Raw genomic sequence first — 60948 nt, forward strand, 5'->3', positions numbered from 1 at the left:
ATTTCTGCTTGCTGATTATTATTTCATTTTTATTTAATATACTGCCAATCTCCCAAATCTCTTAGAAGTTTACAAAACAAAAACAAATTTAAAATCAAGAAAATGAATCAAGTGAAGTAACAGCCCAAAGTGGACATTGAAATCGCCAGTATCCTAAGCCAAATATCAGCTCAGTCAGGGATTCTGATGTGTGACTCTTGGCAAAATGTTGTCCTCCATTGCTATAGGAAAATAAATCAACCTAATATAAATACACCCATTACAAATAACAGTGGCTTACAGATGGTCCTGTTCTCAAATCCTCCCCCCCCCCCCAACTCCAGGATATAATACTTAAATCAGTCTTCCGAATCTGTTACCTTACCACCCAGATGTGCTGATTTTCCCATCAGTCATCCCAGCCCTATGGCAAAAACAGCTATGAGAACTGAAGGCTGTGGTTTGACTTGCACCAATCCATACAATATACTCCAGACAGGGGCATCTGCAGGGAGGGGCCAAAAGCCAAGAGGGTGGGCGTGTGATCAGTGACTGAAGGATTGAAGCCCTGACCTTTTGTTGCTCGCACATACACATGAATATGGCTTGGCTTTTGGCACTTCCTCCACAAAAAGCCTGGCTCTGGCCATATCTTTTTTCTGCCAAGTCTCCATGACTGTGACTTCATCTTGCCTCAGGCCATGAGTGAAACAAGCTTTAGTTGTCCTTAGGTATACTACTACTAAGGTGATATTTTTCCTCTTAAAATACTGTATCCAATGACAGCTACATGGCATGCAAAATGTATTATATTTTGCCGTTACATGGTAGACAAAGCTAAGTGACAGTATCTGAGGGTGCTGTTGGCTTGCTTATTTATTTATTTATACCTACCTACCTACCTACCTACCTACCTACCTAATCAGGCCAGTGCTATTTGGGAGTGAGTCACAATGGAAGTAATAGGTGCAGTGGAACAGGGATAGCCAATAGGGGCAGCAGATGTCATGACGATATAGTTTCCTGCTGCCACAAGTATGGATGGATAGCACTTTCACTCAGCAGTGGGAAATGGCCCTAAGTCCAACATCTGGAAGGAAACAAGGTGGGAAGCCTTGTCTGACAAATGTGCTTCTGCTGCTGTGATGTCTTGGCTTGAGCAATCCTTGAGTTATATGTGAAAATGTTGCTAGCAGTCACATATTATCATATACTACATAACTGATGGTTGCCTGTTGACCTGTGCTTGCATTAAGCTATTGCATAATAAAAGGCTTCTGTAGCTGCAATCCTATGTGCACATGCATAGCAGGAAGTATCACTAAAGATTTGGCCTTACTACCAAGGAAACATGGATAGAACTGTTCTATAAAATTGATTCAGAGTTTGGTAATATCTTGTAAAAATAAATAAAGCTTTCATGCTGGTCTTACTGAAACTGAGATCATGGTGTCATCTTTTTCTTTGGTTACAGATTTATGGTTAATGTGTAATGATGGAGTTTTATAAATCAAATATATAGAATTCTGTGAATAGTCAGGCCAATGGACTATAGAATCCCTAAATATTTTCAGCCCATAAAACAAGGATAACAAGCAGATGCAGAAGAAAAACTGAACAAGAAGCTTTGCACAGCTGTCCTTGCTCCCATTGGGGCCCATTAAATACTGTACAAACAACCTGTCTCTCCTTTAGGAGTCTTCATCATGCCTAGTATGCTTTTTTAAAAAATATATATATATATTTTCACAATGTAATAAATTGTTTTCAAGCTATGGCACTAGGGTCTTGTGACACTAATTTTTCCTGTTGTGGAGAATGGGGAAGGGGAGGGAAGCAAGAATCACACAGACTATACAGTACTTATTGCATAGTCTGTAGATTACAAATGATATAATCTACAAGTCATGCTTTACTTTGAAAATGGAGTCTAATTGAATAATTCCTCACTCCGTCTTTCATGTCTTTAACTCTGGAAAGACAGGCATTCATGTATGTTTAGAAAACAACAGGTTTTAAACATTTTAGTAATCAGATTTTGCTTTTCTTATTATGTTCTTAATTATTGATGACAGCATTTATTATAGACGTATGAAGCATTGGGTACTGGGAAGTAAGCAATCCACTTAACTAGTTTTCTGCAACCTAGCCTCACCCTTCTTTTCTTAAACTATTTTACATGCTAATCTGAGGCATTACACAAAGATTGGGATTATGGATCCTAGTAAGGCATAACATGGCTGGCTGATTTATTGCTTAGTGCAATGTGTAAACACACCCACTGTAGTTTAACATGCTATGTGAATTGGGCCACTGTGGCTTTTCAACAAACATGTTTTAACAAATCCTGATTTAACATAATGTATGAACCCAGCCTGGATTTGCACATCACACTAATCCATAACATGGTACTGTATCGTTTTAGCATAGGATGATGTGTAAACCTGGCCATTGTGGTTTAAGGCTACCAGATCTGGGCTTCAGAAGTAAGGATAATCCCTACATGGCAGCAAAGGGATTTTGAAAGCTGAAGCTCACTGCAGCCATGTAGTCATCATCCAGATTTTTGCAGCCTGGACGTGCTACCTTTTTTGTGGCTTATTCAGCAAAATTCAGGTAAAACAATAGAGACAATGTAATGTGCAAACCCAACCAGAATCTGATTGGATGAACTAAAACTGTACTGCTAATATTTCTACATTTGTAGACATGTTTTCCAAAAGTGGAAATGGAATGTTTCTTCTTCTGTTTCAAAAAGATGCTGAAAAGTACAATAGTTTGTCTGCAAGTTACATTCTGGTATGATTCATTCTAAAGGCCTTTCTACAGCCCACAGTTATACTTTTTCCACATATTTAAATGCTTTTCAAGATTGCCATGCTGCATTGATTGGTGGCCATCTGTCTTGCCAACCAAAGAAAATAAAAATTGTTCTGTGGGAAGCGTTCCTGTGGAAATAACAATATGTATCATTAAACTATATACCTTTCATCATTATACAGAAGTGGTTGGAGAACACGTTGAAATGTTTCATGAATGTTTCCCTCAGCGCTGCTTTATCAAAAGTGTCTAAAGCTGAAGGTGAAGGGATTCAACTGCTCTCATCCTCACATTTTTTGTTGGCAAATAAAATAAAATAAAATAGACCTGTCCATTTGTTATTCTATACAAACACATAAATAAATGTGCTTGCTTTTGAATGCAACTACTATGGGGCGATTGTCTCTGTTTATGGCACACCAAGTTTTGCAAGAACAAGCTATATTTAGTAACATTAAATATATCTACCTTTCAAGGACAATTTGAATGCAAATTCATATGCTGATGTGAAAAACACAATCTGTTCTCTGTGTGTGTGTGCACACACACGCCTTCGAGTCAGTGTTGACTCCTGGTGACTGCCTGGACTAGTCCTTGCAGTTTTCTTGGTAAGATTTTCAGAAGCGGTTTGCCCTTGCCTTCTTCCTAGAGTAGAAAGGGAAGAACTGACCCGAGGTCACCTGGGTGGCCTCATGCCTAAGGCAGACTAGAACTCATGGTCTCTGTCTTTTGTTAAGCCTTTGTAACTTGTGGTTTTAAAGGTAAGCCACTCATGCTTCCTCTCTAATTAATAAATATTCATTTCCATATTTGAGTACCTCCTTCAAGGACACTTTTCTTTACATCCCTGGCAGAAGATGTTAACTCAATATTTCTTTTCAAGCTTATTCTTTTGCCGAGTGCAACCACATACAGGCCTACCCATTACTAATAAGAAAAAAGGATTATAACAGCAGGGCTGTCAGACTGAATGCCACATGGTTGTTCTCACCTTTTCCTATCTGTTGCATTTTCCTTAATGCAACGCTAAAACCATCAAGCACAGAATATTGCAGAAACCAATCCATTTTTCAATATGTAAACAAGGAGGGGAAGTAGTTTTCTGGTATATCTCATGCAAAATATGTTTACTTGGTTATTATGTCATTTCTATTGCTTGAAATCTCAGGTGTGCAGCTCCCCCAGTTGTATAATTCCCAGTCCCATTGCTAAGAGTTAACTAAAACTATCAAGAGGAGTATGTAATAGAAAGTAGACCAAAGGGAATGTGAAAGACTCATTAAGCAATGATTAGAACGTTGGATGCTTTATGCTCCCTTGGCTATGAATCACTGAGTTCTAAGATAAAGAGATGGTTCACCCCATAGGGACTTCTCAGGGCAGCTGCCATGGACATTTCTACCAAAGCAGCTGATTAGGCTTCTCATTAAATAAATGGTGGGCCTGGCAACCGCATGTCAAACTGAACTTGCATTTACAGCCCTGTGTTAAATGCTTATTTAAAATTGAATTTTGTTTGTGGTGATCCTGGCAATTACAGGATGAAAGGCAGGTTTCTTTGCCAGTTTAAATGTGCTGGAAGGTGGGAAAACCACAGCCAAAGATGTTATCTTATTTTCAATTAGTACCTGTCTATTGAATTCGAACAACTACCAGTTCTGCAGTGTTGTAACAATTTCATTTGTATCTTTTGAAGGCCCCTCTTGTGTTACTTGTTTTCAAAGGCCCAACAACCAAGGCAATAATTGCTCATCTATGGAAATATGTGGAAAATCTTTTGCTTCAAAAGTAGTTTGATAATATTTGGTTGACAAAACCTCCAGACACACTACCATGGATTGGAAAAAAGAGGTCTTCCATCCACTCATCTTTATGGAGGGCTTCGAAAATTAAGTTACCACTTGCCAGTAAAAAAGGTTACATTGCCAAATGGATATGATTTGTATGATATTTTAAAGTGGCCTGAAAATTATAACTAAATAAATCTTTGTAGTAGAAATGCTCCCTCTTCTGGTGATGTTCTTGTGTGAATATTAGCTAGAGGTTGGTGTTTTTTGTTTTGTTTTTTCCTGGTTTGGTAATAGTTTGTAACCCTAATAACTTTGAAATAAGGTGCTTTCCTTTTATTGAATTGTCCTTTCACTTATAAGCACTTTGGTGTTTTTGCTTAAATGATTATTTTATCTTACAGTTTAACATCTAAATCTTTCCATTTGCAATCAGTGCAACAACACCACACTTGAAGTCATCACTTCGTTTGTTTGGTTTTGCATAGCATGTTGTGCAAACCAACCCTAATCAATAAGCTGTGGTTAAACAAACTTTAGCATAACATAACAAGCAAGCCAGGTCAATATCCTTAATGTTAAAGTCCTCTTGGAGTACTTTTGCTACACTGGAATCTTGCGATCTAATGAATGACTGCAGCAGCTTTGGCTGCTAATCACTTTTTTTCCTTCACCTTCCTGACAAATCATGAGCTTCAGCAAACAAAGACCCTAAGTCCACTCCAGGGACTAGGAGTGTTTTTAATCCAGATGGTGAACTTTCGGACTTTTAGCATCCTTAGTTGAATTTGTGTCCTTATAAGAGGGTGCCTTTGCCCATGTCATTTATGTGACTCTTCTCTTTGTAGAGATGTTGCTTTTGAATGTTGAAAAGATGTCCAGCCCTTTCAATGGAAAGGTAGTGTTGTGACACCACAATGCAAACTCTTCCCCCTTTTTTATATGTATGGTGATGCTGCAGGTATGAAGAAAAGGGGTGGATCTTGCATTGTAACTGTGCAGTGCTGCTTTCATTCTTTTGATGAAAGCCACCGATCCTGTGGACAACTTCGCTTCCCTGATTAGGGACATTGCTGTTCAATACTGGGGAAGCTGGGTGGAGGGGGGTTCATTTGAGCCTGCTAAATTTGGAAGGATTGAGCCCCTTGTTTGAAAAAAAAATAATTCAATAAAATTTTAAAAGTTTTTAACTGGGGATGACTTGACTGGTTTTCTTCCTCAGAATTTGTGATTTTGGGTCTTTTTTGGTTGCCAAAGATGAAGCAGATGGGAAAAGATTTAACATTTCTAGTCAGTGGGGCTTTCTTCCTTTGTTGGAAGAAAGTTGAAGGCTAGTTCTAGTTCTAGTTGGAGGCTGCAAACAAAAGATTACTCTCTTGACCACAAACCCCACATAATCTGCAGAGCAAGCTACAAACAGTATACAGGCAACCTCAGCCAGCAAAGCTGAGGATCCAGGAAGGAATGGAGATTCCACATTAAGGCAGTCCAGACAAGAACCATGACAACAAATACTCGTTCAATCTTTATTGTAAGGTTACATTAACAGAATCTTGCAAGTCTGAAAGTACCCTTTCTGTCCCTCACTTTCCTCCCAAAAGCTGGGTGGGGTGGTGGTCCCTTCTGAGACACTTTCTCCACCCCTCCTCCTTTGGACTCAAATTTCATTTATCAGATCGTTGTCTAGGCAGCGGCTCTTCCTTCTGTCTCCCAAGGTCATTCCCAGATATCATTACATCCCAGGAGGGCATGAAACAACAGCCCCCTCCCCCTCAATTGGAGCACGTTTGTTGATAAACTAGCCGCATACTCCTACATTTGGTGCTCTCTGTTGAGAGTGGAGAAGGCAGTTGCCATCTGAATATGGAAAGGCATGGGGCAAGAGGCACAGTGCATTCTGGAGTTTCAGTACTGGATTGAAGTCAAGCCACTGATTACCTTAGCCCAGCACAGAAGTTCTCTCACTTTGAAAAGACATTTTTTCAACACTGTTTATATCTCTAACTCCTAGGTACTCGTTGTAGACAACAGGTAGCACCCAGTATACTGTATCTTCACACTGTATACTATTATTTGTTCTATAAGCTCACATTCATTCACATATACAGAGTGTGCCAAAGGTCAGATTCTATAGGCCAATCACAAAATGTTTTATTGTGTGTGTTTTTTTTTTCTTCAGAGAAAATGTGACTGTATTTAGGAATGTTCAAAGGTCATGCATCAAATGAGTAAGGAAGCGTTTAGAAGAAAATAGCAACCAATTTGAACATTTAATGTAATTTATATAATTGATCATCTCTTGGGCCTGACTATAGGACCTGACTTTTGGTATATGCTGTATATAATCAGAGATACCGATATTGTTTTTGGGACCAAGAAGGCTGATTTTGAAAAAGCTAACCTCGGTCAGATCTGCTTAGTACTTGGATGGGAGACACCAGGGAATCCTGGGGTTATAAAGTAGCCTGGGAAGTTAAAAAGGAAAAAAGAACTCCAGAATTTAATAATAAATATATTCTGTACTTCTGCCAGGAAAATTACATAAACCTCTTCTCCGGAGTATCCTTTTCCTGGAAAGTTCAAATAAGGTAATCTGAATGAATGGGCTGCCTCAAGTATCTTAGGTCTGGGCTACTCAAATCCTGATAGCCCCAGGAAATCCCAATCTCCCTGTGTAACCTCCCTAATCCAGCAAAATCTGCAGGTAAGGGCACAATTATCCTCCATGGATAGCTTCTCCAACACTAATATGGGAGAAGGAGGCTTTAAAATTAACTTTTTCAATCATCCCTGCAGGAAAGGGTTTGTTGTGTCTGTGGATAAATGGGTAAGCCTAAATTGATGTGAAGAGATGAGAGTATGAAAAAATGTGTGTGCTGGTAGAGAAGTTGGGTGAAAATAGATGCTGCCCAGCTAAAGCAAGCAGGCAGCAGCAATATAGGAAGATGTTGGAGGCAGATGATCATTTTAGCGGCAATGGTAAAGGCATCATTGCATACTGCACAGGAGAAGGCACTCCCTTATTTTACCAAGAAAACCACATGGATAGAAAATATAACATGATTAATCATAGAGTACTGGACAATGGGCCCCTCAGGTTCCATTCAGACTGCTACTGAGGAAGAGCTGAGGATCTTTTGGAATACTAATGGTGTTTATGACATGGCTACATTAAAGCCTCAGGATGTCTAGTTGCTGATGCTGCCATACAAGACAATAAAATCCAAAACTGCAAAGACAGAATTACAGTAGGAACATGGAATGTAGAAGTATGAACACAAGAAAGCTCAACACAGTGAAAGATGAAATGGAAAGACTACAAATTGACATCTTGGGCATCAGCAAATTGAGATGTCAGAAGTCAGTATGTGCTTGGTTGATTATAGAAAGGTCTTTGATTGTGTTGATTGTGTCAAGCTGTGGAATGTGCTTAGAAAAATAGGAATCACACGACGTCTCATTGTTCTCATGTGACATTTATTTGCATGTCAGGAAGCTACAGTACAGACAGAACATGGTGAAACAGACTAGATCCAGGCTGGAAAAGGAATGAGGCAATGGTGTATACTCTCCCCTTATTTATTCAATCTATATGTGGAATACATACTGAGGGAAGCTGGACTGGAAGAAGATGAGCATGGTTTTAAAAGTGGAGGAGGAAACACCCACAATCTGCATTATGCTGACGACGCTAGTCTGATGGCTGAAAATGCAAATGAGTAATAAAACTCAAGGAGCAGAGTGAAAAAAATGGGACTAGGGTTAAATATAAGGAAGATCAAACTAATCACAACAGGTACAGCAACCAGCCTTAGAACTGACAGTGAAGATACTAAAGGGATGGACAGTTTTTGCCTTTTAGGATCAACCAACAACAGTAAAGGAACCAGCAGTCAAAAAATACACCACAGACTAGCACTCCATAGAGTACCAATGAATGCCTTGGGAAAGTTATTCAGATGCCAGGATGTCTGTACTTACAAAGATCAGAATTATGCAGGCAACAGTTTTCCCTATGATACTCTATAAACGTGAAAGCTGGACTTTGAAGAAGCAGAATAGAGTACTGACATTTTTTAACTTTGGAGTTGGAGAAGACTTCTGAGAGTACCGCGAATAGATAAGAAAACAAATGAATAATCAGACAAATCAATCCAGAGTTCTCACTCAAGGCACAAACAACCAGGCTCAATTTATCATACTTAAACATACTGTGTAAAAGCCTAGCTCTCTTGAGAAGGCTCTAATCCTGGGAAAGGTGGAAGGAAAGAGAGGAAGAGGAAGAACCAGCAGCAAGATGGATTTTCTGTGGACAGTGAAGTAAAAGTGCAAAACAACCCGTCACACAATCATACTAGACTTTTAAAATGGCTGCTACATCTGGGCTGCAAAAATCTGTTTTCCCTCTTTCCATTTAGTGGTTATCTGAGGTTTGCAGCCCAGGCATGGTAACCATAAACGAATAGTGGATAAAGTTAAGTGGAGGCAAAGCATGAAATTCTTTGACAGAGCTTCTCCAGAATCTGGCTGTCACTGAAAGCCCATGATAACTCTCCTGTTCCGATTAAAATATTGGATAGACCTCCCAATTTCTCAGCTATAATAAAGTTCAGGATCAGGCTGGGCCACCAGATTTCTACTGTGATTATTTTAGCATGACTCCAACTAGTTTTCTGCAATTATTTTCTTCGTATTTGGGATCTAAGGTGCAAATATGCAAATAAAATGAGGTAATGGACATGACTGGTGTAGAGGATGGGAAAATGATACCACAGTAAGAACACCATGTTTTCAAGATGATAATCTGGTTTCTAAAACATTTTCCTCAAACTAATACTATTGGACTCATCTCATGGGGGATTCCACATTGTGATGGAGGACTCTCCCAATGCTAAGAAATTCTACAGTACTCTACTCTCTCTCACACTACACACACACACATGCACACACACACGTGCCCTCATGTCAGTGTTGATTCCTGGCAACTGCCTGGACATGGTCTCTGCAGTTTTCTTGGCAAGACTTTCGAAGTGGTTTGCCTAGAGCTGAGAGTGACTGGCCCAAAGTCACCCAGCTGGCCCGTGCCTAAGGCAGGACTAGAACTCACAGTCCCTGGTTTCTAGCATTGTACCTTAATCACTACACCAAACTGGCAATACATAGCCTATGCAATCTCTTCCCATAGCCCATTCCCTTTAGCAGCTGCTTTAAAGTGTAGCAGTCAGGCACCATATTTGAGCTCCTGCACATTCTAAAACACGACTTCCAAACTGAATTGGGAATCCTGCACAGCTCTAACACATGGTACAACTCATAATAGAATGTTTATTTTAGTTCCATGTCATGTTGTAAAGCAACTATATGAAAAAGTTCTTCAGGTCCTCACTGCCTTGACTGAACACACTCAGAAGCCAAAATTACTATAAAAGCAGTGGATGTGCTTCACAATGAAGTCATTAATCCATTAGACATTATGAAAACATAGAAAGTGTTGAAGTTCTGAATTAGGAACCAGCACAGTAAAACAACAGGCACAATATTTCAGCAAAGTTCACTGAATACAATAAATACCCACATCAGCCCAAGATCCCCAACTACTTCTTCATTTCCATAGTATTTATCATTAGCATCTCATTATCCTCAGAATTTTATTTTCATATAACATTCAAGGAATGAAAATGTTAATCCATAATATTTTTAAAAAGAATAAATACAATGTTTGAATAGCTGCACAGATTATCTAGAATCACTTTCCACAACGTGGAGCCCACCAGATGTGTTGGACTACAATTCCCACTACTCTCTCGCAACACAGATATTTTGACTGAATTATGGGGATCATTCACCAATACAACTGAAGCAAATTAGGTTTGGAAAAGCCGATCTAGGATTTAGTATTTAAAGAATCAACATACATCTTGAGACAAGCAATGGCAAAGAACTTCTATACTGTTGTAAAAGAAAAAAAAAGTTGGTGACCATGAAGACACTAAAGAGACCAACTGTCCCAATGTCATCTAGCCCTTATATTCAAATCAGATGGAGAGGCCCTGCTTATGATTTATGGGTCTGACACTGAGTTGGAGTAGGACTTTCCAAACACACCAGTTACAGAACTCTCTCCCGACTGCTTACTTTCGAATGGCAACGTTTTATTACTTACTGTATTGGTACAAGTACATTATTATTACATGAATGCTAAAAAAAAAACTACCAAGGAAGACACAGGTTTCCAACTCATTTATTACAAAGGTCAAAAGCTGCATCACTTTACAGATTGTTCTCATGAATGGCACAAATACACTAATATGCAAAGTAACATCAGCACAACATCCCCTTAATCCAGTTGTAGATTTTAAAAGAAGCCACCTTTATTCATCTGAACTTCATAAGAGATAAAGGATGTGCTTCTCATTTGCCACAGATTTGTAAACAGGTTTATATAGGGTATAGCACCAGAGTCCAGAATCCTGCACAAGCTTATATGCAAACAGCTTTCCTTTTGCTTGGAAAGCATCCTGGTAAAATCATATTTGACCTGAAAGGTTACATATTGGTGCAAGCGAACTGCTATAGCTCAAATGTTACTCATAGCAAACTTCATTTTTCCTTAAAAAATACCGCTGGACAGGTAATCTGAAAACTCAGTGGGCTTTAATATGCAACATTACGTATATTTAATTGTAGCTGATCCAATTATTATGAGAAACATAGCACAAAGAATTTAAAACCATTGACGCATTGCATCGTCCCAAGAATCCCATCACTGCTTTTGGTTTGATAGGTGAAACCTCATTCAGATTATGTAATATTCAGCAATCTTGCTTCTTCGCTGTGAAAACTAAGCAAAATCATTTGAGCAGAACTGTTATTACATTATCAGATGCCCAGGCATCTGGAATTAGCACTGTGCACTGTAATCTGTACAAGGAGAATCTATGATTTTCCAGGCATTGGACGGTTAGAACCACCAGCAGCCCCAACCAGCATGACCAAGGAGGAAGGGTGCCAGGGGTCATAGTCCAATAACATCTGGAGGGCTTTCTCAGCCCTGAAAAGTATTAGTAGAAGGAAGAAGGTATACTGAATTTCAGGGCACAGTGGCAGCAGTGAAGCTGCATTTCACGACACCTGCTAGCATGAATGAGCACCAGGACTGAACACAAAAATAGAGGAGCTATTATTACCATGTAGCAGATAAAATTCTAAAACAATTATTTGGGGCATGTCACAAACAGTACATCGCAGGATGACTATGGAAAGGGAGCTTCTAGAGCCTAGTGGATATTGCAAGATCACCTTTGTCCCATTCACCCCAGTGCAAGTGAGGGGCAGTTCACATTTAGGGAGGGAGTAGGCAACGTCATCTCCCAGCAACATTCATTTCTTATGACCACCATTGCAAACCTATTCCCTTGGAAGCAAGTCTCATCAGCTTCAAAGGAAACTTATTTGCAAACAAATGTGTTGCAGGGGGGAGGGGGAGGAATCCAGTTTGTTCAACCAAAACATCTACACTGAGGGCCTCAGTAAGGCTTTGCACTGGTTTGAAGATCAGTTATTTTACCAAGAGATTGTCCAGACACAGCTGCCTCACTTCAGAAGAAGGTCTCTTTATTGATCCACATCAGGCTGCGTGTTTCATTGGGTTTGCATTCATATTCGATGCAGCCAAAGCTGTTTCCCCATTGGCAGTGGTCTCGCTTATGATAGTTGTAGAATTTGACTTGCCAGACGGTTTCAAAAGTGCCAATGTCAGTGACCTGAAGAGAAAGTAAACCCATCTGATTGCTTCACTACAGCAATGCTTCCTGTTCATATACTGACCTGACCAGCCAACCCGTATGAAAAGCCACAAAACCTATAGCATATTGTGCAGCAAGGAATAAAGCTTTTTTGGAGCAAAGCCATCTCTCTCAAATTAGAGATGTATCAGTGCAATCTGTTCACATCTGTTAAGAGACAAAATGTTCAGTGTGGTTTGCTACCTAGTGAGTTTATTTTGGATTGTAGCACAGCCTCCACTGAACATTATAGTTTGGATCTAGATTTACTGTCCATAGCTGCAAGAGATCTTTTCTTCAGCAGATGTTTGATTCAGAGCAACATTTCCACTGAATGGACAAGGAAGGAGGTACTCTTTGCCGATTCCTTTCTTTCCGTATCATACATGTTTTTCTCCTCTTCCCAAAAATCTGGAGTGAGGGATGATTCTATTTACCCCATAGAACAGATATACAAACTTAAAGCCTTAAAGTTTTCTTTACAAACAGAATAAAATTATTGCATGTGAGTATAAGTATATGCACTATTAAAGATGGACAGGGGAAGAAATTGAAATCTGCCAGAAATTATCTTTCTTCAGAACTATATCTAAGAAGGGGATCTCAGCTCTATTAATATAGATCTGAAGTAAGTCCCCCTGTGTCAATGAAACGTTATGGCCATAAACTGGGAAGGATGATGAAAGGGGGAAGTAAGCAGGAAGACAGAAGAGAGAAAGAAAGAGAGGAGGACTGGACAGGAGGAGGCTGGGGGAAGTGAGTGTAGGGAAAGTAGAAAGAGAGAAACAGCACAAGGAGTGGTGCATAATGAAAAAGAAGCAGTGAAGGGAAGTGGGAAAGATCAGACAACAGTTGGGAAACCTAGCCTGTAAGAAAAAGATGAGAGAGAGAAATGCAGCAAAGGGAAATATGGAAGAAATGTGCAAAGCTGGAGAAAAGGTGGGAAATCCAGTGGTGCATGGACCAAAAAGGGAGAACAGCCTGTGGTGAATAGCAGGCTGGATCTATCCCACTGCTGGGACGGAAGGCTGCATTGCTTTCACTCCTGCCGTAAAGCATAATTGTCCAATCTGCACTGGTAGCCCGAGTCTTTGAAAAGAATCTGATTAAAAGAAATACTGCAAAAAGCATTTGGTTATGTTACTGAGGACAGCTAATCTTTGTCAGAGTTTCAGATCAGTGTTCACGGACTGACCTTTGCTCATCTGTATATATTTCAAATTTTCCAGTGGAGTGATATATTATAAAATTCCTTTCCATAATGACTTTTGAGTCTACTCAGAATCAGAAGCTTCTATGTCTCATCTGTTAGATACTAATGTTTCCTTAATATTAGTTTATGAAGTGCAAAGGGACACTACATCTGGCCCTAAAATCTAATATGTGGCCCCAAAACGTGCTATCATATTGTTGTTAAATTGTAACTATTAATGCAGTCAAAGGGAAAAGTTCTTAAATATGCACAGAATAACCATATCAACTGTACTTCATGTACATTCCTTTAAGTCTGAATTTTAATTGGACCAGATCAAATGCAGCTTCTATCCTGGGTCCTCCATCTTCATCCTGGGCCCTCATGCTTTTGAGAATACAGCCCTAGGATACCATCAAAGATTGGGCATGCCTTCCATTTACACAGCTATTGCTTTCAAGTGTGCCATAAAGAGTAGAAAGATCCAAACCACGGGTGGATTTTAGCAGATGGCACGATAAGGCTCCTCCTCCTGACCACTCAAGCTTAGTGAGAAGAATGACCTTGTAGCACCAAAGCTATTTTAACACCCTCTCCCATCTCCATCCACGGGGAGATCTTATGTAAGAGCTAAACATCAGACTCCCATGTGAAACACACTGATTCTAGCAATGGTTGTCTGAACTTTTGAAAGGTTCCTTGAGAATAGACAGCTCTGAAGCGTTTTTGAAACTTTAAACGGGATGTTTTGAATTTGAAATGGTTTAAAACTGAGAAGTTTTAAAGACAGACAGACATACACACATTTTCCTGGTGCAAGATGGCTGGCAATCAGCCATACATTATAAGGCCAGTGGATACTTGAGGCACTGGACTGGAAATATGGCCTAATATCACCACTTGCACCCAGACTGGAAAAAACAAAGCCTAATTCTGAATCAGGGCTTATTTTAATGATGCAATATTGCTATATTATGTAAAGAGTTAATATGCAGTGTTTAATAGAAAGAAACAATGTGAAATTATAAAGACATTCACACTGTCAAAGACTGTAGTCATAGCCACTGCATGATTACAAAGACAGATTTGAGGGACTTCATCACTGCTTCATTGAGGGACTTAAATTTACTATTTAAAGTAGATAAACTGGGGTAGGCAACCTTTTGATGACCAAGAGACACATTTAATATTTTTTAGGGGCCTGAGGGTTCCAAAATGGGGAGGAGGGTCACATATGTGGCTCAATCTGGGGGTTGGGGGTGGTTCTTTGCTTTTTGAACTACTTATTGTAAGACTACAGCTTTCATGTATTTGTGAACTCAAAATGGTGAGCAACTACACCTTCAGTTTCCAGCAATCATTGTCAGAGATTTCAAAAGCAGTAGCAAAAAGGAGGTCCAGGGGGTACATGTGACTCTGGAGCCCAGGCTGCCCACTCTTGTCATAAATGCTATAACACACACAACTTTGAAGCTGATATAATGACAGAGAATGCAAGAAATTGTGGTACTAATTTGGGATGTTGGACATAGTTGAGCATCTTATGGGCACTCTGACAAATAAAATAGGCAGAGAACATTAATTTACCAGGAAGGTAAGCTGAGACACGATATTCCATGTCACCATTTTTTGCCATCCACTCTGCTGTCTACCACCCTAGCTTCCCTTTTTTCCCCTTTCAGAGCTGGCCAGCATTCTCCCAAACACAGCCCTGCAGCCCCTCTCATGTCTATGTTCTAAGAATGCCCATCAAGCCTATGTGGGGCCCAGAGACATTCTTGACAATAGAGGATACTAGAGGCTCATGCTTTGCTATGTAAGTCCATTTCCCCTGCATCTTTTAATGAAAAGGATTTGAAACAAATGTCAGATGAAGTAGAAGACATGCTGGGAGATATTTGCAGGGACATTACTGCTTACAGACACCATGATAGGGATGCTAAAGGTTTAGAAAATTGTAGAAACTTCCTTAAGAGGACAGTTTCATCAGGAGGTTCTGAATCTTGCAAGTCATCAGATTAAATGATCCTTGGCAGAAAAATGTATAAAATAGGGAAGTAACTTACTGCTCTTAAAGTACCAAAATTTTACAGAGCTGGAATATTATATACCAAGAATGAACAATTTTTTCCAAAATGAGTGCTATCGCACATTCCAAAATGTAGATTGAGCCAGGAAAAAGGAAGATGGGGCTATTGACAAGGAATATGTTTGAAATTATGGGGGGCTACATCTAAAGCTTTTGGGACTGCCTGCAGCCACGATCCCTCAGGTTGGGCATCTTTGTTTCATACTGAAACATGGGATGCTGCACTTCCCTCTGCTCAGTTCAGCTAGGCTGTAAGAATCTGTCAAGTCAGAGATGACTACATCCAGCTCTGATCATAAGTCTTCCAAAGTAATGACCTGAGTTTGTCTCATTCACTGTTTCAATCCTTGATTCCAACGAAGGAGGTGCTCTGAGGTTATGGGCTTGGTAGAGTAAAGGTGAGTTCTACTTTCAGCTGCAAGCTTCACAAATGCTTAAAAGGTTAAAGTTCACTGTCAGAAGAAATAAAAAAAGGGCATCATCTGTTCTCAGATAAAGATAGCTAGTTCTTTCAAGTAGCAAGTAAGAATCAGAACAGTCTTGGGGTCAGGAAGCAAACTCCATTGTGGTTAGGGTTTCCTTTCTGTAACAAAGAGCTGACCACAAAATTAGTTTGCTTCTTTCTGAAGCAGGGAAAAGACAGATATAAAAACCTGAAAAGGTGTACACAGCCCAAGCCCAGCTCATTATCATAACAATGATGAATCTTATGTATCATGCAGTTTACTCTGTTTACCCTTCTTTCTGCTAACTTCATTCCATTTATTTTTCAGCTGGATGGTATTTTATCCTCCTCCTCTACTCAGAGATATACACTACCTGTAGGTTGACTTGTATAGGTTGTCTCTCCCCACTTTTGGTGTGAGGAACTCCTTCTGTGTCATAGATGCCACTGTAAGTAACAAGCTGAGGTTCTCTTGCTGTCTCTTCAAGAAGCACAGTTACTCCTCCTATACCCATTGTCCTGAAACAGAATTTAGGAGTCTTAATATCTGTTAGCACTTAATGATCCCATTGATACTATTAATGCAAGATGAAGAAATTAAAAAATCTACTGGGATGATGGTTTTCTATCCATTGCCTTCTCCCATGCAGTATGAATTGATGCCTTTGCTACTGTCACTAAAGCAATCATCTGTCTCCAGCATCTTCCACCACTGGAAGACCTGAAAAACCAGGTTAGGGCTAGATCATCATGGAGAAAATTTATCTATGTGGTCACAAGGAATCAAAAATTACTTGATGGCACATAATCAATTACTCTGTCATTCAAAATGTAATAGGAGGAAACATGGGGAAAAATGTTATGTAGCTGCCATGGAAACAGGGGGCAAGAAGGAAAAATAATGCTTTAAACATTGTTTGTTTCTTTTGACTAATATCCATGATGTTGATTCCATCATCATTTAAATAACACTAATCTAAATTAAGTCAAATGAAATGAAGATAGCATGCCCAAAGAAAACTGGGAGGACTTGGAAATCTTGGATTTGATAGCTCAGAAAAGAGAAATGCAAGATATAGCCAAACTCTTATGTAGCTTAATTATGAGGGGACTGTGAATCACCCAGCTCCAACAGTTTAAATGAAGGTTCAATAAAGAGCAAGCACATGCCCAACAGTCCACCAAATTCCTAAATTATAAAGACACCCAATTTGATCCAATGCATCAGCAATTCCATATGAAGATTTCATTTGAAGAAGGAAGTTGCCTGAATTGCCACTGAATCATTATATCAAACCTGTGCATTGCCCTATTATTACAAAGGAAAATGCCTCATATGCTCAGAGCCCAGGTCCTGTACAGACTGGCATCAGGTCTCCAGATTTCAGGAGAGAGAATTTTCCCAGCCGTACCTGGGAATATTCTGCATGTAAAGGCACGTGTATACTTCTAAGCTACAGCCTTTACTGCTACGCTTCTCTTCGCCTAGAATAGGCAAGCAGCCTTGTGACCTCCAAACAGCAACCTTTCCCAGCATAATCAGTGCAAAGGAAAATGGGACTTTTGGCCTAATACATCTGGACCCCCCCCCCCCCATGCTTCAAAACAGGAGCGTTGGTGTTCTGGGTAACTGGGCACCACCCACCATATTCCAAAATGAGATATAATCTATCCTTTTAGTATAAACCATAAACATGTTGATCCCAAAAGGCTGAGAAGATACTACAGGACTACTACCTCTTCCTTTAAATAATAGAAGTTAGCCGCAGTTGAAACCTGGTTATATGCCCTACGTTAAGTCACACCCAGCAGAGAAGAAGCTATGCGAGCGAGTGAACCGTTATATAACAGGGACCGGAAAGCTTTCGCCGACTGGCCAGCTCCTCTACCTTCATTCCGAATTGCCACCATTCTGCTCGGCGTTTCTTACACCCGTCTCTATTTTCTCGTCCCTGCCCTTAGATAAGCCCTAAAGATCGCTGCAGGCCAGGCCCCGGTCCCGCTTGCTTTCGCCTCGCCTATCCTTCGGCTTCACACAGCGAGAGGCGACTAGGGCGTTTCTCTCCTAGGCTTACCGCTCCCCGAGAAGCGGAGAGTCTGGATGGGTGTGTTGGTCTCCCGCACTACGGCTACGGCTGCTTGCAGGACTGACTGGTGAAGGGGGGAAGAACGGAGCGAGGTCGTCGCAGGCGTTCTGTAAAACTGGCAGAGAGAAGCCACAATCCCACGGAAGGAAGGAAGGAAAATGGAAGCGCCTGCCTGTCCGTTCGCCAGGAATAAATCTCTGCGCTCTACAAATAAGGGCGGGCGGATTACGAGGAAGAGAAGCTACTTGCAGGGACGGTGAGGGATGCGCACTTACGTGGCATGGATAGTCCCCGGCTTGAGGGCCACCTCGACCTTGTATTTGGCCCCCGTCAGCAATTTGATGGTGCGATTCTGGCCGAACCTCTGGCCGTCCACCTTGAAGTAGACGGGGCCGTCGTTCGGCTGGATCTTGAGGGAGACCTTGATCCGGACCACGGGGGGCACCTCGGCCATGGTGCTCGCGGCGAGGATGGAGGGATCAAAAAAGAGGAGGGATCGGGCTCAGCCCCCCGCGAGATGACGATCGCGGCCCGTTAAGCACCCGCTCCAATCCGGAATCGAGCAAACCGGGCCCATCTGTGCCTGCTCGGTTTTCTAGCCGCGAAAGCGAATCTGGTTCGGCCTGCTTCCTGCGCTCGCCCAATCCACGAGGTGACTGAGGGAGGGGCCCAAACCCAAACAGCTGGAGCGCGGGATAAGAGCGGCGGAAGATCGGCTGGAAAGAAGCCGCGCCCGTGGGAGGGGAGCGCGGATTCTCAGCAGCTCGGTGGAAGAAAAAGCTTCAACTGTCACGTCGCCATCGCTGCGACCAGCAACTTGCGCCCGTGGAGCAAGGGCTCCTTTGCTCTTGCACTACAGCGGAGCCCCCCCCCCCCCGCAAATGAAGGAAAAAAGAGGCCGCTGTTATTTCTCGGGGACGCGAGTACCACCTCCTCCCTCATCGCTAGCGGATAGGGAAGCAGCGTTGGGCTTGCTGCACCTCGACCTTCTGGCCCTCCAGAAGATAAGCTAGGATAAGCTGGTATGTCTTCCATCATCTCCAAAGTTCTTCAGTCAGGTGCACCGCAGAAGCATTGGTAGGGTTTGTGCCTGTGGTTCCCAGCTGGCCTTCTCCAGTGGAACTTCTATGTGGGTGCTGGTGCTGGACATCAGGGGATGATGGAATGGGAGATACATTTGAACTGCTTCTGGGCTGGAGAAAGCCTTTGCTTTCACTGACAGAATGAAAGAGGGCAACTGAGCAGGTACAGAGTGCTGCTCCTATGTTCTTCTGGGTAGCACTTGAGGGCTTGTCCTCTCTGTCCAGCAGCCCAAAGAATGCAAGCAAGAGAGTGAAGACAGATAGGAGCATTTTGTCAGAAAGGATTAAGAAAACCTGACCAATTAATTTCTTTCCAGGTCTATTTTCCTAAAGTGATAATTACAAAATTATAGCTAACCTGTTGGAATTCTTTTATACAATATTAGTTTCCTTAACTGGTGGTTTTTATAACCAACTCAGCATGGTGGTGGCCAATTATTCATTCTTGATCATGCCCATTCCTTTAAGCATGCAAATAATGGTAGCATACTTTTATAAAACAGGGGGAAAGCTTTTCAACTTGAGGGCTACATTCTCTAATGGTTTAGTTCCTTGGTTCACATGTTATCAGTGAACGGGAATGAACCGTCTCTCATATCCTTGGTACACACCCTAAACCACCCATAGCTTTCTCAACTGAAATACAATCTCTGTAATCAGAAATCTACACACACTGAAAGTAATTCTCTTTTAGAGCAATAAGACTTCGGAAAAGATATCTTTCATTGACATCAGTGGAAGTTTTGGGGGGAAACCTAGCTGCATTATTGGAAGCCCAACTCCTGCATAAAGTGTTAAAGTTGACTCAGACTCATCACCTGGAAAGCATATTGTTTTCTCAGCAAAAGTGTAGACATGGCTTTTAATTGCCTTCTCCTGGGATGTCTTGGCTGTCTCTCATCCATGAAAGTGCTAGCCAGATCCGGTCCAAGATTGGCTAGTTGTTTCTAAATATGGCCTGCAGACCACAAGAGTCTCATCTGCAATGTATCTAAAAGGTGCTTCAATATTTATGGTTTCAAGAAATAAGACACTGAACTCAAAATCAATGTGATATGAATTTCATTGCAGTATAAGAAAAGTGTATGGATATGTGGTGGAGAAGAAAGAGAAGCAAGCTCTTTTAAAAAATTACATTCGCATTGAATTGTGTAATCCACATTCACAAAAATTGTCCATTATAAATCTACATTTGTCACTTAATATATTCTGGTAATCTAATCAGCTCATAGAGATCAAGAAAGCACTAGGCTTCCTTTTGAGCCCCCTATTAGTGATAGCAATAATAGACAACATATTTAAAAAGTGAGATATAATTTGAATATGTTTAAGAAAAAAAGAAAAAGCAACCATCTAAATTTGAGGCCTTTTTGATCTTGAGACCCAGATCAAGTGGCCTTCCTAGCATTGTTTTCAACTGGCTCCGATTGTAACTAATTACTGACTACATTAATTATAAAAACAATGCTGGTGAATAGATACACATAATTTTATATAGGTTGCTGGGGGAGGGTTGGTTTTTTTTTTTTTGGTCTGCGCTCAGTCATTGCTGACCCTGCAGTGACTGCTTGGACGAGTCCTTGCAGTTTTCAAGGCAACTGTTTTTCAGAAGTGGTTTGCCAGAGCCTCCTTCCTAGGGCAGAGCCCAGCTGGCGGGCGCAGGAGGCGGGTTTCCGTTGCTTCGCGCCCTTTTCGGGCACACGCAGTTTTTCGCACTTACCGGCAACTGCTCCCAACTCCTTTTTTTTTTGCAAGGCGCCACCAGCATTTTTCCTCCCACCGGACTGAGAGTACCCATTTATCTACTCACGTGAGTTTTCGACCTGTTGGGTTGACAGGAACTGGGGAGGAAACAGGAGCTCACCCTGTTTAACGCGAAGGCTGGACTCGAACCGCTAAAGCGTTGACCATTTCTGGCCGGCAACTTTCTGCTTAAAATATGGTTTCACTTGATGGATTTGCTAATATTCTCTTTTAACAAAGTTCATTATATATCCAAAGGTCAAACTATAGCATCTGTTACTGATTGTTTGTTTATATTTTAACTGGTAAAAAAAGTTGAAAGAGTATGTAAGTATTTATATCTGGAATCTTGATTTCATGGGCAAATGGGGGAATAAACCTGCTCAGAAGTAAATCATTTGTGCACAGTAATTCTGCAAACAAAGACAACTTGCATAATGGTTAGGACATCTTGCAATGTTGCAATAACATAGTAAATAGGCACATCATTAGATCAGTCATGGTTAACAAGTAAAGTTAATAATTAGCAAAATAGTGAAAGATGCAGGACCAGGGAAGAAAACTATAGATTATATTGGCATGATGAACTACAGGGGACTAGTGATCTTTATAAAAGTTAGGTAACTATATTATCTTTGCTAGTATTCATTTGTAATATTTAACAGAAAACTAAGTATGATATAGATGGGCTGTATTATTGTCGGAAAATCTAATAATTGGTCTCATTTTGACAAATATTCTTTCAGCACCACAAGTGTGGATAGTTACCAGGAAGAGGTCTTCCCCCACTCCTCTTAAAATTGTTATCAGGTTACTCAAATTAATGTATTGGTACAAACATTCAGAAGATGCTAATTCACCCAAAGACCTGTTACCTCTAGTTAATCCCATTTTTCCTAATTAAACTGGTGGTCAGTTCAGAAAAAGGATGTTTAAAAAGTGCTATTTTAAGCCTTTGTACAATGAAGATCCTAAAATATGTGTACAGATCTCAAGAGTTTGCATTATAGTTAATTATAAGTGAAAGAAAATCTTCAATGCTGCATGTCTGGATAACATGAGAAATTGTATGTAAGGCTGACTACATACAATGACTAAACAATGACTAAATTTGTACAATCTGGTAAAAGATAATTGGAAAATAAATGTATGAGAAAATTGCAATGATGCCATTAAGCCATCTGTTTTATTTTGTTCAATTTAGGTTTACCTTTGTAATACTTAAATGATATAATATGTATACACATACACACTGAAGTACCTTTATAGACACATTTGTAATTCTGCAATTAATTAATCACTGATGCATTAATATCTGCATTATCTTCCAGATTAAATATTACCAATCAAAATTAAAAATGGAAAATAATATTTTTCCATGTACAGAAATAAAACATAAAATATGTGATTATTGTTTGAAGGCCAGTCCTCTTGGCTTCTGGACAAGGAATGTTTTGACATTTGAGAAAAAAATCGTGTTTGGCATTCTACATATTGAACATAAACTTTGATGGGGACAGATCAGTCAGTAAACAAGCATGAGATTATTCCTTTCATCTTTTTTCACTTTGCTTGTTTGGTGTTGGATATATGTAGTTTTGCAGATGTCATTGAACACACAAGATTGATTAAACTTTATTAAGTTTATTAGGCTTCAGTATGTGTCATTCCACTAATATTTGATGGCAAAACAAATGCTTGATACTAATGCTTGAGAAACAAAAGTTTATCAATAATCTAGGTTGATTGGGTTGCACAGCTGGAAAGCCACAAGCACACTCCTTAATAATGAATTGCTGGTCTTCTTTAAAGTGTTGTGTGGTACAGTCACTAAAACTTTGGTGCAATCCATGGCATTATATACAACATACTTGTACAAAACTAATCTCACTAATCTCTCAAAACCTGAAATGGACGCTTAACATCAGAACCATCTTCAAAAAGGCACAAGAAAGGATGTTCTTCCTGCATCAACTAAGGAAGTTTAAATTACCTCAGGAGCTTTTGGTACAGTTTTATAGAGGAACCATTGAATCTGTTATATGTTCCTCTATAACCGTCTGGTTCGACTCTGCAACCAAACAGGACAGACTCAGACTCCAATGGATAGTTAAGTCTGCAGAAAGAATAATTGCAATCCACCTGCCTTCTATAGAAGATCTGTATACTGTGAGGGTCAAAAGGAGGGCAGAGAAGATATCTGCAGATCCTTCTCATTCTGGACATAAATGGTTTCAACTTCTCCCCTCAGGACGGCGCTGTGGAGCACTGTTATGTTAAAACATCTAGACACCAGAACAGTTTTTTTCCTCGTGCCACTGCTCTGCTGAACACCTAATTAATGCAGTATGATATACTGGTTGACACTGCATGAAGATATGACTGTTAAGACATGACTGAAATGCTCTGTAAATATGAATATATGTTAGATAATAGCTTCTCCTTTTTAAAAAATGAATATATGCTGGTTAATAGCCGCAGTATTATCTTTCCTCTAATTCTCCTCTTCTGACTGCATAGTTTTAGTATAATGTTGTTATCATTATTTTATTTTATTTTTATTTTTATTTTTATTCTTGATGCTATGCAAATACACTGAGAGCTCTTTGCACTGAAGTCAAATTCCTTGTACATTTACATACTTGACCAATAAAGGTGTGTGGTGTGGTGTGGTGTGGTGTGGTGTGGTGTGGTGTGGTGTGGTGTGGTGTATTGTATTGTATTGTATTGTATTGTATTGTATTGTATTGTATTGTATTGTATTCTATTCTATTCTATTCTATTCTATTCTATTCTATTCTATTCTATTCACTAGTTATTTCTCTTCTAAGCTAAGGTAAACAGCTTGCAACTCTGGTTATATCTGGTTCCTTCTTTGCAATCCCTGGAATTCCCAAGATTGCATGGCTAAAAACATATAGTAAAGCATTAAAAAAATGATCATATTTAGCACATCTATAAAAATAAAGATCCGGCATTCCCTAGAAGCTAGAAGAAAGGGCCTCCAAATGTTTGGATCACTATTATTTATTTATATTTTATTAGATTTAATATAGCTACCTACTCTAGTTATAGTATACATTATACTATAGGCAGCTATGTACTGTAGCATTATAGTAGCAGTAGCACTGCCTTCCCCATGAAAAGGTTACCTGCATTAGCTCTAAATTAGAATCAAGGATAAGAGGGATCAGAACTTCTAGGTACTGGAACACAAACTAGTGAGACATGTTTAATATGCATATACTTGCTTGACTTGAATGCTGAATTTCAATTTCTTTGGAAAGGAATTGTCTGATGGAAGATGAGGATGAGTATGGTTTTTCATTTATGAGGTAAGAGAGGCAATCTTACAGGATATACAACTTGAACTCAGGATATTGCCTTGAACTGGAGGAAGAAGTAAACATAGCATTTGGATTCATTAACACATCATGTTGGGAGCTGATCTTGGCTGCATATAGTGGACCCATTAGTTTCTCCTGCCTGTTAGCCTGCTATGGGTACATGTGCATGTGGAATGAATCAGGTTTGCAATCTGTTCAGAAAGTATTAAGCGAGAGGAAGATGTGGGCAAGATGTTCTCTGCTTCAGGATAGTAACTTGAAAATGCTGAAAAGGGCTAGAGATTTCATACAAGTTCCTGTATTCATTTGGAATATAAACAGAATGCCTTTAAAGCTCCTCTCACCAGTGGTCAATTCTGAACATATCAGGTCCTGCTCAGTTGTGTGATACCAAGAGTATTTATTTTAATTGGCTACTCTTTCAAGTGATAGGTCAAATCTACAAAGAGTTCAGTTAAATGCTAGCCTTTTCAATTTGTTCCATTTGAATGAATAGGTAGGGGAGCCATTTTTCTTATGAAAGTTCATAGCATAGCCTCATGCACATTTATCCAGAACATGGCCCATTATGATGCATAAGATTGCAACAATAATTATTAGTTACTACTTTTTTCTTCTCAAGTGAGCTGTTGGCTCTCTACAATCAGAAGCCTCTCCCACTATTAAGACGTCATCTATCTAAAAACATTATTTTGTTGTGATATTAAATCACTGCTAAATAACTTCAAGTGGTTTCCTCACAATGCTTTATTGAAATAAATCCATAATTCAACATTTGATTTGTTCTCACCGATGGCTCTCTACAAGCATGTGTTTGTGTACATAACATGCACAGGCCTCCTGCAGCCAATTTATTTTGTTGACATTTGCTATATTTTTAAAGGCCCAATTTTGATTTTGTGTGATGAATACTAGGTTTTCTACTCATTGAGTCTCACCTGCTTACATCTATATATTTCATCTAAATGCTCTCTTAAGAATGAGAGATAAGAACATCCTCCAACTCTTTATCTTGCTTTTTTTGTTCAACACCTGGCCTTATGAAGAATTCTCTAGATCTTGGAAGCATGCTCAAGATATGTGACTTTTTGGTTAATCCAGTAAAAATATTATGACAACATGGCTTTTACATTAATGTAACAGCATCTCTTGCTACCAGGGTCTCTGTATAATGTTTTTCTAATACAAGCACAGAAAAATGTTAATGCATAGATTATTTCTCAGATTTCTAGACTGTCCAAATCCAAAATGACTCCAAGTGGCTTCATAAAGTTTTTTTTTTTTTTAAACACACTATATAAAAACAATCATCTAAGAGAACAACATACCATCCTTCCTCTTCACTCCCTAACTTAAAGGGGTCCATTCAAACATCCTAACCCAAGGCCAGGGAGAAAATCCAGTTTTTAGAAGATTGCTTCAGGGTGAGAAAGGTGGGGGCCAAATAAATCTCTAGTGGGATGCTGTTCCCAAGAGCAAGTGGCGTGACAGAGAAGGCTGCCTCTTGAGTCCTGCTAGAAAACATTGTTTGATTGATGAGACCTGAAACAAGATGATTCTGCTAGAATACACAGGACCTACTGCAAGGGACAAAAAACTATGCACAGATACAATAGCATGTTTAAAATAATAATAAAGCCACTATGTCATGTACTTTCCCCATACCTTGTTATAATAGGAAAAACCCAGATAGCTTTGGAGAGATAACTACATGTGATATAAAGTAAGCAAAGTGAGATCAGTAGCTATATAAATTGGTTAAAGAAAATTGGTTAAAGAAAGAAATAAATGCCTCCTAAATTCCCCCACCCTCCCTTGCTTTAAATAATAACAAAGGCTTAACTGAACATAAAACAAGGCAATGAGCCAGGAACAAAAACTTACCATCCCACTAAATCAACAACCTGTTCCTAGCATTAGTACTGGTGAAGTAGGTGGTGCCATCAAAAAGGAATGATAACTGTCAACCCTTCAAGGTAGGCCTGGTCAGGAAACAGACATGGCAAGAAATACTAGATGTCTACTCCCAAGCTCCTTAACTCTGCACTTACATGTCAGCCATACATTGGTTGAAGGTTATTTCTTTATTCCTCTTCCATTGATTGAATAATCTTAGCCTCTCTGTGAAAGCAAAAGAGGATAGTTAAAACTGAAGAACAAAAAGAAGTTGCATTATTTTACACATTATTTTACACAGGGATGAATGAAAATGGAGGCAGCAAAAAAAGGAAAAAAACATTAACCTCACTCCCTTTTGCATGCATCACTATGGCCTTGATGAGTTTCCATGCTCCCTCTGAGTCACATTTTCAAGCTGCAACTCAAGCATTATGTGAAGTTTGGGGTTCCAGATATGAGGTACTGGCCTATCTGCTAGCACATGGGTTCCAGTTGATATTTGACAAACACTGGGCCTTTGATTGTAGGACTAAATCATGCCCCTCTAAGTGTATGAAAAAAATGTGGTGCTATCACTTGCCTTGAACTAAGATGTCCAGTTCACTATTTTGTTTTTGTGCCTTCAAGTCAGTGCTGACTCCTGGCAACTGCCTGGCCAAGTCCCTGCAATTTTCTTGGCAAGATTTTCAGAAGTGGTTTGCCATTGCCTCCTTCTGAGGGCTGAGAGAGAGTGACCGGCCCAAGGTCACCCAGTTGGTTTCTGTCCCTAAGGTGAGACTAGAACTCACAGTCTCCCAGTTTCTAGCCTGGTGACCCTAACCGCTGCACTAAACTGGCTCTCAATTCAATATTTGCAATCTGTAAAATCTTACATTGTCTATAGATTGCTGCCCTATTCTGAATTTTCTATATAAATGTGCATGCCTGTTCAGATCGCAAGGCTTCTAGAAATAAGTTTTGAACTGATATATAGATATTCAAACTGAGGGATTCCCTAAGGGCTTCACATTTTGCAAGGTGCCCTAAAGTTTCAACCCCATGTGCTTGTAAGCACAGCCACTCACCAACCTGCCTAAGTCAAGCAGATCCAGTCCAAACTTGTGTTCTTTACTCCAAATCTGCCTCCTGCAAGTTGTTCCTGAAGAGATATGGCCCTTAGTAGCAATAACAACAAAACATTCCCAGCCTCATTAGACTAAACGTTTCTTATGGTTGGTTCCTTGTCCTACACTGAAATGATTTTCCAACTCTCTTCTGCCATTTAAAGGAGTATTGACAATCATCTATTGTCCATTCAGTAATGACAAACCTCAGTAGGTCAGTGCAGGGAGAAACAGACACCTCCTATATTTTGTAAAATATAGGAGGCCTCTATTTTCCCTTCTAGTGCATTTGCTCATGGTTCCAACTATAGCCACAGTCTATGGACCTTTCAGTCCATGGACACAACTTCCAGCAAAATTAACTTCTTGGTTATTGAAGAAAAGTAGGGATCTCTAGAGACATATATCAAACTCATTAGGAGGTAGCATTGATTGCAATTTATACTGTAATTATACCTATTTAACAAGCATTAAAATCTCATTAGAAAGTACCAGGGGAAAATGAAATGTTTTCAAAACAGAAAAAGAAACCACACTGGGGGGGGGGGGGGAGGACAGGGAGAGGGGGGGGAGTGAAAGAAAGCTCTACTTATTTCTGCAAATAGATTTATGCCTTACAAACAAATTTCTAGCTAGATTGATGATACAGCTTAAAGTGCCTAATTTTATTTTATTTTATTTTATTTATTCAATTTAGATACAAGCTGACTCCAACCAACTCTAAGTGGTATACAATGAAACCAACAAAATAAAAACAGAACACAAAAATTATAAAGGAATAAAAGAATAAACAATACAAAGTGATGGCGAATCCAGCTAACCATACCCATTCTAACCCAAGGCCTGGGAGAACAGCCAGGTCTTTAAGGCCTTCCAGAATGCCAGCAAGGTGGGAACTACATGGATATCAGAGGGAACCTCATTCCAGATGGCAGGCACCATGACAGAGAAGACAGGCTTCTGAGCTCTAAATAGATGACATTGTTTAATTGAAGGGATCTGGAGCACACCAACTCTGTTGGATCAAACTGGCTGGCTGATACCGTGGGAGATACTCAGCCCCTCAATAACTAGACTCTATGCCATGTAGGGCTTTACAGGTCATAACTAGCACTTTGAATCACACCAGAAAGCATACTGGTAATCAGTACAGCTTGTGAAGCAGAGGTGTCAGCATGAACATACTGAGGCAGATCCATCACTGCTGCATTCTAGACCAGTTCAGTGCCCACGTAGAGCTCATTGCAATAGTTGAGCCATGAGGTGACTATCCATGAGTGACTGTCTGAAGGGCCCCCTGATTTAGAAGAGGGCATCAAGCAGGAGCTGTGAGTCCATGAATGCCCCAGATGGTGCACCACTCTTGAATGGGGAAGTGCAACCCTATCCAAGATTAAGGATGGGATATCCCCAGAACTAAGTGGTCCCAACAGCCACAGCCTCTTGGTTTTGGTAGGACTGAGTAAGAGATAGTTCCTCTTCATCCAAACCTGCATGGGCTCCAGGCACTGGGATAAAACATCAACAGCTTCACTTGGCCAGCATATTGATGATACTGAATTCCAAACTGGTAGATGACTTTACTCAGCAGTTTCATGTAGATGCTGAATAAAACGGGAGACAGAGTCAAGCCCCATGGCACCCCACAAAGGAAGGGCCTAGGGAACGATCTCTCCCCCTGAACCAAAACTGACTGAAAGCAGCTCCAGAGGAAAGAAGAGAATAGTACCCCCTACCCCCAACCCTGGAACTGTCCAGAAGATACTGTGGTCAATGGTATTGAAAGCCATTGAGAGAGCAAGAAGCACAAGGATGGATTCACCACTTCCATCCCAGCTCTACCACAGGTCATCTGTGAGTGTGACCAAGGCTGTCCCCATGCTAAATCCTGGCCTGAAACCTGATTGAAATGGATTTAGATAATCCACTTCCTCCAGGGTTCTCATCATCTGTATCTGACCACCTTCTCAATATTCTTCCTTAAAAAGGGAAGGTTGGAGACACAACAACAGTTATCTAAAAGTGTTGGATCCAGGGACAGCCTCTTGAGGAGGGACTGCACCACTACCTCCTTCAGGGCAGGAAGTATCACCCCATCCCTCAAAGAGGTTGACAGCATGCACCCAGTCAGAGGTCACCTCCCTGGCTGCTTTCACAATCCAGGAGGGGCTTAGTTCCAATAAACAACTGATAGCACAGAATACCCTGTACACTTCCTCATGAGTCACTGGTTCAAACTCATCCCAGTTTGCACCCAAGACCAGGCCCTAGACATCTCAGTCAGACCTGCCCAATCAGAGTCCAAGCCTGTTTTGCTCGCTCATCCCAACTGTTGGAGATTATAACAAAATATTTGTACTAGAATGCATCGACTTTTGTCAAGAAGGCTGTCAAGATACTCAGCTGAGAAACAAAGCCAAAACACACCTGAGTTGGAAGACTCTTACCGCTCAGGTTGAGATTTATACATTATGTACAGCTTATACCTAGTCCAGGCATGCTTAAACATAGAAACATAGAGTTAGAAGGAGCTATTTAAGCCACCAAGCCACCCAAAGACTTCTGGAGTGGGTGGCCATAATAAATTTAATAAATATGAATAAAGAATAGATTTAAATAAATAAATAAATCCCATTCTCTACTCAGTGCAGGAATCCCAGCTAAAGGATCCCTGACAAAATTGGCTATTGAGCTTCTACTTGAACATGTCCACCACATCTCTGGGAAATTGGTTTTACTGTCAAATTGTTCTTATTGTTAGGACGTTTTTCTGTAATATGTGATTAGAATCTGTCTTCCTATATCTTAAATCCATTAGTTCATGTCCTGCACTCTGGAATGAGAGAGAACAGATCTTGACGTTATTCTATGTGATGCCCTTTCAGACATTTGAAGAGTTATCTTAGCTCCCCACAACTATTTTTCCCAAGGCTAAATATACCTGGATGGACCAACTGGAGAGATTACAGAGAATAATCTGCCTAATGGACTAGATTAGAGATAATAATATACACATTTTTATAATCTGAGAGTTTGGCTGAAATGGCTATATCTCATTTGACTAAAAGTAAAATAGCAAGAACTGGTGATTGTCATAGAGGCACACACACACACGTGCACATATGCAAACATGTATTCAGTCATTGCTATTATGTTAGCAAGTTGCAAAATGCTGTGCAAGGTTTTGGTCTTTCCAGAGATCTGCATTAGATTAGGTTATATGGCAGACAAAATGAAAGAGGAGAGAAATGGGGAAAAACCCATGCGGCTTCAGCATCATCTAGATCTTTACCCAGTCATATCTCTGTTGGCTTTGTCTGTCATCTAGGCTGAAGAATAATTTTGGAGAATATGAAATGTGCACATTATTTTGTGGTTGGGGCTTAGCTCAATAAAACTGTAGATTTGGCCATTTTTCTTATGGACCACATAGCTCCCTTTGCTTTGGGGGAGTACATTAACATAAAACAAAATCTCATTTTCAGTATCAGAAGAGGGCGCTTTTGTTATTAATGTAAGACTTCAGTGACCTCTAAGCATAGAATTATAAATATTTAACACTTGCTAGAGCTTTGTAGTCATTTATTTTGTTTTGTAGAATAACAGAAGAGTTATTTCATATTTATTGTGGGCTTTCCAATCTCTTTTCTCTAAACCCTCCTTTTATTGTGAGAATATTTTTTTTTCTAAAACCAAATGGTATTCTCATATTTTCTTTCTGGGAGAATGGGAATAGTTCTCATTCTAGTTAGCACATTCACCTCAATTGAGAATCTTATATAGATTATGCATGTGCAGATCTCTAACAGGCCGATACTGGATTGACAACTGTCTTCAGATCGGTACTGTTTCATTATTTTTCCACAGAATTCAGTCCAGGATGCTTTTCCCAAATGATGCTCCATCCATTCACAGAAAGATCTGAAATATAGAAGCAAGTCTTGCAAAAGGATTGGGAGACAAGCAATCCCCCATCATCTGCCCATAAACATTTTGATCCCAAACAGCTTTTCAGGAATAAAAAGAGCTATGGGGGAAGGGTGAATTGGCAGAATTGATCTCTCACCCTTTCTCTAGCAGAAGCATTGTATGAGCAGTTCTGAATCTAAGGGCCTTTCTCCATTTGCACCTAAGCCTGGCACAAACAGGGCACCCTCTTTTTCTGGCTATATCTCTGGCAGATGTTTAAGTTGCCCTTAGTTGCACTGCTATTAACTACAGAAGTCTTTCCCCTGCATATTCCAACATCACCCAGAAGCAGACTCAGTATGAGTAAGATCTGTAAAGCTTTGTCACTCATTACCATGGAGGGAAATCAGGTGACTACAGGTTTTTGAAAGAGAGTCAGTAGAGGCAGGATAAGGATGAACAATGGGTACAGCAAATTTCATGCTTGCATAATTTTCTGCCAGCTCAAGGAAGATTGGATAGCACTTGAGTTTAGCAGTGGGAAGGCTCCTTATTCATAATGTATCGGTACTTCAAGATCTTAAAGCTCCACATCCGAATGAAGGGAACACCCACCTAGGTATTGCTGCTTTCTTCTCTTCTGAGTTTGTCTGAGAAGGTAGGTTACATTTATATTAGGCTTTTATGGTGTTCCAAGCACCTCTCATACATTATTGTGTCAAGCTCCTTAATAATGATCCTTAATTAACAAAATGTCTACTCTGCTTCTCTTTGATTTGATTGAGTGCTTTGAATTTTAATGATTTATATATTCATTGTCTATCCCTACCATTCAAAGTGGCTTACATCAAATAATCAAAAAGATACTTAAATAATAAAACTAGAATCAGAGCACCATCAATATCCCAATTTCTTAAAAACCTGGATATTAAAATTGCTAACAAGGGAGTAATATTTTCAGTCCTTCAGAAAATTTAACGAAGAGGCATCTCTGATAGTTGTTTTCCAGAAAAGCAGCACCAATTTTTCCAGGAAAGAAAATGTGGAAAATTATGCTGAGATGAAGACATAAAAATAATTCCCATTAATAAGGCCCTAAATAATGGATCCAATAGTCTTCAGCTGGATCTGATTCAACAAGACTAATGCTTCAAATACTGCATGTGCCACACTTATGATGCTTTATTTATCAAGATAATTCCTGCTTTTTGATTACTGAAAAAAGTTAAATATCTCACGTTGGTAACTGTTGAGTTTTCATCTCATCTGATGAAAAGATGTCTCAGGGTTGTTGTTACTTGTCTGTACTTAAAAGAGTAAAACGTTCTTAATTTAACATTTACATTTCATTCTACACGTCCTTCTTCCGGAAGAGGAAATGAGCATGCTTTCATGTGATTAACAATCAGAGGAACTTGTGAAAGTGATAACTATATAAATACAGCTTACAAAACTCTTCAGATCTGGACAAAAAAGAACAGTGCAAAGATGGAACAAGGCCCTGAGCGAGAACCCAGACGGATAAGGGAAGGCTATCTAGTGAAGAAGGTATGTGTAGATTATATGGAATTACAGTTTTATGGAATTACAGTTTTGTGTGTATTTCTCTCTGTGTATATATAATTTACATAGATTTATTATTTAAGTATATTATATTATATTATATTACATTATATTATATTATATTAATTATTTTATATTTTATATTTTGGAAAGCTGAGCTCATAATACATAGTTGAACATGTGAAACCCAGTGCTTTAACTTTCTGCACTGGAGTGGGACAGTCAGTCATATGAAGAGCTTCATCTCTGCAGGGCTTTAGAGACTGGTGCCCTTCAGACCTGTTGGACTACAATTCCCATTTTCTACCAATACTAAGGCTGGGGAATGACAAAAATGCAGATTGGTATTTATTTTCTTTGAGTATCCCATGCTGCCAGTATCTAAACCCGTGAAACATATAATCAGAAATATTAAATGCTATTCTCATCCATTTGACTGGCTGGCTGATTGATTGATTAATCCATTTGGCTGCCAACTCAACACTGACTCCCCCTAAAAAGACCTTTGCAAGCATGGCTTTTTCTCTCTCCAAAATTGTGGGTGTGGTTGATCTTAATAGATGGCATCTCTGCCTCTTTGACATTAGAAGCTGAGTGGAAAACAGTTACTGTTCCCTCCTCACCTGATCCTGGTGTCCTCCAGAATTTTCAAGCAGCCTGACAGGTGAATGACACCACGTGAAGGCAGGCTGCATTAAAGAATGCTAAAGGGAACATTTAATAGCATTTTTTAAAAGTAGTAATTATACTGAACATTACAATTAAAAAGATAAGAAATAATATGAACTAAAAAAAATAGAAAGTGCAGGAAAGAAAGAAAGGACTTCCTCCTTCATAACAAGTATATATAATTTTAGTAACTTATCATCTTCTCTTAAAATACAACAAATAATCTCTTCTTCCCACATCTTAACTCTTATCTATAAATCTTTAGGGCCTCTCATTCAGTCCTGGTCAGCAAAAGCCCATTAAGGGTTACCAGAGATAACATATCTATTTTAACTTTGATCAAATAAACCAACTTTATATTCCTTTCCTTTACTTTTAACAATCTTGATCCTTAATCCCCTCAAATAAAGTCCTTGAATTTGATTTCTTCTCATTTTTTCTTTGTCCCTTCTTACAAAATTCTTCACAACTTTAACAAATCTCTTTTGTAAATCCAGTATAAGAAAGTTATCCAGGTCACTCTTTTGGTTTGGTAAGACATCAAACAGTTTCATTTGCTTATCCAGTGTAGCATTTCCTTCCACATCATTCCCATAGCCCGTCATTTTTAGATCTACTTTCAAGTCAGGCTCAGTCCTATCCAGTAAAGCTTGCTCCTTTTCCAAGAACATTTAATAGCATTTTAATACATCAGAGACATGATGTAATTTCCCTTGCCTACTGAGGATCAGCCTTGATGGCCAATGCCCTAGGTTAGCCATTGACCCAAAATATACCCATTTAGATTTGTATGTTGCAACAAAACTTTCTATCACCTAGTCTATGGTGGTTTTTTAAAACTGATATATTGTATTTTAATAAATTTTAATCTATCTAAGAAATATTGGGATTCAATGCAGTGTAAGCCACTCTGGGAAAACTCTTTTAAAGCATGGCATTCATTTTTCAAATAAACAATTATTCCAAATGTTTTGCAGGAAGAAGTAAATTAAAACAGCTTTAAGCTGGATGTATGTGGTCAGGCTTATATAAAGTCTGGATAAAATTCCTCATTACGATAAGCCATAATGTTGAAGGTGATATGTTTGGTTTTGGCTTGCTCTGTTGTATAAACCTCACCATTTTGGGTTGTCAACCACAGAGTATGGCTTAGTGTAGTGCACAAACCTAGCCCTGTATGGCTCAGTCAACAAACATGGTTAGCAAAATTCCTGTCAGAGTTTTCCTTGATTAGGACCTCAAAGAAATAAACTGAAATCCTGGTTAGGCATGAAGTTTATCCTGTGATTAGCAACCTGGCTGAGGTCCCACCCTCCCCCCAGTTATTCAGTACCAGGTGCATCACGAAAATAGATTGCACTGCTATTAAGATCACTTTCCTTCTCAGCTGTTGCCACTTTGAAAACCAGCCTCTTCCTGTGTTGTCTTAAGTGTTATAGAAAATAACACACCTCATCTTTGATCAGCACTAACAGGAAGGTGTTTCCCATCTTCTAAAGCTAATTGCCACAAAGCATGGTGGAATTTTCATAAAGTGATTAATGGGCAAAAGGCCTAAACTTTCTCTTTTCTCCTGCTGTGATTTTGGTAACAGTTGCCTCTTTTCACTAGTCCTGTGCCTGGTGTATGTACTGTATATAATATGGGTTACTGTTCCTTGAATGCCAAAACTGCAACCTGGATTCAAAGTTTGGCAGTAATTCCTATACACTCTCCTCACCACTCCCATCTTCACACTGGGGATTAGCCTGTAATTATGATCAAATAATAAATGTAACACACATCTTGTCCCTAAATTTTCTATTATCTTCTCTCAGAGGAAAAGGCTTGGCTTATCAGTGAAATCATCCCTTGAGTAATGAGAGCTTCTGCTGATGATTTTTTTTTTTTTTGCTTCCAGTGCAAAGACATTATACAGATGTTCTGTCTTTGCCTCCCTAGTAAAATTTGGGGAAGATGAATAAAGTGATATGGTAATATGGGAGAGCTACAAATGGAAATGGCAACCTCTAGTTCATTCATACATTGAATGAAGCAGGCGAGGGCACAAACAAAGGCCATGTCTGAAAGCATCCTGCAGAGGAGAATGGGAAGCTCTGTGCTTCCAGAGCCCTCATCAGTTATTACATCGGACAGTTGTCAAAATTAAGTAAGGGCAATTCTGCATGACAGTTAAGGTGCTGGTTTTTCATGCTTCTTCAGTTGCTTCTTAAACCAACTTCAGCAATTCCAATCCAGATTGCAGTGGGGTGGCAATGAGGTTGAACTGGAGCTCAGTCTGGACTAAGGCCCTGATTGATGGTTCCCCTGTTTCTTGCCCTTCCCATTCATTCAAGGAAACCAAACCTCATGGGTTGACTTCTGGGTGGACTAGTCTACCAGTGCCTGCCTCAATCTTTTTGAAGGATTGTTCCCTCCTCACTAGTCCCCATGTTTTTCCTTTGTTTTCCCAGATGTTTGCACACATGGACACCTTCAACCTCCTTCACACATTCTCTCCTTTGACATTCAGACTCCTTTCATTTTTCTTTTTTCCCTTTTTGGTGTCATCATTGCTGTAATGTGATACTAATTAAAGTAAAGGGGAACAGGTTATTCTTTCATTTCTACATTCCCTTCTGGGTCCATAGAAACTCTGTAACATGGAAGAATGGGAAACAAAGCAAAGTTGAGTTCACTGAAAGTTTTACTCTAATGTAATTTATGTTGAAAATTAAAGATTTAGGGGAAACAAGGAAAGGGAAGTTTTGCAGTACTGTGGGCAGGGATGGGGAAAGCATGGAGAGCAAACTACATGCAGCCTGGGCAGAAACTGAAAAGGTGCCCACCAAGATATGTAAAGATTGAATGGAGAACTGAGCTTCTAAGAGTGGGTGGGAAAACACAGGGTGAGAAAAGTTCATTGACTTAATGGACCATCATTTGATTAACCGCACACTAATAACTAAAGGGCAGCTGCTGACCAGAGAATGTAGCAGCCCAGGACAAAATGGCTGCACAGCGAGCTTAAGATGGCTTAGGGTTATGGAAAACAGCACTATTGAGGCATAGTTTCAAAACTTGGGCAGGGTATGCATTTACAATGGACTGGGAATGGGTAGACAACTATTCTTATCTGTTCCTGCATTCAAGAAGTGGTGTGACCTATGTCAACTTGCCCTTCAATTAATGGGAACTTGAATAATATAAAGAACAAAACAGGGATTATGTTCATCCAGTCCACTTATCCACATCTTGATTCAATTAACTTGAATGGCTAAATTTGTACAAGATACTGCTCCATAAACTACTCACTGGATCTGCATAGCACACTCAGCTAAAATAGAATTGTGGTTTGTGGATCACTGGGAGTTGCAGGAACATAGCCCTGATAGATGATTAGCAGAGCTCCAAAGAGAGCACGGGAAGTGCTAAGACCACAAAAGGAAACTAAATAAAATGAGGGAGGAACTAAAGTAGAGCTCCAGTCTACAGATAAGATATTTCAGTTAGTGGAATTCTAAGTAAGTGCATTTACATAGAATCTGCAGCACTGACCTCATAATATTGTTATTTGTTTGTTTTGCACTCTTTTCTCTATTTATTCCCTAGAAATGTGAAGGCCTAAGGGGAAAAAACACATGATAAATGGAACAATTTTTTTTTCCTGCACCTCTGTTTTCTCCTCCCACCCTCCTTCCCAGACCTTCACATCCTTAATGCTATGTCAGTATAGGGGGAAAAACCCTCAAATAATCTGCAAATATATGTGTGCATATCATTTGAGGGTTTTTCCCCCCATACTGACATAGCATTAAAGATATGCACAGACACACATATATAACTGGTAAGCAAATTAAACGTTGTGCTTCATAAAACACAGTCATAGAAACCTCATCAACAGTAGTAGACTAAAACAAAAGCTCATAAAAAGGCTCAACTTTTTTTTTTAAAAAAAGCCCACAAGAATAGCATTTGGTAGATCCCATTTAGAAACAGGAAAGAGCCTAGAAATGAATTGAACTGAGCATGAAAAAGAATTAGTCCTCAATGAAATAGGCACAATAGGGTCGATTCCACCAATCCCTCATTCAAACTACTGCATTTGGCTCAGTTGAAATGGAGTGTCTTCAAGGGTAGGCCATAGAAAGTACAGTATATTGCCAAGGTAATTCAGCCAGAAAAGGAGTTGTACTGCAATTCCAGGCATATGGATGCTGAAATCAGAATTTAATGGGACTTTGATAAGTATGTTTAGGGCTGCCTTATGGGAAGGCTTTATTCAGTTGTGTATGCAGGCTATGACATGCTTAACTCCACAGCACAATATATGTGGTAAGATTTTCTGTTCTGAGTGGTGGTTTAGCTGGGGAAATTATATCTATGTAACAGATACAAGAAAAGGAGAAGTGAAGCTTTAGGGAAGTTGTGTAGGTGCTACTTCTTCATTTTTTAGGGTTCCCTTCCCCACACACATTTTTTATCATGTCTGTGACAAAAATTTCTGCCTTAACTCTGATCTTTGCTTCCGGGAAAGAATCAATTTCAGTTTCAGATGAGTTAGTCAAATCTATATGATTCCAACTATCTGGAATTTTTCAGCCTACCAAGGAAAATGCAATACAGTTGCATGGGTTGAAACCACCTGCTAAGCAAAACCTTATACATACCTTGATGAAAGATCTCATTTGAATGTGTTATATTTTGGAAAATGCATATCCTTCTTGATCTTCCAAAAGAAGCCAATATAAGTTAATAAGAAATTTTAATAAAACCAGGCACTTTTGACTATTTTCAGATGTCTTTTGCAATCAGGATCCTATGAATAGAGAACCACCAACTAGGCAGCACTCAATCTTTCTGGCTGAGTTGAGCTGAGCTGAGCTGAGCACACAAAACTGTCAGCCACTCACTCCTTGCCTAATGGCCAATAACCAAGTGCTTGTTCTGCTCCCATTCAGGTTCGTGCCTGCATATATTTCCTTTCTCCCTCTTCACAAAAATAAAAGAATTTCCCCAATATTTCTGGGCTAACCAGGGTGGTAAACCTCCATTACTTTCAGAACTCCTTGTGCTGGTCTTCTGTAATACTGCATCATCATCATTTTAAATTTATTGGCCACCCAACTCCGGTGGACTCTAATTTACCTAATTAGGCCAACATGCTTCTAAAACAAGGATCACAGTGCCTGTTGCCTATGTTGTAAGTCCCTGTGGAAATTCATACAAAGATTTTCTGGACAATAAATCTTCTTACAATCATTTCCAGTTTAGAGCATTCAAGCCTCTTTCTGATTATAGTTCAGGGAAGGGAAGGAAGCACCTGCTAGAGCTCCAGCTGGTATTTGCTGGATTACTAATCCGCAGCTGCATTTTAGTTTCCCTCAATGCCACTGACAAAGCACCCCTCTGAAGGGTTGTAGGAAATTGAAACGGTAGGTCTCTAGCATTGATCTGCATGGTGCTGGTGCTCCTGCTGCTGCTGCTATAGCCCATAACTAGGTTAGCCTGTTGGGGGATACCTGATAACAGGCACTTTACTAAAGTTAATCTCAAACTTGAACCAGCACCACATTTACTGGCAGCCTTGTTGTTTGTGTTGCCAGAAACTGAGGACAATAGAAGTTACATCAGTAGTGGGTACCACTTGCATGGTAGATAACAAACAATGTCTATCATATACACATAAACATGCACATGAAAGTTTACCAAAAGAAAATGTGTGATAGGTACATAAACAGAGAGAGAGAGAGAGAGAGAGAGAATATGCTTATTTACTGTAATAGGAGATAGTGCTTAGTTTGTAAGGTTTAGACCTATGGAGAAAGCAAGTTATTTTCCTATACATTCTGCTTCTGTGCTTCTGTTGAGGGCTCAGTCTAAGAGGAACTGAAGGCACTGGATATATGCACAGGGCTATTTTTCTGAATTATGCACATATTTCATGACTCTAATACTTAAAAACAGATTCAGGATCTAACTTACAGTGAATTTGGGCACAAATTAAGTCTGATTTTTTCATATTTTGAAATATTCCTAAGCTTCTCTCTCTCTCTCTCTCCACACACATATTTCCAAAGGAAGCCAGTTATTTGTAAGTCCTCCTCTTCCTTCTCTACGACTAGCAGGTTTGAAATGGATTTGATCATCCTAGGCAATGGCAGAATTTTCTAGTAGGGCACAGGTGTTGCTTCCATGTAACACATTCAGTTGGGACAACTTTATTCCATAAATACCCCTTTTGTAGTTCCAGGAGCATCCCAGAATAGGTGGGGATGGATTTTTCAGGTTTCTATTTTTATTTTTTGCATTTTGGGATGAGAGAATTGATGCTTTTTAAAGAACATAGCAGGTACCTTAAATTTTGCAAAGGCTTAAGATACTAATTGCACTCTGCATTATAAAATCAGCCATGCAGCTGAGAATAATTATTAAATTTCCTGTTTCTTTGAGAAAAGTCATGCCGTTATTGTGTGAGGGCTTAGGCAACCACACTAATTGCTTCACTTTGAATACCACAAAGATCATTCTAAGATAATGTCTCTCACAACACTTCTTATTCCCTCTACCCCTTTTTCCCAATCATCCCTGGATTTTCTGCTTGTTGTTAAAATGCCTTTGAATTAAAGGAGGTTGGGGGTGGGTTCTCAACCTGATCCCTTGGCTGGCTGAGAGAATCAGAGTTCCTGCCTTTGAGGACCCTGGTTGAAAGCATAAAAATTAAAAATGACATTACTGTAAGTGAAGGCAAAACAAACCATCAAAGAAAGAAAAGGCCAGTGAATTTTTTTTTTAATAAAAAGCAGTTAGCTAGTGTCTAAATTTGAGGTGTAGCAACTGGCAGCATCTGGTTGACTTTGTTCTTAGAAGCTATGTAGGGTTGGGCTTGGTTGGAAGATGACCAGGGAATACCAAAACTGAAAGATAGTTTTAAAAAAACATTTTGGAAGAAGACAAAATGGCAAACCATTCTTGTTCTGTTGCCAAGCAAATCATATGGTTGTGTCCATGTAGTGATCTGGAGCCAGGCTTTACTTGAAGACATCCTTATTTCTGAAAAAGTTGAGGCATCCCACACACACACACTTCAAAGCTCAAGCCGGTGCCCTCCAGATGTATTGGCTGTGGAATTCAATGATGTATTGAAAAAGTTGAGGCATCCCACACACACACACTTCAAAGCTCAAGCCGGTGCCCTCCAGATGTATTGGCTGTGGAATACAAGAGTTGTAGCTTTAATACATTTGAAAGGAACAAGGCTGGGGAAGCTAATGTAGGGCCAACTATTGGCAGGTTCATAGATCATGTTCAGTGGTGCCATATGGCCAAACTTCTGGGTGTAAGTTCAGAGTCTTGCAGTCAAGAGCTCCCACCCTTTCCTATGTAAACTTACACTAGTTTTCAAAGCAAAACAAGGAAACTCCAGAAACATTCAGAAGTACTGTTATCTGATAATGGGAGAGGAAACAATGGAATGAGTTCAAAGAGTGCAGACAGAAAAAGGTGATAGGAGGAGTGATCTAAAATAGTGGAGTCCCTAACAGAGGGTGTGGAGCCCACTAGAGAACATTTTCCCAAGTCTCCCCCAGTGTGACAACAATCCTGGCTTCACTAAGTCAATCCCATTTGTAGCTGCCCAGCATTCTGAAATCACCTGCTGACATTCAGTGGGAAAATGGCTGCAAAGCAAACTGTGTATATCAACCCATTCCTGGAATGTGAATGTTCATTCTGATAATCTTTCTTAAAAAAGAAATAAAGGCCTCCTTTTGTGCCTTCCCAAGCTGTGTAGATAATAGTCTCTTAATTGGTTGCTACAGGGGAGCATGTTTAATACCTGGAAGCCCATGTGGGTGGTGCTGTCAGAAGATGGAATTGAATTTTTTAAGAAGAAGACGGATAACAATCCTAAAGGAATGATTCCCCTCAAGAACAGTACCCTGACCAGTCCCTGCCAGGATTTTGCTAAAAGAACAGTGAGTATTTATGTCTTTCGAAGTACATTGAAGTAAGGACTATCCCAGGAAGAGGCAACACCTTTGCAATCAAGGGAAAGGTGGGTGTGTATTTAAGTATTGAATGTGCATGCGTGTGTGGGTAGCCTTCCAGGACCAAGTGTTATTATGACATCGCCAGAGTAAGGTGTGGTGAAATTATTCCAAAGGCATCATTACAAGGCATTGTGCATTTGGAAGTTGGGGGTGGTCTAAAGGGCAGAATGGATCTCTTAAACCTTGCAGAATTTTATGGTCATTATTTTGCTCCCAATTACCTTCCAGGGGAACCACCCCAACCAACCCAAAGGCCCCAAACATTTGCCCTTGCCACTCAGGATGTAATCTGAGGTTCTAGTGGCTGTAAGAAGTGATGGAAGGCTGCACATGTCCTATAGACTGTGCCATTCTCTTGGCCCTTGCAATCCAACATACATGTCCCCATAGCGTCATATCTGTGATCCCCAACAGTGGTGTTGATAGGGATAAAACCTTGACAGCAAAGGTAACATCATAACTAGTAATCATTCATCATCATCATCATCATCATCATCATCATCATCATCATCATCATCATCATCATCACAGTTTGGGTACAATCCCAAAACATGTGGAGTACCACTTGCACTTTTGGCATTGACAAAATCACCATCAGTCAATTGCAAAAGCCAGCGTTACTTTGAACAGCTTACATCCTGTGACGATACCTCTAACACCATCAAACAACAACATCTGCCTATCCCAGGTCCTTGGGAAGGACTCGATAGGTGGATGAAAATGCCAAATCCAGTCTAAACATCTGGCTGACTGTATGACCAATCATCATCATCGTAATTTTTATTTACTGCCAAAAGTGCCAAATAACTAATCAAAAATAGATAGCTGGTTGGCCACAGTGACTTTTGAACAAAATGGAGTTTTGGTTGGATTCAGCATAGCTGTTTCCTTTGTTCCTATGAGAGAAGTTGATAAAAAATCAGGAAAGAAAATGGAGAAGCTACTGATCTTAGAGACCATTTCCTTTGGCTCAATAGTTACCACGGCACTTCTGACATACTGCTAACTACTATGTTAACACAATACTCTCTTTTGTAATTTTAAGAAAAAATAATAAAATTATTAGTAAAAAAATGGGTTTATGTGCAACCCATATACACAGTTACTTTTTCTCTCAAACCATCTGGATAGATAGCAAAAAATCCACAGTACTGTGTGAAAACTAGCACATTTCAAACTACTGTCCTGCTCTGGCAGAGAATGCTTAGTGCAACAGTATTTCCTCTTTTTTCAGTTAAGCACTTCAGGTAGGATTGTGCAGTATTTTCAGAAAAAGGAGTCTTCCATTCCCTGTTCTCCTTGCATGGCAGGCTAATGGACATGGGATTTAAACAACTCAACTGCACTGCTTCCACCCTTTGAATTTTAAAGACAGTGAGATCTTTAAACAGTGAATAGGTGATTAATTTTCCATTCATTTCCCTGCAGGCATTGCAAGTAGGTACTTCTGTGCGGATTGATACACAATGAACCAAATCTCTCTTGAGACAATCAGAACACATTGAAGCCTCCTGTCTGAATAATAGGGGAGATATTTATTTAAAAGTCAGAGGGTGAAATAGAAAGGGGAAAGCATTTTGGCACACTCTATACAGAAGTAAATAAACCGAATGACACTTACGGTTCCTGCTATTTCTTAGTCAAATCTAAGGATCAATCTGAAGAGAGTGGCAGCTTTGAAGTATGCTTAGTCAGAGAAGTGTCTATGTCTCAGACTCTGGTGGCATATACAGTGGCTAATGGATAAAGGACAACATATCATGCTTATTACAAGTGGCTAGAGTAGTATTTCTCAACCCCAGCAACTTTAAGCTGTGTAGACTTCAACTCCCCATGGCTGGCTGGGGAATTCTGGGAGTTGAAGTCCACACAGCTTAAAGTTGCCGAGGTTGAAAAACACTGGGCTAGAAAGAGGGGGGAAAGTGGTTTGTCCTTCTGTTTCAGGAAGCAGAGATTGGAGCATATCTACATTGCTGTGGAATTTCTTAACTAAAGGATGCCAAAGGATCCAGAACTGAGCACTCTTCCTTTTTTTCCAGCACAAATTCCTCTCTCTGGCCTTTGACCTAAGAAAACCAGGCACTCATCTCTCAATATAGGGTTCTTATATTAACAATAAACAGGATTGTTTTCCTGATTGTTTTAATATTGCCTGTTCAAGCTGTAAGACATTTCAGCATCTGACTGGGGAATACATTATCTATTCTACACTTTGTAGGACAATAGTTTCCAAATGTTCTCAATGTAATTATTTAAACTGGATACTCTCTTTAGACTGCAATCTGGGAGTCAAGCATCACTGGATTCAGTCAACTCACTTTTGAACAGAGCTGTATAATTATGCTATTAGCTGCTTGCTAACATAAGCTGCCTACAAAAAACTACTTATGAAGGCTAACAATGAGATCTGTTCCTATTCTAGTTTGTCTTTAAACTCACAACGGCCAAACAACAGGATCACATCTTCCAAGCTTCTCATCTTGAGGAGAGAGATTCTTGGGTGAAAGACATCAAGAAGGCCATCAAGTGCATTTTGGGAGGTCAAAGGTTTTCCAGGAAATCAACCAAGAAATCTATCAGGCTTCCTGAAACCATCAATCTGAGGTGTGTTCCAAAACCTAAACACTAAGATTGCTTGGATAAGTGGGATGTGGGAAAATACTTTTATTTCAAAAGTTTTATTTTTATGAGGCAGCCACAAAAGGAGCTGCTTAGGTTATTCTGAATTGTGCTCAAACATGTCCTCCAAATTCCTAATTCTTCTCTCTCAGCAAGCTGGAATTGAAGCATATCTTATACATTTTCTATTCTCATGAAAAAGGGCTATTTTCTATTTTTGCTCTCAGGGAGCTTGAACCCTTCTTTTGGCAGCATTTCTGAGCCCACTTTACTCATGCGAAGTAGCTAAGGGTGTCATCTTCTTCTTCTTTTTTACATCTCTCTCTCTCATCACAAATCAGCCTCTTGAGCTGTCCATTGCTTCCTAATCTGAAAGTAGAATTACTTCACAACATCTCTCTCCTGGGTTTAAAGAGATGTTTGGGAAATTGGGCACAAGGAAGTTTGCCTGAGATAGTACCCAGTGTACTGGAAAAGTATGGATTTCCTGTTATATACAAACTGTGTTCCAATACCAGATTGTGGACGTAATTCATCTAGAGTGGTGTTTCTCAACCTCAACAACTTTAAGATGGTGGACTTCAACTCCCATGCTGGCTGGGAAATTCTGGGAGTTGAACTCCACTCATTTTGAGGTTTCTGAGGTTGAGGAACACTGATCTAGAGAAAGCCATTGTTTGGGTGTTTATTCTTACATGTTCTTTCATGCACAAGTATTTAAGCTATCCACAAGATTGAGAAACCTGGTGCAAATCAGTAGCCATTAACACTGGAAATGGCAGAGTCCTTTCAATGCTCTCATGTGACTCTTGAGGGCTTTGTGATTTTATTTAGCAGAAGGCCAAGAATTTTTACCAACGATGTTGCTGCTTTGTTTTAAAACATTTGTATACTGTTTGCTATTTAAAAACAAATCTCAGTATGGTTATATTATATTTCAGTCCAACCTTCTTTCCTAATTATTCCCCCTTCTGTTTTCTGCACAGTACTTTGTATCTTTCTATGAAAGACCCTAACAAGGGGATACGGGAAATGAAGCTGGAAAAGGACAAGAAAATTTTCAATCATTGTTTTACAGGTAGGGAGTTGTTAAGAATTGCCTTAAACAACCACAACAAAATGGATAAATTAAAACAGATATCAGAAAAGAGAGCTGTAATGTGTTATATTTCTAGAAAATAGGATCACAGAGATGACATCTGATCTGTAGGGTTAGAAATAGAACAAGGAATAAAGAATAATCCGAGGGATTCATTTCTGGTGACAAGGGTACCTATCCTATAATCAAGTTGCATTCCAATATTTCTCAGAACAAAGGACGTACACTTACAGTCCACATCTCCAAAAGCTTGGTAGTTGTCATTAACTATTATGTCTTTGATCCCAGGGCATATCTAACATTTATACTTAATATTGTCCAACTTCTTGTCACAAAATATGAGTTATAAAAAATAATTAAGATTGCATCCTTCCCAGAATGTTGTATGAATCTACCAAGACCTTTGTGAATGGAATAGAGAGAGGAGTGATTTCAGTTGACTGAACAAGTTTGGAGTACCCTTTGGAATGACTGGGGAAGTTCCACAAGGAATTGCAGGGGACTGATGCTCTCCTCCTCCCACCTACAGATGCTTGCAAAAACTTTCTCTGAAGACATCAGAACAACATTAGCTACAGTCCTGAGTATTTACTATAATCCACATCTTTTCTGACAGTTATATAATCTATCTCAAATAAGATCCAGAGGTAGCCATCATCAGGGGATTTGCTTTTCTGTTTGCTTAATCATTACCATATCTACTGTTTTTTTATGTATCTTTGGTAACCATCTTTGGTTCTTTTCCTTGTCACTAGGTAGCTCTGTGATTGATTGGTTACTATCAAACAACTCATTACGAAATCGCGAAGAGGGTATAGTGCTGGCATCTGCCCTGTTGAATGAAGGCTACTTTCAGGCTGCTGGTGATACATCCAAGAGTGCGCTTGAAGGCCTATCACAAACCTCCTTCTTGGATCTTGAGGATGCCTATTACTATTTTGTAAGTGTTAAGATGTTTGTCTTCTTCATCTGAGCACAGAAACGTTTCTAGAGTATACCTATCAGACAAGCAGCAGGAAAAACAGCTGGTCTGATCTAATGCATTTTTTGCTCTCCCTTTCTCACTCTTTTTTTTTTTTTAAAAAGCTGCACACACAGATGAGTCTGTTGGTGTGTGTGTATCTACAGTTTTTTTTTTCCAAAAAAAGAGAGAAAAGATAGCATTGCGTTACACCAGACTAGGTGCTCTCCAGCTGCCAGTCTGAACATCATTCATGTTCAAATTTTACTTTTTAAGTTTCCAGGTACAACAAATATAACTTCTGCACTAACTTTATTCCCAGAGTGGTTTAGCCATAAGACTTCAGTAAATTAATAAAAATGGGTGATATTGGAGCTGAAAAGTAGCATGTTTGGTGCAAACTTCTACCCTGCCCCCCAAAAGCTCCTCCTACATCCATACCAAATTTGAAGTCCAAAGCCACTCTCTTGAATTAACTGCCCTTACTTTCATAAATTGGTGGATTTAAAACAGTGTACTCCAGGTACTTTAGGTATCTATTAGAACACTGATTTTTTTCCCCTTTACTTTAAAGCTGAGCTCGTGTTAAAACATCCACCAAGTTAATTTTTCATACTTGATTAAGAGCAGCTTGCTTTAAGAAAATTATATAATTTTAGAATGATTTAATAATTAATTTATGGCATAGACTGAAAGTCTATGCACATCTATGTCAAACAGAGTGGGGATTTACTTCATTTTGAATAGATGTGCACAGGCTTGTCCTATTAATCTATCACTCAATTATAGTGGTTTCCAGCATTTGTTGACTGGAAAATACTTTGATAGCTTCTTCTGAATAGAAATGTGATTCAGCATTTTATGCAGAAAACCATAGCATATATAGGAAATCAACCTTTTTATAGAGGTTATGAGCTGAGTCACTACAGTATAGAATTCCTTTGCAATAGCTGTCATTCCATAGGAAATTGTATTGTGTTTGACTACAAATGTAGAGACTTTGGTGGTGTTTTTTTTTCTTGGCATGTGATGGTTAACCATAGATATGAGTCCAACTTATATGCTTTCTGTAAATAGAGTCAATCAAACCAGACTTCAGATCTTGGTGCTTCTTTTCTGTAAGCATGCTGATCTTGTTCTGCAAGAGTGCTTCAGGGATAAATTAACCATGGATCTGCATGCAAAACATCTGCTCATCAATCTGACGATAACCACTGAGGGGGAGATCTGCTTTTATCACTACATGGAGCATGATATGTCAGTTGAATCACATCCTCCCCATCCTACTGCTCCATACCCTACAGCTTAAAGACTTTTCCCCTTTATATTTTGGGATATAAAAGATTATTCTGGGTGGGGAAGAAGGATGAAAGCAGCATAGTTGCAGGAATGTATGAGGAGGGCTGATGTTCCACTCCTTAAATTCTGAATAATGATAAAAGTAAATCTCCATCACCTCATTTTATAGTCAAATCAATAAACATATTTTACCATGTGCACATCTAGTTTGGCCTAAAATTAGACTCACACAACTAGCCCTGTATAAGCTAGAAAGTAATTAGCAACATGATACCACATTGCCCATGAGGAGGGCAACGTGGTATCACATTGCTAACTACTTTCTTTTATCTAGCCTTTTAGATCACAATCTCCATAATGCCTCTGACCATACTGGCTAAATTGATGGGAGCTGTTTCAAAAAATTGGAAGGCACCACACTGCCTAGCTTTGAGTTTTACCCCACATGTGTGTGTGCAAATACCATGTAAAGAAATTTTATTAGGACCCTTACTGGCAAATTTCTATATAACATACAAGTTTGCCAAGGTAGAGTGGCCATGTACTACTTGGAAGAAGATAATCTTTTACTTAAAGGACTTTAAAGAGTTGGATTTCATTTTTTTATTTTGGATTCTGTATTTTCTACTTGGCCACAGTCATCCTAATCTTGATATTTGGTAATATATATTAGTGGTGTTTGAAGAGACCATATTTGATTGTTGAACAATACTGGTGTCAGTTCTTAGCTTAATCCTCAGCAAGCTGAATAACTTCTTTTTATCATGTACCTTCACTTTTCCATCCAGCTGTAAAATTCTGTGAATTTATAGTGTCTTCTAACTGAGCTCTTCCTGTATTATGCAACTCAGCTGCTCATTTTTATTTTTTCCATTCTGGGGTTACAGGTAAGTTACCTAGGACAAGGCAAGAATTGTGCCAAAGACTAATTGTTCATAGCAGAAAAGATAGCATTAGTAATATATTTGCCAAGAAGGAAAAAGCAGTTATGGCAAACTACAAGAAGAGGCATTTGTCTGTGTCCTCTCTTCTACAGAAGAAAGTTACTTAGGTATACAATACAGTGACCCTGTTGTAATGATGGGTAGATAAGCCCATGGCTTCTCCATTCTCTGTAACAAAGGTGTGGGTTTTTTGGGAATGTCCAACTAATACTGCCATTATTTACCAGCCAGAACTATCCTAGGAGACATTTATCAACTTGGCTTCTTCAATGTCTTAAAATAGGCAGACAGTGGTTTCTTCTGTGAGGGCAACTCCAGTGATGATGACACAGTCTTCAAGGAAGAGTTCAGAGGCACAGTGGTCAAACAGGGTTGTCTGCTGAAACAGGTTGGTATATATCTTGGGTTTTTGTTTTGTTTTTTGTTATCCATGAAAAATGTAAAATATAAATTTATGTAATACATATGGATAAAATCAACCAGTCTAAAATTGTCTCCATAGTACTGAACATTCTCTGAATTTTCCTGGTTATATTCTGCATCGGCAGCATCATGCACTATAGCATTACTAAGCAGCAATCAGCTGCTAGTGGGGGCACAGCCACTCTGCAAAAATCTGACAGCTTGCCAAATCCACTCGCTAGCCTCTAACTTGTTTCAGGCCAGAATAAGAGAAAAGCAGAGGTGGAAGCCTTTTTGGAAAGGGGAAAAAAAGATCACCTGATTGTGAAGCAATATCTATCTATCTATCTATCTATCTATCTATCTATCTATCTATCTATCTATCTATCTATCTATCTATCGGCAGGATTGGTATTGAGAAGTCTAGATTTACTGTACTTCCCTACTAGTTCTCTGAGCAGATTGTTACTGGTATGAGTCAGTGTGAAGGACATGGTGCCATCTGCCCTTGCAATGGTTCTGGAAAGAGAACTAAAATATAATAGTAACAGCCAAAAGAGTCATACTCCTGGGTAGTAAATCAAGTCATAGTATGGACAGATGAAATGTAACATTCATCTGATGTCCCAATGGTTTCATATAGACAGATCTGGCTTCAATAGAATTACAATAGAGTTTCATGCATAGAACACATGAAGCCTTAAAAGCATGTGATTCATTGAGTTGCCACTTGATTCATGCTGTTCTGGCAGGAGTTTAAGAAGTTGCAACGTTTTGTGGAAATGATCAAGACCTACTTGATTATCAGTTTTGAGATGTGTTTCAAAGACATAAAGTTTAACTTTTTTTTGCTACCCGTATTTAATAGATTGGTAAATCTTATTCAGAAAAAAAACCTTAACCCTTAACAAATTAAACTTGAAACATTTTATATCTATTTCATATAGAAAAAGTCCCAAATTCACAGATGAAAATGGCTACTGCATCGCCTTTTATGGTGCCCATTTTGCTTTTTGACACATTTTCTTTAGTTTTTAATGAGCTTTTTACCAAGCATTTTTAAGAAAAGGAAAAGAAAGAAAACATACACGAACAAAGGAAAAAAGAGGCAAAACCAGAACTGAGATTTTTATTCATTTTTTTAAAGTTTGAAATCCAAAGTGATTTAGTTACCATGTGTCTTAACACGGAATAAGATTCTATTTTTCTACATTTTTTAATTTATAAAAAGCAAGCTTGACTATAACTTAGGAAGAAAACTCATGCACTGAAAGGATATGCCCATGATATGATTTATATGATATTCATATTACATGAAATTAATGTAATTTCTTTCGGTGGCAAGATCTGTAGTCAGTGAGAAATGAGGCCCCCTCCCCCATACTCAGGGGAAGGGCAGGTAGAATACAGTATATTGTTTTTAAATAGTTGTAAATCTATTCCATAGCTTGCACTATAGCTGGTTATATTTTCCCCACTCAAAATGATGGAAAAATCATCCATCAAACTCATCCAAATGGGGGTAATGCAATCCAAGAGGACTCTAGGATGTGCAAAAAGGGGGTTCAGCAATCACTTGTGGCCCTAAGGATGGAGGTTATCTGCCCTGGTTTATGTCACTTGTAATTACCCCAGTGATTTAATTGAAGGTCCCTCAAAATAAACAAAATAATCAATTTGATCATGAGAGTAAAGTCCAGTAAAACCACTGGAATCTTCGCTATTGATTTTATTAGGATAAGGATAACTAAACAGTCTTGTTCAGCTGTGAGAACGAGGCTCAGTTATAGTTTGACATTTATGCCTACATAGCAGAAAATTAAAAATTATGCTTTCTTAATATTCATTTAGGGTCATAGAAGGAAAAACTGGAAAGTACGGAAGTTTGTTCTGAGAGAGGACCCTGCCTACATGCATTATTATGATCCTGGTGCAGTAAGTGTGTATATCAGTCAATTTTTGTTGGATTGCCCCTTGGCCATGAAACCACCTACCAAACACGGTGGGAATAGCATGCTTGTTAATGTGAGTAATTTATTACTAGCGCCCATCCTTCTGCATAACAAAGCTTCAAGTACATTTTATCAGCAATAAGTGATGCAGTTGTGTTCTGCATCACTTAATGATGCCACTTCCTGAGTGACTAATAGACAACACTTTATTGTAGTTTTTTCCACCTTAGTTCTCTTTGGTAGTACTGAACTTCAACACCCAGAATCTATGGTACTTGAGAGTTTTTGGAGTCCCACACATCTGGAGGTCACTTGTGTGGGAAAGGCTGTTCCATTATCTCTGTACCTGGATAAGTTTTGTCACCCTTCAAACACTTGAACAACCAAAGGCATTCTTTATGCATGTGTAAAAACAAAACCGCACAGATAATGGGACCATGCCGTCTATATCTTTGGCTACATCTCTATTTCTCCCCAACTTCCTTGTGTTGAACAAAGAAGTCTGATAGGAGCTTGAACAGTTCTTATGTGATCTAGTCCTGTTCAACCTTTTTTCTTCTTGTTATTAAGGCAGTCAAAGGTCAACAAAAGCATTTGCTGAAAGAAGATATATTCTCATTTAATTATTAGCTATTGGAAATCCCAATAAGCCACAAAACTCTTTATAATAATAATAATAGTGAAACTGTGCCCCTGAGCAATCTGTTATGAAATATGGTTCTTCATGAGGGAATTTCCCAGGTCAAGCAGTTCAAGAAGTACAAGATCTTTAGACTGATATGATCAGCAATTTCTTCCAGGCCACAGATCTGACAAAGACCTGTGATAATCCTTCCTTCCTCCGTTTCTTCCTTAAAAGGATCCCTTCCGATTTCTTGATGAGGGGAGGAGTAGGCAATATATAAGAAAGTAGGCTTAGGGTTTCTGTGCACAGTTCCATTCTCTACCATATATTCTTCATATGTTTCCTTAAGAATTTCTATAAAGACTCTGTTCAGCTGGAGATGTCAGCAAGACTCCTCATATGCACTTTTAAGCATCTGGACTCTGGACAATTTATCATATGAACTTTAATTTCTTGAATTCTCTCTCTAGCTAAAGAAGCTTTCAACTGAAAAGTTTTCTCAAATGCTCAAAACAGAACAAAACAAAATCCTGATTCCCCTTTTCTGATACACACATGGTTAGTATGAGAAATGCCTGTATAGAGAGAAAAGTGCCTAGGCACCAGTGGATGAGAAGGATGCAAAATGCTTGAAAATGAGAGTAGCCTTTCTAGACTGAATACCATCATCCTCAGTGGCCAGTCATGAAGTTAATGACCATGTCCTCTCATTTGTTCCTTATACCTGCAGAGTGGCATAAGGTACCACCAAATATCATCAATGAATATTCCATACATCAGTTATGGCCAAAACTGATTACATCATAGTTTTGTCTAAACTTATGTAATAAAGGTCTTTTGAAATAGTAAGCTTCACAACTTAGGGTCCTCTGTTGCAAAACATGAAGCTTTGGTAAATTCTAGGATTGACTGCTGCTATGCATACTAGGTAGACTATCATTCATAATAATTCTCTGCCAAGCCTCCTCTCTCTTGCTTTTCTTCCAAAGTAAAGCATCCTAAGTCTTTAGCTTTCATAAATCAGTTTCCTCACAACCTTTGTCAGCAACACTCTTACACAGAGCTCTTGCCACTTTTGGTTTAGTGCAAAAGTAGACTGCAAAATTGTGTTTTTAATTAAGATGAAGATGAGTCTGCATGATTTTTAATAGTAATTTTATTAAAAGTTACATTAAAATGATAAAAACTAATACCAACTAAAAAAAGAAAAGAATAAAAAGAAAAAATAGAAGGTGCAGAAAAGAAAAAAAAATAGAAAAGAAAAAATAAGAGTATAGTGAAGAAAAATATATAAAGAAATGACTTCTCCCTTCATCACAAGTATAAACAATATTAGTAACTTATCACCTTCTCTTAAAATACAACAAATGATTTCTTCTTCACATATTCCATCTCTTATCTATAAACAAATCCTTAAAGCCTCATCATTTCAGTCCTGATTAGCAAAAGTCCATTAAGGGCTGCCAGAAATAACATATCTATTTTAACCTTGATCAATAAACCAATTTTATATTCCTTTCTTTTACTTTTAACAATCTTGATCTTCACTCCCTTCAAATAATGTCCTAGAACTTTATTTCTTTCCTTTTTTTTTTGTCCCCTCTCACCAAATTCTTCAAAGCTTTAACAAGCTCTTTTGGAAATCCAACATAGGAAAATTATCCAGGTCACTTTTGTTATTTGTATATCCCTTTTAATTAAGATATCAGCTGGTTTCTTTTATATGTTTTTTGATATTATTCTTGTAGTCTTTCATTTTTTAAATCCACTTTCAAATCAGTCTCAGTCTTATCTGGTAAAACTTGTTCCTCTTCCATAACATCTTTTAAACACAGTATATCTATAATGGCAGACATTCTTAAAATTAACTTCTGGGTCCATTGTTCAAAAATATCCTTCAATATGTCCAATGTTAAAATATTTTGCTACATGTTGTATCAGTAAGTCAAATTTAAGTGTTCTTCTCCTTTAATTGTAATCTTTAGTTCCTTCTGATTCCCTCTAGTGTCCAAACTTCAAAGTCTCATCCTATCATTTTTTTTAAATAGAATTCAAAACAAAAGAATTTTCCCACAGGAAGGATTCTTATAATGAGTTCCAAAATTTATTTCAAATCCATCTGAACCCTTAGTCCATTTGTAACTGTCCAAAATCAATCAACTGTCTAATCACCCTTTTGCTGTTTATATCTATATATATCTATATATATCTCCTTAAACTTGTAGTTAAAACTTCTTTTGCTAAGGATTGAAGGAATTCACCCAGTGCTGTAAAACATGTTGATCCAAAGGTTCCTAATAGATGAAAAGCAGTTAACAAGCAATTTCCGAAAGTGTTTAGAAAAGGAAGTATCAATCAATCAATGTTATTATTATTGAAAAGGAAGTATGTGAACTCAGTGTCCCTTTGAAAGTACCAATCACAGTTTGAGCAAAAAGATGGCTATTCCCTCATCTCCTGGTGCTCTAAATCTGTAGGAGACTGCTGTCTTGTGGTCTCCTCATGAGGAGCAACTGTATGGAGCACTTATGGGTGATCTCAATTCCTCTCCTTGTCTGGAGAGTAATTATGAAGAGCCAGTCTATTCACCAGCTCTTCATTCCACCATGGTCATCGGCTCTGCTTTTAGCAGAGCCATCTTCAGTTTGCCATTTCCTCCACAGAAGTCTGAATCTGCATGAATGTTGATTGAAATTCCTTTCAGGGAGAAGAGCCACTTGGAGCCATTCACTTGAGGGGCTGTGTGGTGACGGCGATTGAAGACACGTCAGATGGTAATCACTAAGCAGGAGTGTTTAGGTTATAAGCAGTAGTGCAATTTTGGAGAGATGCCTCTTGCCAGAAGTGAGAGGATCCCCATAAGATTTTGCACAGGGGCTGTCTTGCCTGATTTTCAGGCTAGCGTTCTATAATTATATTTACATATAAACATATTGTCTTTCCACCCCCAATTTCTGGGAAAAAGTTGCTTCCAAGGCAGGCTTCATGCTCAAGTTCATTTATTTATATATTAACAAACATATGAATAAATATGAATAGCTATCCTAATATCAATTTATGCATTTGCATGTTATATAATTAAATAACACATTTCATAGATTATTATTGTTGCATTTCTATGTCAGGAAGGAGGTGAAGTGCCAGAAATATTCCTTCCTTCCTTCCTTCCTTCCTTCCTTCCTTCCTTCCTTCCTTCCTTCCTTCCTTCCTTCCTTCCTTCCTTCCTTCCTTCAGTTTCGGGTGACAAAATAATTTGAACGCTCTTAGTTATGACCCAACCTAATTCTGGGAGGTGGTGGAGCTTAATTTGCAGTTGAACCTTAGACAATAAAAAGTTTTGGAGCAGCTGGTTTGAAGTAGGAGAGGCTTATATATATATACAGAAATTCTGTATCTGGGTTAAATGGAAATGGGAAGGATTTCACTTGTGCTTGTTATCCAGTAAGAATGGAAGTGATTATTTCTTCTGAGGCAGAAGTGCTGAAACAAGCCCTCTCCGTGGTCCTTTGCTCACTGTTTTTTTCTCCCCTCAAATTAGGCAAGAAAAATGAAGTGGAGGGAAACCTGTTTGAGATTATTACCGCAAGTGAGGTGCACTACGTCCTTCAAGCAGCCACCTCTGCAGAACGTACAGAATGGATCAAGGCCATTCAGCTTGTCTCCCGAATTGGAAAATGAAAGACTGTTGATTTTAGGAAAAAAAAAAAAAAAGTCTGAGATTTACCAGCTCGGTAGTTCTATGAAAGGAGTATCAGGCTGATTTTATATTTAAATTGTTACTTAACAATAGCTTGTTGTAGAATTGGCACAATATTTAATGTTGTGTAGATCAGGTTTTTCTATCTGCCATTATCTCAAACAGGAATGGTAATGTATAGACCTGCAGATGCTGCTGATGGACAACACCCCGCAGCCAACCAACATGGCTAGCAATAAGGGATGGTGAGAGAAGCAGTTCACCAGCATCTGGAGGACCCAAAGTTCCCCTCCCTTTTTGTTTAAAATGTAGCCATACATATAATTAAGATCTATTACACTTTATTTTCTTTTATGGGGCAACTTTGAAGCAGATGAATGAATAAATATGAAATCTGTGTTATGATTGCTGCATATGGTGGTTGGGGAGAAAAATGTTTTCTTTGTAAAATACATTGTTAAAAAAGACTCCTGATTTTCACCTCTCCAGATATCTTTGCAAAATTCCCACAGAAATAATTAGAATTCTTACTATGCCAATAACAACAATACAATCACAAAGCCATGGACAATATTATCATAGAACTATGCATGGAAGAGGGGGAAACACAAAACACACACATATATGGATGATGTAATGAGAATAATAGTGGCATGTTTCAGAAGTATTAGTTGTTTTAGCCAGCATTATTGTGTTTGCTAAAAACACAAACCTTCAGTTCTATGTCAGTGTTTCTCAACCTTGGCAACTTTAAGATGCATGGACTTCAACTCCCAGAATTCCCAACCCAGCATGCTGGCTAGGGAATTCTGGGAGTTGAAGCCCACACATCTTAAAGTTGCCAAGGTTAAGAAACACTATTCTGTGCTATAAATACCTGAGGCCTAGTAAGTTAAACACAAAACGGTAAATCAGAGATACTTTTCTGCTTGATAATAGTAGCAATTATCTTACTATAACTTGTACTTCATATCTTCTGTAAACAAGTTTAACAACATACATTTTAGAACTTTTGCTAATGAAGGTGTAAATGTGATTCCTCTCCAGTTTGTGCATACAATAGTTTTCTGGCATACAGTTATAAAGGTTTTTCCAACAGATGTCTGGAGACTATAACTTCCAGAATGTTTGCATACCCAATGCCTGCAGATACTGCTGACGAAAAACACCCAGCAGCCAGCCAACATGGCCAGCAATAACGGATGGTGAGAAAAGTAGTTCACCAGCATCTGAAGGACCCAAGCCCCCCCCCCCGCCTCTTTTTGTTTAAAATGCAACCATACATATAATTATGATCTTGAGGGTATCATATTGGAAAAAGCTGAACTGCCCTGATCCCTTTTCATTTCAATACTGTATATATAATCAAGTTATAAAAACACAACTCCCACAAACTAGTAAACAAGAAATCAGTTTTTACACCTTTACAAGCCAGAAGAGCAATGCTTGCAAAAGCAGCAATCTTAATGGCAGCTTAAGCTACTTCACACATCAATTTATATTTTCCACATAGCCAAATACGTGGTGTGACCAACTTTAACCAGTTACTCATTCTAGGAAAGTCATAGTCATTTTATTAACAGAGTGTTATTTTTACAGCCACATCATTGAAAATCCACCTATATAACAACCAATCTCCTACCACTGATTTGTAGACACACGGCATGATTTGGAGCCCACTGAGCAATAGAAGGTCACAAGAATGACCTCTACAGAATTTTTTTTCCATAGAAAGGATAGCTATATGTTCAGAAGGCATTCAAAAGAAAAGAATAGAAAAAAATAAGAGATTTCTTCATTGCCAATAGGAATATTTGTAACTGTAAACTCTAGTCCACCTGCATATAATGAGAATAATGTGAGCAGCAGAACAAGGATGACAGCTTGCCCCCTTATCCTTCTTCTCATTTTCTTATCACCAGTCTTTGCTACCTCTGTGCTTGGAGAGAGGCCTTGAATAGCAGGGAGACTTCTCCTGCCAGAGGATTAGAGAAAATAAGGTCCAGGAAGGAATCAGATAAGCAAGAGTGTTTCACATCTGGGTGAGTGTACTGAGACATTCTGACCATGGTGAAAGTTGAATGAGTTCAAGACCTACTGAGTTCCAATTTCCTAACTGCCGAGTTTGGTCATATAAAGCAAAGTAATCACCAGAAAGAAAGTGTTGCATCATGAATTCTAGATTAAAGAAATTGAACTTGTGCTTAATCAACCAACAGAACGTCAAAACTTGTTTTACAGGAGAAAATCAGGGTACAGAACAGTTGCTTCTCAGACAAGTTCTGCAGAATTGTAACTAATTCTTTTCAAGAACTGACACAATGGACTGATGGACATTTTCTAACAACTGGCCAGAATCTATCACTTCTTTCTTTCCTGGAAGTGATGCTTAGGACCTAGTTTGGAAATATGTATTGGAATTTATAAGGAAATATCACATGCATAGGCACATGTGTAGACAAAATTTTTACTCAGCCATCTGAGAACTTTTCCAAAGTAGCATAAATAGAACAGAAATAATATCTGCCATTATAATGTATTCCAGAGTCTCAAAGTGCTGCACGTGCATTGCTTTATGAATTAAAAAAAACAGCTCTAAGAGGTGGACTAGTATTATTAACATCCATTGGAGGTGAGAACTCAGGCTGAGGGAAGATGGCTAATTTAAGTCCACTTAGAAGTTGCAGTTAAGATATTTGTACTAAGGAAGGATTTTCTAATTCACAATTTAGCCTTTTTGAGTCACGATCCTGTAACACTTCTCAGATGAAAATATAATATTTCCAGTCAACTGGTATATACTTACATTCTTAATAGAGAGTAAACCCTGCTAAACACAATGGAACTGATTAATGACTAAACATATACCACATTAAAATGAAAGTCACTAAATCTGGTTTTCCTTAATTCAAGAAATTGTTACTATTATAACCAAACTTGTTTTAAAATTCATATTAACTTACAACTATATGTAAGCAGGCTGAATCAACCCAAGGCAGGATGGAGGCCTCTTCTCTTGAGTTAAAAGTGGGGGAAACCTCACCAATCTTGGGCTGTACAAAGCCAGATAGAATATTGATAGTATGTGTCAAAATACCCCATTTTAAAATATTCCAGATTTACATTAATTTCTTTTATTAAATAAATAATATTTTTTAAAATGCAGAGACATACTGTAATATTGGATTTACTGTCGTTCATGCCTAAATAAATAAACATCCCATTTCTCTGCTTTTAAAGAAGCCATCAAAGGTTGACATATGTTGTATTTCTGTACTGTGCAGATAAAAGGTGGGTATTTTGAGGTGTAAATAGATTTATTTATTTTCCATGACTTCTATACCACTAGAATTTCACATCTCTGGGTGATTCATTCAGAAATCTAAATTATAATGCAGTGAAAGCCACATCATAATACACATTAAAAGGAGCTCAAAATTAAGATAACACAGTGCCAAACAGATGGCACACAAAGCATAAATACTAATCTCCAAAGGCTTTTTGGAACAGCCACGTTTTGAGAGTTTTCCAAAAGATGACTGAAGTAGAGTCCAACTGGATCTTGGACTAAAGTACAGTAGAGCTAATTCCAGAGCAGCAACACAGAAAGTTTTCAGTGCCCCAACCCTTCAGCTCCTCGACTAAGGGTTTAATTTAATCTTTATTTTTATTAATTTTTATTTAATTTAATCTTACCTAATCAATAGTAATTAATTTTTATTTAATATCAATGATTTTAATAATATCCATTACCAAATGCTAAAGGATAGGTCAGAATTACAAAGCCCCATAAAATGGTGATCTTTGCTGCTGCAATCAACTGTCTGACTGTCTCAATCATTTGGGCCTCAAAACTAAGGTGGGGGGAGCACAACTTAATACAAAGGGGAACAATGGAAATCCACATTCTCTGGTTTCTTTACCTAGAAACTGTACCTTTCTAATTTTGAAACTGCTTTTTAAATGAGAAACAGCTCAAGAAATGTGATCATCTGGACACTCATGCAAAATTCATCCTTATTTAGAATGAGTTGTAAGAATGTGCCTTTCATAGAAAACTACTCACAGCAAGTCATTATGGTAAATCATCCATGCTGACAGGAATATGGATATCTCAGTGGCTCAAAACTTTAAAAGGAAGCCAGAGGAGGGAGGAAAAGCTTACTCACAGAGCTATTGGCTTCTTGATAATTTGCAATGTGGTTGTTATCACTCAAGCGCTCTCACCACTAAAAATATGCTACTATATGTTGCAAACCAAGGAAACAGGAACTTATCTAATTTATTACTGCAAAGTGTCTGTTTTAAATAGTTAAAAGAGGTCACTGGGGCTAAAGTCTATAGAAATTACAATGACCACCAATGCAAAAAAGAGAAAATTTATCACCCCATCATAGGCACAAAACATAACAATCTGCATTAAAATTTGTGTATGCTAATAGAAAGATATAAATGTAGTAACAATTATTATACGTTCAACAGAAATGCAGTACCTCTCACAAATGGAGAATCAATAAGATATGTTGAACTGTTATGCTCATTGTTACTCTAGCATGGAAGTTGTGATATATTACCTCAGGAGTGCCAAGTCAGGGAAAACTGAAAAAAAAGATCATGGACTTCAACTAAAGGACTGTTTTTTTCCAAATAGAAACCAACCTCTATAAAGTAAGACTTATCATAAGCTCTCCTGTGGGTTTCATTATTTTATTTATTTATTTATTTATTTATTTATTTATTTATTTATTTACAGGATTTATATGGCCACTTATCTCATATGATGACTTTAGTCAGCTCACAACAATCTGTAAAAAACATAGTTAAAAACAAAAGTACCCTTCCCCCAGGTGCCAGGCCAATCATCTTCTCAGCTCAACCCCCATCCTAGCCCAATCAGGCCTTCACAGCCCTCTGGAAGGCTCAAAGTGCAGGGATCCCTCAGATCTCAGGTGAGAACCTATTCCAAAGGGCTGGAGTGGCCACAGAGAAGATATGCCTCCAAGGTCCCATCAGATGGCAACATTTAAGTGAGAGGACCTGGAGTGCCCCCACCTAACCTAGTAGGGTGGGCAGATACCCTCAGGGAAAGGTGGTCCCACAAGTAACCTGGCCCTTATGCCATTATTATGCTTAATTTAAATCAAGACTACACAACCTCTGTTGGCCCCTTTGTATTCCTTTGGAATAATTATTATTGGACTCTATTTTTTCCATATTTAGCTTATTTACAAAAGTATAAGTAGAATACAGATAGAGGCAAGAGGCACACCTAGCTGGAACTAGACCAAACACCCATGTCAGATCAGGGTCTGCAAGAGATACTTGCACCCCAAATGCTGCTGGAATTCATGACTAGTTCTGTGTCAGCTCTACTAGGTAGACCAGACCAGGGAATCAATTCCACAGGAAGGCTAAACCTACTTTTGTTGAGATTGGCTATAATAACAGAACCTTGCAAGTCTGAACTGTACCTCCTCCTCCTCCTCCTTATAGTTCAGTGAATTAGGGTGGTGTCTGCCTGAGCCACTTCTGAATATTATCTGGCTGTTCTAGACTTTAAAAATACTTCAGGTCATCTTCTTTACTTCTATACCCTCAGTCCTGGATCTCTCTTTTTCAAAGTGCAGTTTCTTTTCACAGATGAAGGCTCAAGTTAACTGCCAGACTTTTAACACTTCAGGGATATACTGTGACATCCACTGGACCTCCCAAATGCTAACTTGCCTTTTTAAAAAAAATCCTATGTGATAGCCTAGTCTTGCAAGATTTTGATATTTCCATCTGAAATGTTCTGAATAAGATTTGGCCATTTCACAAGATTT

The 60948-nt window shown here is 38.9% G+C and overlaps 2 protein-coding genes across 2 annotated transcripts; one reads left to right on the top strand and one right to left on the bottom strand.

Moving 5' to 3' along the window:
• Positions 1-11063: 11063 nt before the first annotated feature.
• On the bottom strand, positions 11064-23532 carry CNRIP1 (cannabinoid receptor interacting protein 1). Its single transcript, XM_007423174.3, has 3 exons — positions 18459-23532; positions 16471-16615; positions 11064-12349 (listed from the first exon to the last, which is right to left on the bottom strand). Exons 1-3 carry the CDS (start codon positions 18635-18637, stop codon positions 12185-12187), a joined length of 489 nt encoding a protein of 162 aa, XP_007423236.1. The 5' UTR covers positions 18638-23532; the 3' UTR covers positions 11064-12184.
• A 9171-nt stretch (positions 23533-32703) lies between these two features.
• PLEK (pleckstrin) lies at positions 32704-58314 on the top strand. Its single transcript, XM_007423173.3, has 9 exons — positions 32704-32814; positions 41298-41453; positions 43951-44132; positions 45134-45225; positions 46002-46186; positions 48734-48838; positions 50704-50787; positions 54134-54203; positions 54968-58314. The coding sequence occupies exons 1-9, from the start codon at positions 32755-32757 to the stop codon at positions 55105-55107; spliced, it is 1074 nt and encodes a 357-aa protein (XP_007423235.1). The 5' UTR covers positions 32704-32754; the 3' UTR covers positions 55108-58314.
• Positions 58315-60948: the final 2634 nt, after the last annotated feature.

Source organism: Python bivittatus, unplaced genomic scaffold (assembly GCF_059951505.1).
Source record: "Python bivittatus isolate LINGU-HERP-01145 unplaced genomic scaffold, Pbiv_v1 ctg000020_np1212, whole genome shotgun sequence".
Lineage (NCBI taxonomy): Eukaryota > Metazoa > Chordata > Lepidosauria > Squamata > Pythonidae > Python > Python bivittatus.

What these genes read in the sequence shown, in the direction of transcription:
- CNRIP1 (XM_007423174.3), bottom strand. Translation starts at nt 18,637, where the DNA reads ATGGCCGAGGTGCCCCCCGTGGTCCGGATCAAGGTCTCCCTCAAGATC. An exon ending in CCGGGGACTATCCATGCCAC is followed by an intron (nt 16,616 to 18,458) that starts GTAAGTGCGCAT and finishes ATTCTGTTTCAG; the next exon opens with GACAATGGGTATAGGAGGAG. An exon ending in CTATACAAGTCAACCTACAG is followed by an intron (nt 12,350 to 16,470) that starts GTAGTGTATATC and finishes CTTTCTCTTCAG; the next exon opens with GTCACTGACATTGGCACTTT.
- PLEK (XM_007423173.3), top strand. Translation starts at nt 32,755, where the DNA reads ATGGAACAAGGCCCTGAGCGAGAACCCAGACGGATAAGGGAAGGCTAT. An exon ending in AAGGCTATCTAGTGAAGAAG is followed by an intron (nt 32,815 to 41,297) that starts GTATGTGTAGAT and finishes TGGTTGCTACAG; the next exon opens with GGGAGCATGTTTAATACCTG. An exon ending in TTTCAATCATTGTTTTACAG is followed by an intron (nt 45,226 to 46,001) that starts GTAGGGAGTTGT and finishes CCTTGTCACTAG; the next exon opens with GTAGCTCTGTGATTGATTGG.